This window comes from Primulina tabacum, chromosome 17 (assembly GCF_025594145.1).
Source record: "Primulina tabacum isolate GXHZ01 chromosome 17, ASM2559414v2, whole genome shotgun sequence".
NCBI lineage: Eukaryota > Viridiplantae > Streptophyta > Magnoliopsida > Lamiales > Gesneriaceae > Primulina > Primulina tabacum.
Window position 1 is genome coordinate 25,929,549 of NC_134566.1, and position 72,089 is coordinate 26,001,637.

At 34.8% G+C, this 72,089-nt stretch overlaps 5 protein-coding genes across 9 annotated transcripts; 4 read left to right on the forward strand and 1 right to left on the reverse strand.

Annotated features, from left to right (window-relative positions):
• Positions 1 to 9,684: 9,684 nt before the first annotated feature.
• On the forward strand, positions 9,685 to 12,398 carry LOC142530613 (uncharacterized). Its single transcript, XM_075636435.1, has 3 exons — positions 9,685 to 10,328; positions 10,539 to 11,461; positions 11,527 to 12,398. The coding sequence occupies exons 1-3, from the start codon at positions 9,685 to 9,687 to the stop codon at positions 12,396 to 12,398; spliced, it is 2,439 nt and encodes an 812-aa protein (XP_075492550.1).
• A 930-nt stretch (positions 12,399 to 13,328) lies between these two features.
• Positions 13,329 to 23,715, forward strand: LOC142530304 (uncharacterized). Its single transcript, XM_075636075.1, has 5 exons — positions 13,329 to 13,414; positions 13,514 to 13,638; positions 22,861 to 22,939; positions 23,349 to 23,481; positions 23,567 to 23,715. The coding sequence occupies exons 2-5, from the start codon at positions 13,611 to 13,613 to the stop codon at positions 23,669 to 23,671; spliced, it is 345 nt and encodes a 114-aa protein (XP_075492190.1). The 5' UTR covers positions 13,329 to 13,414; positions 13,514 to 13,610; the 3' UTR covers positions 23,672 to 23,715.
• A 7,559-nt stretch (positions 23,716 to 31,274) lies between these two features.
• On the forward strand, positions 31,275 to 36,229 carry LOC142531404 (uncharacterized). Its single transcript, XM_075637513.1, has 10 exons — positions 31,275 to 31,622; positions 31,726 to 31,831; positions 32,719 to 32,779; positions 32,872 to 33,167; positions 33,917 to 34,056; positions 34,365 to 34,439; positions 34,671 to 34,761; positions 35,108 to 35,311; positions 35,567 to 35,611; positions 35,871 to 36,229. The coding sequence occupies exons 1-10, from the start codon at positions 31,413 to 31,415 to the stop codon at positions 35,957 to 35,959; spliced, it is 1,317 nt and encodes a 438-aa protein (XP_075493628.1). The 5' UTR covers positions 31,275 to 31,412; the 3' UTR covers positions 35,960 to 36,229.
• A 24,720-nt stretch (positions 36,230 to 60,949) lies between these two features.
• Positions 60,950 to 66,504, reverse strand: LOC142531820 (proteasome subunit beta type-1). Its single transcript, XM_075638092.1, has 7 exons — positions 66,443 to 66,504; positions 66,263 to 66,370; positions 62,867 to 62,948; positions 62,572 to 62,701; positions 62,334 to 62,476; positions 62,164 to 62,250; positions 60,950 to 61,158 (listed from the first exon to the last, which is right to left on the reverse strand). The coding sequence occupies exons 1-7, from the start codon at positions 66,487 to 66,489 to the stop codon at positions 61,084 to 61,086; spliced, it is 672 nt and encodes a 223-aa protein (XP_075494207.1). The 5' UTR covers positions 66,490 to 66,504; the 3' UTR covers positions 60,950 to 61,083.
• A 754-nt stretch (positions 66,505 to 67,258) lies between these two features.
• On the forward strand, positions 67,259 to 70,050 carry LOC142531943 (protein cornichon homolog 4-like). Of its 5 annotated transcripts, none has more exons than XM_075638227.1 (5): positions 67,259 to 67,415; positions 68,312 to 68,493; positions 69,497 to 69,619; positions 69,712 to 69,783; positions 69,885 to 70,050. In XM_075638227.1, the coding sequence occupies exons 1-4, from the start codon at positions 67,344 to 67,346 to the stop codon at positions 69,761 to 69,763; spliced, it is 429 nt and encodes a 142-aa protein (XP_075494342.1). In that variant the 5' UTR covers positions 67,259 to 67,343; the 3' UTR covers positions 69,764 to 69,783; positions 69,885 to 70,050. The 5 variants fall into 5 exon arrangements, with proteins under 5 accessions (XP_075494342.1, XP_075494346.1, XP_075494343.1 ...); XM_075638231.1 differs by having other exon boundaries at positions 69,923 to 70,050; XM_075638228.1 differs by having other exon boundaries at positions 69,712 to 69,779.
• The last annotated feature ends 2,039 nt before the right edge of the window (positions 70,051 to 72,089 follow it).

Genomic DNA, 72,089 nt, shown 5'->3' on the forward strand with positions numbered 1-72,089 from the left:
CAGAAGCTATACCGATCAAAGATCACTTCAGACCAGTGATCAACACACATTATTCTGGCATTGCTCGGGGGACTATAAACGCCAACAATTTCGAGCTGAAGCTGCACTAATAAATATGGTTTGACAGAACCATTTCGCAGGAACCGCCACTGCAGATCCTCACGTTCATTTGAGGACTTTCCTCGAGATTACTGATACGATATAAATTAATAATGTACCTGATGATATTATTAGACTGCATTTGTTCCCGTTTTCTCTCAGAGACCAAGCAAGAGGATGTCTCCAATCACTTCTCTTAGGGAGTATCACGAAATGGCAGGAGTTGGCAACGAAGTTTCTTGCTAAGTATTTCTCCCCTGCGAAGTCTGCACAGCTGAAGATCGAGATCAGTACTTTTAGGCAGACTGACTTTGAGCAGTTTTATGAGGCATGAGAAAATTATAAAGAGTTGTTGAAAAGGTGCTCGAATTATTGTTTTGAAGACTAGGTACAAATTGAATTATTCTACAATGGTCTGAATGGGCAATCACGAGGAACTGTAGATGCAGTGACTGGTGGCACGATCTTTGCCAAATCTCCTGATCAAGCTTATGACTTGCTTGAGCAGATGATTATTAATAGCTACCAGTGGCCGTCTGAAAGGTCAGGTGTGAAGAAGGTAGTTGGATTTTATGTTGTGGATCCTATTACATCATTGATTGCGCAAGTATCTGCACTGACTACACAAATAGCAGCTATGAATAAAGTGAGCACATCAGACACTGAGGTACCGGTTGTTGTTGAAGAATCACATCTTCCTGAAGAAGCTCAATACATCAACAATAAGAATTTTTAGATGAGTCAGGAATAATTATTCAAAAATACATAGTAGAAAATGTGCACAATTTTCCAGATGAACTAAAATTGAAGAAACAATTTCAAAGTTTCTTAGGGGTTGTTAACTTTGACGGAATGTTCATTAAGAACTTCGCAAAAAATAGGAAAGTGTGTAATTCATTACTGAAAAAGATGCAAGATTTATATGGATAAAATAATACAAAAGGGACTTAGCCAACTAAAATATATTTGCAAAAATCTTTCAAAATGGTCATTCCTAGAGATGAATATGATATGGTATTATATATAGATGTCAGTGATCATTCATGGACAGCGGTTCTTACGAATCTCACACTAATGGAGAACATCCATGTAGGTATTGCAGTGGACTATTCTCAGATGCAGAAGCTATACAATGGCACATCAACGAAAAGAAATTTATGCAGTAAAAATGGCTTTTGAAAAATGATCATTATTTATACTTGCAAAAAAATTTACCTTAAAAGTTGATAATATACATGTAAAAGCTTTCTTGAAAAATAGAATTGAATCTAAACCCAAGAAGGCAAGATTATTGAGATGGCAAGCTTTGTGTCAAAATTATATTTTTGATATTGCTATTATTAAATCTGATGAAAATATTATTGAAGATTTCTGAACAAGAGATAAACAATGCTAATGTCGATGTCATTATGAAAATGCAGAGGCATTTGAGGAAACATCTTGAAATGCTTCAAACCGAGTTCAATAAGTTTTCCATAAATACAGAAGTTGCAGGTAGGCTACAACAAGTTAATAAGAACATTGTATATGATGGAATAACATGTTGTTTACAGGCTTATACTTAGCTATAGTTTGTATTACAAAATCCGATCCTCCAGACTATTGAGAAGTCGCTGGTTTCCTAAATGGAGAGTTTTCGAGTACATGAACCTATACTTAGAGCAGGAGATTCAAGTACCTCTAGCACAAGCGTTAAATCGAGATCATCTTTAGATAAGTCGGCCAAAGCAAAAATTGAAGATCTGGATCCTTATCTCGAACCTTCAAGCCAACCCTTCACATCGAGGATTGAAGAGGAAGAGATCAACCTTAGACCTCAAACTGACAAAGGAAAATCTAAGGTTGGTGTAGTAAGAAAGTATCATAGGATATGGATGAAACCAAATTCCTAACCCAATGAGGTAAAAACATAGTATGAATTTGAGGCTCTTGCCTCAGTTTATACTACATCATTCAATTTCCCAGAAATTTCAACACTGCCAAAATGGATCCAGGAAACTGTTCATGAAACGTGGGAAAACAATTATTATTTGTCAAGACGAGATATTCTAGAGCTTTATTTTTTTAGTACAACAGTAGAACTAGCGGAGAAAGGCTCACAACAAGCCTTTGACTTCGTCAGAAATTCTACAATATGGCTCATGTGGGAAGATGGTCTGAAGGAATCTGCTAGAATGTCCAAATTAGAAAGAGAACTCGGAATAAGTTTTCGACCCAGATCTAGGCCCAAAAAAATGCAGAGACAATTCCAAATGGTGAAGGTTCACACAAGTCACGTTTTCCCTGAGGACCATACAAAAACAAAAGATTTTTCGACAAAGATAAAGAAGACATGTGATCCAACAACTCCATTAGTGGAAGATAGATCACTCAACCACCACAAAATGACAGACCACTAACTAGTGGTACACCAACTAAAAGATGTTGTCGGACACAAATGGTAAAGAAATTCACAAGTTTGAAGTCCAGATTTCGAATCTACCGAGACTTCTATCTATATCAAGTTAGAAGAAAGATGAATACTTCATTCAATATCTTCATTTTTTCAAAATAAAATACGCAATATTTTCATTTTATGTGTGTTGTAATTCCAACTACGATAAGTAGCTACAAAAGTTTCTCTTTTTTACAAGAGGTTATTATGTAATAATATATTGCATGTTTAAATAAAAGAACAAAGGCTTATTATTAATCTCATCTATTATTTCAATTTCAAAAACTAAATAACTATATACATATATTCAAAATAACAATCATACTTACATTTTAAAAAAACAAAAACAATAGATTAAATAAATTATCGTATTATTACAATAATATTTTTTAACGAAATCAAAATTTCAAATAATCATATATATAAAATTTTGAAAATATAAAAAATTAATTTTTCAAAAAATTCGAAAACTTGTTTTTCTGTGCGTATCTGGTCCGAGGAAATTTAGGAAAATAAAAGTACGAGGAATGATATTTAAAGTTGGATTACAAATGTTCTAAAATAGGTATTTGATCATTTTTTTGGAGGGATAATTTCCTTAGTCTGCTTAAACAATTAAAGTGAGTCTAAATATTAATTTTTAATAATATATGTTTTTATTTATTAAACAAGAGACATATAGAAATTGTCATGATCTCTTGGTGTTTCATTTTCATTATCACTTACAATAAATATCTCTCAATAATAATAATAAACCGGATCGTCTTGCATAGTTGCATGTATTCGGAATATATTTTCCTATATTTTTAGAATTTATATATATATATATATATATACACTTATATGAAAGCGGCAATAAGATCTATTTGGCCAGTTTCTGTACAGTAGCCGGTTAAAATCCCTAACACGTGTCGTACGTTTCTTTCTCCGATAATAAATAGTTTGTGTTGTTATTACGAGATCAATCGCCCCACCACGCGTCGTCTGAGCATCCTCCTTCCTCCCCGATTTCTTTATGCTTTCCTTTTTCCTATGGTTGTTGCATTTGTTGTTCGGTTTTCCCCAATTCTCCATCTCCTTGTGTTTGTTTCTCCTTCAAATTTTTTATTTCCACCCGATCTTCACGCCCGAGAGGCAGAAAACGGCAACAGGTGCATTATCCCTTTCGTTCTCTTTGGCCTTGATTATTTTATATTGTCCTGCTTTGATTATGTTGTTCTTCTTGTTTTTTTGCCTTCTTTTAGCTATATTGATCCCTTGGTTCTCTTCGGCTTAGTTTTTGCTTTTCGAAATGTGTTTCTCCCTTTCTGTACCTATTTTAGGCGATTTGTTCCGTGTTGTTCGATAACCCGTAACGCCTTGTTTTGCTTTCGCTTGCACAGCTTCTTTGTAGAGTTCCTTTGGTTTCTCCCCCCTCTGGCGCGGGTAGCCCTTGTTTCTCTTTTATTATAGATCAGCTGTGTGTTCTTCTCCATTTTGTTCGGCCCTGTTGTTTTTCCCTTTCTACCTCCGTCTACTCTACAGTAATTGCTACCTACTCGACTTATTTTGGTGTAGTTTTCCCCGTGCCTTTTGAGAGGGCCTTTGTTTTTCCCTTGTTGTTAGTTTGTCCTAGTTGTAGCTTTCGGTATTTAATTGAATTACTAAAGAAAATAATTTGGTATATTTTCGCCTATGCAATTGAAGATTGCTTTGAAATTCCTTTGCGTTTCTTTGCTTCTCACTTTCTATCAAGCACGTCGTTCTTGTTTTGGGCTGTCGATGCCCATATTCACTTTTAAAGCAGCCTGTTGTTCTGCTCCTGAATAGATCTATGTTGCCTTCGCTATATATATAGAGACAAACTGTTCCTAATACAAAGCCTCGGCATCTTACCCCTATGGCAAGCTCGTCCTCTCGTGCTGCATACAGGTTCGCTCTTTTTTTGCAATTTTATTAGTTTACCCTTTAGTTTTCTTGATTTATTACTATATACGTGGTTTTCCCCTCCCATCCTTATTAGTGTCGGCATATTTTCCCTATTAGCTTTTGTGGTGTCAAACTATAGGTTATAGATCATTATTGCGTGTTTTTTTTTTCCAGAAAAATGTGTCATATTTACCGTTAGTTAAGAATTCCATAAACCAACGCACCAAGTAATATTAGGTTAAGACATTTTGAATTACTTGCTGTCATAAAATAACAATGATGCCGCGACATAGAAAAGATAATGCAACAGAATTAAATACGACTGAAACCTCTCGTAAAAGAAAATATGCTTGTTTAGAAGATCGTAGGCTGCAAAAAAATATACGTCGAAGACAAAAAAAAAACATGTGATTCACAGATACTTGATGCAAAAAAAACTAAGGTAGACCCATTGATGTATATAGTGAAAACTCCAGATGTATTACCTACTATGGTATATTGTAAATTTTGTGGTGCAACACACATTGTAAAGGCACGTATTTCGTATTCATAATTTTGCGGAATTATTAAAAATTTTCTAAATAAATAATTATCTTGTCTTATTTAATTAAAATATACATGTAAATAATTTTTAACTTTAAAATAACAGCGGAAGCAAATATTGTTTTCAACCAACAATTTAAAAACAATCCAACGTAAACATCAATTTAAAAATAATCCAACGTATTAAAACTGAGTTTGAATAATAAAAGGTGCATAAACTAAATCATGAGGTCCTCGGGTTTACTACTGCTGTCCCAAGATCGCTCACTAGTCTCCGCCCGCGGTCTCGACCTCATCAATACCTACAACAATCAAGTCTAGTGAGTCTAAAGACTCAACATGCATATATCGTGAATAACAAGTAAATATATCATAAAATCTCATGCATCATAAAAATAAAGTATCGTAGAGCGTACGGTGAAAATCGTATCATGAATAATTATAACTACGTGCATATCTGAAAATCCATACGTAAAAGCTTTGCTCAATAGAGCTCTGTCATAACATATCATAATTTTTCTGGTAGAGATCATGTTTCTAAGCTAGTGGCCCATAACATAGCGTAAGCGCCTGATCAGACTAAACCACAATATACTGGGCGGTAGAGATCAATCACAGCCCTTGGACTGGATGTCCGTACCCATACATAATCATAAACCGGTCGTAAGTCACTGGGCGGAGAGGTCCTCGGTTGCGCCTACCGACTTCCAAACCCATAAGCATAAGGTGGCCACAAGACATATAGCATATATCTCAAAAATAAACATTTTATATTTTTATGCACGTAATATAATTATAACCTTATTTTTACCGGATGAGTTGAATCGTTCCCAGGCTTGCTGCGACTTACTACTAATATGTGACACATGAAATAAATCTTAACTTGACAAAATCTTAACAATAGAACAAAAAACGAGACGATTCGGACCAACAACTTGATTTTTAACCATGGCTTCGTACCAATCCGAACCAACATTAAACCGACGTTTAACCATGATTAAAAATACTCCAAACATACTGAAAAATATGCATAATAACTGTAAAACACGAAAATAGGTGAAAGGAATCCAAAAACATAAAACGCTCTTTCGAGAGTCATTTTGGCACCTTTCACCGTAAATTCTCGTACGACCCTAAACTCGACCAAATCACGAACGGCCAAAAACATGACTTTTCTAACTCATTGAGGTACTGTACAGTCCAAGGCCATGGGCTAAAAGCCAACCAAGAACTCAAACAAGCACCAAAACCAAAGCTCAAAGCTGCTGTAAAAGTGCAGTAGTAACAGTTTGCTTGTTTGTGAAATAAACTCTGAAATTAATGGTCATGGGCTTGAACCACCGCCCAAGGACTCTTATCAACATCCTAAGGCATGGCTTGGACTATGGCTAAGGGCTAAAAGTCAACCACAAACCGAGCCAACACCTAGGACAATGCAACTTACTAGCCGAGAATGCAACCTGCTGTGGCGTGTGATGTATGAACTTGTTTTACTGTCTTGGATCATTCTAATGGTCATTTGATCAACCATGGCTTGATCTATACATGGTGGTGTGTTGTATGAACCATGGCTATGGGCTAGGAGCCAACCATCATCCATACAAACACTGAAACCCGAAAGTGTGCACTCACATAAATGAAAAAAAAAACGAAATGCACTTGTGTTGTTTTTGATGGAATTTTGATGGGTCTGTGAACCAATCCTTGAAGAGTTGATTTGGTCACTTCCTAGACATGTTAAGGAAGAGTTCTAACCATGGCTACAGTCTCTAGGACAGCCAAGATTCGAATACCCCCTTAAATCATTCAATGACAAGAACCATGACTCCATTTCTGCACTTGAGGGAAATGTTGCTGTCATTTCCTTGTTTGTGCGTGTATGGACTTGAACCATTGGACCAACAACACCCTAACACATTCTAAATTATGCCTAGAAGCAGCCTTGGGTGTCTGGAAACGAAACGACTCATGAAACCAATAAAATACAGCAACCGTGAAGCACTATCAAAAGTCAAGGTGCTGTACAGATTTTTTCGAGAGTTATTTTGCTGTCAAAATGCCTTTGTCACTCGATTTATGATCATATACTGATTTAAAATAGCTAATATAACTTGATTGCATAGCAAAGGAATAATATATACATGCCTGGAATTTGTTTTGACAAAAACAAATCAAAACGACAATACGACGCGACAGAACCGAGTTGGATTTCTCTTCTTGTTTTCTGCTGAATTCTCACGCCTCTAAGCTACTGTTTTCTGATGTATTTCGAAGGTAATGGTGTGGAGGTGCTAGACAATGGAGATGGCTGTTAGAGGAGGTGTTAAAGGTGTCTTGAAGTGCATTTAGTGGAGAGTTACAAGTGCAAGAATTGAATGGGTTTGAAATGATTCTCCTCCCCCTTGCTGCCGTTGCTTTTCCCTCATTCTGCTGTATTTTTTATTTCCGATGATTAGCTTAGTCATTAGTTGGGAGAAATAAGGTGTAACATTGTTTTTGAATTACTATTAATTAGTGAATTAAAAATGGGAAATAGATACTCCAAGAATTGTAATTATGAATGATTTGAATGGGGAGTTATCAACTTTTGAATTATTTTAAATGTTGGACCCAAAATTATGATTACTAATTTGCATGGTAATTTATTGTTTAAATCTTGTATTTTAATTGCTTAAAGTTTAGCACCCTCATATTATATTTTTTTGTGAATTTACACATTAAATTTAGGATAGATTATTGCATGACATTCATGACCTCAAATTTAAATATTCAAATGCTGTGATTAATTTCTTGAATATTTTATACCTAGATTAATTCACCTTCATTTGTTCACATATTTTAATTTAAACTTTAATTAAATATTGAACCTAAAAGAATTTATTTAACAACTTAGCTCTAATTAATTAATAAATCCTAAAACATTTTTTTTCTTTAAATTAAATTATTCCTTGACTTAATTTAAATTTAGGAATATTTAATCTTATATTTAATCTCCAAACTCCGGTCCGGCCTCGCGTATTTATCCTGAAAAAATAAAACTAAACATCTATTTTTTTAAAAAAATAAATAATCATGACTCAATAAATTTAAAAGAATGAATTTAAACTCTCATGCATAAAAATCATTTTAATTTAAATAACAGTAATTATGCATGGCTTATACGTAGTCTGATTTTCGGGTCGTTACACGCATATATGCTGAGCCACAAACATTTTGTTGTGTGCTAGGAGATATAAATCTTTCACCTTCAGAAATGCCTTCTAAATTAGTACAACTCTATGTTGGTAATGCTGATGATGCAAAAGAGTTCAACACATGTATTCGTAGCTACAATAACATGTTTGCCTTCACATCAATGGGAGTACATTGTGATACATCTTATGCTAAAAGAAATGCTGGCATTTATACATTCCGTGTACAAAGTCAACTTTATCATTTTATTGGCCAATTAATATCACCGTGCAACGAAACCCCCAAAAATCTACAACTATATTTCTTTGACACTGAACATGAACTATCTAATCGTCTATCTATTAACTCAAAATTTAAGGAACTCTTGTATTGAAATTAATTAATATCTATCAAAAACCCATATGGGAATTTTTTCCGTGGTCTAAATAGTGTTGACAACTTAGACGAATATAAAATTGCTTTGCAAGCTGATTCTTTTACCGATCAACAAGTTTTTAATAGGCCTGATGTCTCTCAGGTTGCTGGTATATGGTTAGAATGTAGCCATGAAAATCAAAAAACAAGCCAACGTACACAAGTATATCCAAAAAACAGCTGTCCCAAGATAATTAAACACTATTTCGGTTGTTAAGATCCCTTACAATACCCTCTTATATTCCCGAACGGGGAATCTGGTTGGCATCGAAACATTAAAAGATTAGATCAAAAAAAAAATGCAGCCCCGACCAACTTCTGCCGGTGAAAACATCAACTGCATACAAAACTCTGCAAGTGCAGAATTTTTTATAAGCGCTGAAACTCAAGGTAATTTTTACTTAAAAGGAAAATTTTATTATAAAATAGTTACTATATTTTACCCTTATAAATCTGTTTTATTTATGTAGCTTCGGAAAAAAGCAGCACCCAAAGGTCTACGGTCTCATGTCGTGAATACTACTGCCACAAATTGCAAATAAGGGAAAATGATTTTTAAGTCTTTCTTACAACATATTGGTAGGCTTCTTCAACAATATATAGTAGATATGTATATTAAAATTGAGACCTCAAGATTAGAATTTTTTAGGACTCCAAGAATGCAAAATCGTTTGCGAAATGAGGCCTACGATGGGTTATTAGATAGCATTACACAGGGGTGTGAGATAGGTTCTGATGTTGGGAAACGCGTAATATTACCTACGTCATTCATTGGAGGTCCTAGAGATATGCGTAAAAGATACATTGATGCTATTGCTTTAGTTCAACGTTATGGGAAGCCTGACATCTTTCTAACAATAACCTTAAATCCAAATTGGGCTGAAATAAAGTCTCTTTGCCTTCCATCTGATGAAATTCAAAATAGACCTGATTTGATATCTAGGGTTTTCCATGCAAAACTTTAAGTTTTACCAGATGAACTATTCAAGAAGGACATTTTCGGGCACATTATCACCTATACTAGCGTGATAGAATTCCAAAAAAGAGGCTTACCCCATGCCCATTTCATGCTTATTTTAAATCAAGCTTCAAAAATGTTTCATCTTGAGGCATTCGACAGAATTGTTTGCGCAGAATTACCAGATGCACATACTGAACCATATTTGTTTTCACTCGTGGTGAAACATATGATTCATGGTCCATGTGGTTTACTCAATCCAGCATGTCCTTGCATGAAAAAAAATTCTTGTAAATATAATTATCCTAAAGACTACTCAGAGGCCACTAAATATGGAACAAATTCATACCCAATATATCGCCGGCGCGATGACAGACATATTATTAATATAAGGGGTTCACAACTTGATAATCGTTGGGTTGTTCCTTACAATCCATATTTGCTTGCTAAATTTAATTGCCATATCAATGTCGAAATATGTTCAACTATTCATGCTGTAAAATATATCTACAAATATATATACAAGGGCCATGACAAGATTTTATATACATTACTTGGAGATGAACAAGATCCCGTTGTAGACGAGGAAAAAAATTTCCAGGCTGCAAGATGGATTTTGCCTCCTGAATCGATCTGGCGCATTTTCGGATTTGATCTTAATCATGTATATCCAACTGTAATATGCTTACCGGTTCATTTAGAGAATGAACAGGTTGTGACATTTGCTGCCAATCAAGCGTTGTACAGCATTGTTAACAACCCAACATTTAAGAAAACTATGTTAACACAATTTTTCTATATGAACAAATAAAATAACTACGCTCGAAGTCTGAATTGTTTATACGTTGAATTCCCTGAATTTTTTACTTGGCACAACGATTGTAAAGAGTGGGAACCACGTAAGAAAAAAGAGGTCATAGGCCGAATTTTTAGCTGTCGGCCTTCAGATTGTGAAAAGTTTTATTTAAAATTGTTGTTAATGCATGTCAGAAAACCATCTTCTTTTAAAGACTTGAGAACGATAAACGAGGTTACTTATACAACATTCAGAGAGGCTGCACTAACCTTAGGTTTAAAAGAAAGTGATAATACTGCTGAAATGTGTATTGAGGAAGCTGCTTGTTATTTAATGCCCCATGCTTTGCGGCAATTATTTGCTAATGTCCTCGTTTTTTGTTGCCCAAAAAATCCCATTCAGCTTTGGGCAAAATTTCAAGATTTTCTCTCAGAAGACTTTGCTCAGAATAGAGATCTTACTCCAAAAATGATTAATCATAGGATTTTAGACATAATTGATAACAACCTTCGTTCCATGGGTAAAAAATTAGAAGACTTCTTTCATGCAGACAAATACATGAGCTTAGATTTTGACCATAGATTGGCAAAAGACTTACAAACTGAGCGTGATATTTATGTACCAGCCGAAGATCTATTAGCTGTTGAACAATTAAATGTAGAACAAAAAAATGCTTATAATCAAATCTTATATCATGTTCGTAATAATTTGTCAAGTGCTTTCTTTATTGACGGTCCTGGAGGTAATGGAAAAATGTTTTTATATAGAGCACTTCTTGCTACGATTCGATCAAATGGTGACATAGCAATTGCGACCGCAACTTCAGGAGTTGCGGCATCTTTGCTTCCAGGAGGTCGTACTTCACATTCGAGATTTAAAATCCCTTTAGAAGAAAGTAATATCAAATCCTATAGCGTTAGCAAGCAAAGCACATTAGCGACTTTAATAAAACTAGCAAAACTCATTATTTGGGATGAGGCTACGATGACTAGGTGTGATGTTATTGAAAAATTCAATGAAATGTTACAAGACATAATGAATTCAAATTTACTTTTCGGCGGTAAAATTGTTGTGTTCGGTGGAGACTTCCGCCAAACATTACCAGTTATTGTAAAAAGTACGAAGGAAAATATCATCGATTCTTCGATTGTCATGTCACCGTTGTGGCCACATTTAAATAAGATAAAACTCCAAAAAATATGCGTGCATTATCTAATTCTATCTTCTCATCTTGGCTGCTGGAAATTGGTGATGGAGTTGAAATTCCTAATGAAAACAATGAAATCCAAATCCCATCTCACATTAACATTCCATTTGCAAATGACACTACTTCCTTAAACACATTAATAGACATGGTCTTCCCAAACATAAATGATTCAGATCTAGATTTCTCTTCATTTGTAAAACGCGCCATACTTACAACAAGAAACGAATTTGTCCACGAAATAAATGACGTTCTTATTAACAAATTTCCTGGCGAAGAAACAACATATTATAGTTGCGATGAAAACACAAGTGATTGTGTTATACCTGATCAGGAAGCTTTATTCCACTGTTTAACTCCTCAAGGGCTTCCCCCACACAAACTAACCTTGAAAATAAATTCACCAATCATATTGTTACGAAATATTAATCCAACTGAAGAGCTTTGTAAATGTACACGCTTACTTTGTAAAGGGTTTAACAAAAATGTTATTTACGCTGAAATTTCAGTAAGCACACATGCAGGAAAACCTGTGTTCATTCCTCGGATAACTTTAGAATCTCCACACGACGATTTTTCAACTATTCCATTTAAAAGAAAACAATTCCCAATTCGTTTATGTTATGCAATGACAATTAACAAAGCACAAGGGCAGACTTTAGAATTTGTTGGCATCTATTTAAAAGAACCAGTTTTTTCACATGGTCAGCTTTATGTCGCATTATCAAGACCTAAGAATATAGATCAAATAAAAGTGCTTATTAGACCATCAACATCATTAACTCGAAGTACTAACTACACAAAAAATGTAGTATACCGTGAGGTTTTGGAGGCTGCACATCCTTATTGAGAGGTAAACTCTTATTTTGCTTATCTTGTTACTGTGAAAATATTACACATGAAGGTATATTAAATATTTATATATGCACATTGTAAATTTTGTTAAGATAAAATAATTTGTTCTATTAAAACAAATTAAATGCTCCCAGCTGCACGATTTAATTTTAGATTTATCTCTTTACACAAATATATAGTTTTAATTTTGTGCTTCAAGGGTTTTAAACCACTTTGACTCATATTTCTATACAAAATTTACCAAGTAAAAAACTTATAATGTTTTTTATAATTTGCCCATGCGTTATCTTATATTCCATAGTTTAGTGTCCAAAATATTTTTGCTTATTACTTCTTTTTCCCCCGGTCATTAGAGGACAAATATACATCCCTTGCAAATTTAAAACCAGATTTCCGCAACTGGTTTGTCAAAGTGTTACTTTTTGAAAAAACTCCAATTTGCTTTCTGAAATGGGGAAGACAACAAAAACCTGTTTTTGTTGACAAAGAGGTAAAATACATTGTTTTTTTCCAATAGCATTTCACTCTGGAATTTTTTTTTACTTTACCCATTTATTTCCATAGAATGGAAGCATGCAGGGTATAATATATGACCAAGATGTTGAGCGATCGGACAGATTACTACAGTTATACAAGACATACTACATTGGGAATGCCAAAATCAAAGAAATAACTAGCAATGCACCAATTTTTGCATTAGCAAAATACCAAATGTTGCTTAATAGAAGTACTTATATTAAGCTTGCAAGCGAAGAAGAGCAACTACGTCTCGACCATGCTTACCAACTGACGCCTTTTGCACAATGTCCCGAATTAGCGGACGTGTCTACAAAACAAATCAGCTAAGCTCTTGCTCCAGCTCTTTTTTATAGCATGCAATTACTTTATATCCAGATTTATTGACACACTTTATTTTTAAGATTTGTTATGTAGTGTGATACATGTTTTTCCACCACGGTTTGTGGAAAAAACAAAAAGGAATTTACAGGAATTTGTTATCGTCAACGAAGAGTAAAATCCTTTCATAAAATCTTCACAATATTAATTGCTTTTCTTTTTTCCACCTAATTTTGTAGACTAGAAAAGAACAAGTTTTTTTTATCTTGATAGGCGCAAACCATTAATTCTGACTTTATGGGAAGAATTTCTCCAAACCGAAGCACCTTTTTTGACGCAAAATGTTCACACTCTTCCTGTTTTCTTAGGAATGCGGCTTTGTGTCAACACATTTTACGGTATATTCAGCTCTATTTAATGTTATTTTTGTTAGAGTAGGTGCCCGTCGAGCCAAGTGTTGGCCGAGTGTTCACAATGAAACTCTATGTATAAGCAATCTTTATTTAATAATATTTTAAATTATTGTTTTGGCAAATCTTTATCTGTGTACCCATGCTAGTTGCATAGATAAAGACCTTGAATATACAAATAGTAGAAAGAATATGAGATGCTCATACGATGAGTATCATGAAACTCATATTTGGAATACTGTATATTCTAAACAGTTCCTAGTCGATTCAGCCGCCGCTAAGAAGGATATAGGCCGCTAGAGTTCGAGACTAGTATCTGCGATGTGAGTACCATGTTTCATTGGTAGGGGACATTGTGATGTCCGAGCATGCAGATAGGTGCTCCTGGTAGAGTGCACTGAACAACCCTCCATAAAGGACTTTCCAAGTGGTTCTCACTTATCGAGTGGAAAAGTCCTGGTTTATGGTTGTACACCATTAGTCCTTATGACCCGGGACAACATTGAGACTCTATGTGCTAGAATTACACTTTGACTTGTTTACCGACTCTCATGGGGTCATCAGGTGGCAAGAATGGGTGTTTTGTCGAAACATATATGAGTCGATGCATTGTAGTCGGGGATTCACCGCTTACCTTTATGTATGGATATCCTATGTGTTCTCATGTGTATGTAGGTTGAAATCTCTGATCAGAGTATGGTGGTAATTATGAAAGGGGTTTCATAGATTACACCATCGATGCAACTACGACATGACACATAGTATCGATTCATTGACAACTCTCGATAAACCAATGGTTGTCGAATCGATCGGGATATATGAGTTGAAGGTACCGTACTGTACGCTAACCATAATTGAATTGTTCTTGCAGGCACTATCATTTGATACCTAGGGAATCATGTAAGCGATGCTGCTAGGTTTTTAACATGATTGGTTGGGTACTATCAGACTTAAGTTCTGACGTTCTTGTTATCAAGGAGTTGATAAGTAAGAATGGAGCAATTGAGGTATGCTCATATAAGGACATGTTTAGTCCGAATCACATGAAGATGTGAACCCACGGCTAGTTGTATCAATGAACCATTGAGGGCCACACAAGTACTAGCTTTCTAGATCCCGTTGAGAAGTAAAATAGTTCAATGTGTTGAACGGCTTATAAAGGAGTTTATAAGCTTGAAGAAAAATAGAAGTATGACTTCTATGAGGTAAATGTAATTTTTAATTTATGAACGTGTTCCTAAATTAAAAGTTGGTCAAGTGAATAATGTATCTGAAAATTGTGATTTTCATAAACATTATTATGGACTAAATTAAATTAATTCAAGTGTTGAATTAATTAAATCGTATTGAGTCTTGTAGAGCTCAATTTAAATAAATTATTTAACTAGTGGACTTGAGTAAATTCAAGTAATGTTTAATTAATCTCAAAAATGTTTGAGATAATTATTAAGTCCATGGGTTTTTTAATTTGTTAAAAACCATATATATATGTGTGCATGGGAGGTCAAGGGTTGGAGACTACTTTTTGGGTTATCAAGGCATGGCATGCAAAAAAGGTGTTTTTGCTTTTAGCTTTTTGCAAGTCCAAGACAAGTCTCCCTTCCCCCATTTTTGAAGATACCTTGGCCGAAACTTGCACAAGTTCTCTCCTCCATTTTTCTCTCATTTTTCTTCTTCAAGTTTTGAGGAAAGAAAATTCTTCTCCTTGAAAAATCCTCTTAATTTTCTAGTGCAAATTAAGAGGGGATCTACCTAGTTGGTGGTGGGCTTAATAGTTGAGCAAGGAGTGCTCAAAGGAAGCTTGAAGATAGTTTCTACCATTGAAGAGCTAAGGTGTTTACACCTTAGTTGGAGCCATACATCAATCCTTGTGATTGATAGGTACATTTCTTAACACACTATGAATGTCATTTTGTGTTTATTGTATTTGATACACATTAAATCAAGGTGGCCGAAATTTCTTATAAAAAATTTGATTTTTTAAACTTTCGTTGCGCTTCCGGTCACCGTAACCGATCTCCTTTCAAGTGGTATCAGAGCTAAGGTTACGATTTTGTGTAACAATTACAAGATATTATATTGAGATTGATTTCTAACCGCATGAGACCAAAATTTTGCAACAAAAGAGGCCAAAAATTTTATTTTTTGGGCAGCTTGTTGCTGTCCGTTTCGGGCAGCCCGGGCTGCCCAAGGAGCTGCCCATTTCGGGCAGCAAGGGCAGCCCCTCTCCTTTTAAAAATAAAAAAAAATTTGTTGCCGGAATCCGGCGACTGAGCTCCGGCGACGGCGATGACGACTATGGTTTCCAAAAGTGTTTTGGAATATCAAAGTATCATGGGCCTTGAGTTGTTGGGCCATTGGATGGATAACATATTTGTGAATTTTAAATGGGCCAAAATGTTTTTGGTGAAAAATGAGTTTTTGGGCCCTTAAGTTTAAAATTACAAAAGTTGCAAATATTTTCTCATGAAATAAATATTTTAAGTTGGACTTTAAATATTTATAGTAAATGGTGATTTACAAGAAATTCGGTTATAAATAAATTAATTTGAAAGTAGACAAAGGTGTTTGTATACTTTGTTAATTTAGTTTATAATCGTGGCGGTTAGTGATTGGATCAAGATATATAATGTTGGATCAATTAATTATTGTGATAATTAATTGATGGTGTATGATATGTTATATTATGCATGAAGGATGATCAAAAGCCCAAGCCCAATTTGCTAGGTGTATGCTAGGATATTTTGTGTTGAATGATTGTAATAATTATCAATTTATAAAGTGAGCTTGGTTTATGGCCCGTTCCCACCCCATGAGATGTATCCCTATTTGCCATGGATATTTATTTGTAAATATTAGTATAGTGGATGATCAAGATTGGAAGATGGTGGCCATGATGATTATGAAGATCGAAGACATGTAAATATTGGAAGCTTATGTAATAGTTGCATTTGCATCCCGTGCATTTCCCTAGGATTGGACCTAGGCCCGTGTTTAGCTAACACGGTCCGTTAGTATTGGGGCGATTGATCATCCTTGTTTGTTTACTGTTTATAATATATGCATGATATGTTATAAATAATGAGTATGTGCGTTATTATTATGATAATAACAAAGTTGCATGAATCCGGCAAACATACGATCAAACATGGCGAGCTTTTAAAATAAAATTAATGATGAGACCTTTCGAAATTAAAAACCCTCATTTTGAATAAGATTCAAAATTAATATCGAGCCCGAAAAGGGGAATTATAAATTTGTTTTTAATTTCCTTGTCTTCCATCGACAATGGGTGCATGATGAACGCTACCCGTACTCGGGGCTCGGCTCATATTATTGGGGGAGCTCTGGGTGCCGGAAAGCTGTGACATCCATTGACATGATGATGTGAACTACGTGGAACTCCCATGATTTCGGCTCATATTATTGGGGGAACTCATGGCGACCTATCCATTAAGGTTCAACATCGATGGATAAGGCTTGACACGTGAAGATGAACGACGTCATATTATTGGGTCCTAATCAAACGTGAGACAAAAGTTTACGTAGAGGGTTGCATTGTGATGCAATTGGAAACTACCTTTTAGGAATTGTGATTGGCTGATATTATTCGGGATCATAATTCGCTAATTGGACCTTACGTACCTACTGAGGAAAGGAGTTTCCCGTTTTCACTAGAGGGGAGTGAAAGATTTCAAAACAGTGGGAGCAAATATTTATGAAGTAAAAGTCCAAACTTCATATCTTACTAAATATTTTAAAATAGTCATCAACATTTATCATTTTTTTACTTTTCAGTACAAATTGACAATGTCTTCGATTCGCAATCCGATATCTGTAATACTCGACAAACACATATTAACTGGACCTAATTACCTCACTTGGCTAAGAAACCTAAAAATCGTCTTGAATTCGGAAAGGGTAGCATATACACTGACTGAGTCGCCCCTGTTGAGGCTCCGACTGACTGCACTCCTGAGGAATTGCAGGCTTACAAGGAATGGTGTGACCGTGACTTGATAGCCAGGTGTTATATGCTGACTTCTATGAATGATGAGCTGCAGAGGCGTTTTGAGGATGCAAAGAGTGCTGCTGACATTCATTTGCATCTCAAGGAGCTCTTTGGTGAGCAAACACGGCCTCTTAAGCATGCTACCGTCAAGGAGCTGATCACTTTGCGCATGCGAGATGGGGCCTCGGTCCATGAGTATGGCCTGAAGTTGATTGGGCTCGTGGACAAGCTCGTTGGCATGGATCTGATCTTGCCTTTGGAGTTGACCACCGACGTGTTGCTGTTATCATTGCCTAGCTCATTTGATCCTTTTGTGGTGAACTTCAACATGAACAAGATGGAGCCGACCCTTGAGGAGTTGGTGAATATGCTTGTTACGTTTGAATCAACCATCAAGAAAGAGAAGTTGGTTCTTTATGTGGGTTCTTCATCTGGTACGAAGATTGATCCACATGGGAATGGAAAGAAGCGTTCTTTCCAACGTCCCAAGAAGAACGTGCCCTTGATGAGGCAATCTCCGAATCCCGTTGAGGCAGCCAGACCAGTTAAGGCTGACAAGACTGATGATGTATGTCATCACTGCAAGAAGCCTGGACATTGGAGGCGTAACTGCAGGGAATATCTTGCCCAGAAGAGTTCTGGAAACGGTATGTTCTAAATTGAAGTAAACATTTCAATTAACTCTATTTCTTGGGTATTAGATACCGGTTATGGTTCACATCTCTGTAATGATTTACAGGTGATGGGAAGAAGTAGAAAGCTTAAGGAAGGTGTGACCTTCTAGAGGATGGGCAATGGAGCAAGAGTTGATGCCAAAGCTATTGGAGATGTTTACTTGCTTATGAACAATGATTTTAAGTTAATTTTAAGAGATTTTTGTTTGTACCGGATTTGGTGAAAAACATTGTTTCCATTTCTATGTTGATAAAGATGGATATTCTTGTTTATTTAGCAAAGGTGTTTGCAACATTTACAAGAATGAATGTTTGATTGGTACTAGAGAACTTGAAAACGATCTCTATAACTTAAAATTGAAAGATATTCCATTAAATGTCCATTCAAAGGCAGACACCATATGAGATATGGATGGGTAAGCCACTTAAATATTTTTGTCTTAGAATATAGGGGTGCCCTGCTTATGTGAAGCAGGTAGTGGGAGATAAATTGGATAGTCGATCCATTTTATGTTACTTTGTGGGATATACAAAGAATTCGGTTGGATACTACTTCTATCATCCCAAAGAAACAAAGGTGTTTGTTTCTAGGAATGCAACCTTTTTGGAAAAGGAATTTCTATTGGATAGAAAAGGGGAGATGATAGAACTCGAAAAGGTTCGAGAGACACCCACATTTATAGAACCCACACCCGAAGAGCCAAGAGAGGAGATACAAGCTCCTAGAAGATCCGAGAGAGTCTCGAGACCACCTATGAGGTATGGTCTGCTTCTTGAAGAGGGCCATGATGAGCCTAACCATGGATGTGATCCAAGTACCTTCAAGGAAGCATTATCTGATGTCGATTCATCCAAGTGGCTTGAAGCAATGGAATCTGAGATGAATTCCATGCATTCGAACCAAGTGTGGAATCTTGTGGATCCACCTGAGGGAATTATTCCCATAGGGTGTAAATGGATTTACAAGAGAAAACTTGGGGCGGATGGGAATGTATTGACCTTCAAGGCGCGATTGATGGCAAAAGGATATACTCAAAGACAAGAAGTTGACTTTGAGGAAACATTTTCTTCAGTTGCAATGTTCAAGTACATAAGGATATTGCTAGCCATAGTTGCATGGTATGACTATGAGATATGGCAGATGGATGTTAAGACATCCTTTCTTAATGGGGATATTAAGGAAGAGATTTACATGTCTCAACCCGGAGGGTTTACATCTATCGGAAGTGAGCATATGGTATGCAAACTTCAAAGATCTATTTATGGTCTAATGCAGGCATCTAGGAGTTGGAACCTCAGATTCGACAGTACAATCAAAGAGTTTGGTTTTGCTAAGAATCCTGAGGAACCCTGTGTATATAAGAAGGTCAGTGGGAGTGTTGTGACATTCCTGGTGTTTTATGTTGATGACATTCTAATCATTGGGAATGATGTAGGAATGTTGCAATCAACTAAGATATGATTAGCAAGTAAGTTCTCGATACAGGACTTGGGTGAAGCATCTTTTGTATTGGGAATACAGATCTATATAGATAGATCAAGAAGATTGCTTGGTCTCACCCAATTCACATACATTGATACCATCGTGAAGCGGTTCTCGATGGATGAGTCCAAGAGAGGACATCTACCAATGTGTCATGGCGTGTCCCTATCCAAGTCTATGTCTCCCAAGACTGATGCAGAGATAGCGGCGATGACAAGCATTCCTTATGCATCTGCGATTGGTAGCATCATGTATGAGATGATATCTACACGTCCTGACGTGGCTTTCGCACTAAGTGTAGTGAGTAGATATCAATCAAACCATGGTCTTCCACACTGGAAAGCTGTGAAAGACATCCTCAAGTAGTTGAGAAGGACCAATAAATTGTTCTTGGTCTATGGGGTGGCGAACTGAAATTGGAAGGCTATACCGACTCTAGCTTCCAAAGCGATATCGATGACTCGAAGTCAACCTCTGGGTTTGTATTCATGCTCAATGGTGCTGCTGTCTCTTGGAAGAGTTCCAAGCAAGACAATACTGCGGATTCCAGCACAGAGACCGAATACATTGCTGCATCAGATGCAGCAAGGAAGGCTGTTTGGATAAGGAATTTCGTCTAAGAGTTGGACGTCATTCCTAATGGAGTTGCTCCTCTCCCGGTGTTGTGTGACAACACGGGAGCTTTAGCTCAAGCAAAGGAGCCAAGGTCTCATCAGAAGTCCAAACATGTATTGAGAAAGTACCACATCCTCGGAGAGATTGTGGAAAGAGGAAGAAGTGTATTTTGACACAGTCGGCTCCGCAGATAATGTTGCTGATCCACTAGCTAAGCCTTTACCTGGATCATTATTCGAGATGCATCGCGAATCAATGGGTTTGAAGCATATGGGTAGTTGGCTCTAGTGCAAGTGGGAGATTGTTAGAGTAGGTGCCCGTCGAGCCAAGTGTTGGCCGAGTGTTCACAATGAAACTCTATGTATAAGCAATCTTTATTTTAATAATATTTGAAATTATTGTTTTGGCAAATCTTTATCTGTATACCCATGCTAGTTGCATAGATAAAGACCTTGAATATACAAATAGTAGAAAGAATATGAGATGCTCATACGATGAGTATCATGAAACTCATATTTGGAATACTGTATGTTCTAAACAGTTCCTAGTCGATTCATCCGCCGCTAAGAAGGATATAGGCCGCTAGAGTTCGAGACTAGTATCTGCGATGTGAGTACCATGTTTCATTGGTAGGGGACATTGTGATGTCCGAGCATGCAGATAGGTGCTCCTGGTAGAGTGCATTGAACAACCCTCCATAAAGACTTTCCAAGTGGTTCTCACTTATCGAGTGGAAAAGTCCTGGTTTATGGTTGTACACCATTAGTCCTTATGACCCGGGACAACATTGAGACTCTATGTGCTAGAATTACACTTTGACTTGTTTACCGACTCTCATGGGGTCAGTCAGGTGGCAAGGTTGGGTGTTTTGTCGAAACATATAGGAGTCGATGCATTGTAGTCGGGGATTCACCGCTTACCTTTATGTATGGATATCCTATGTGTTCTCATGTGTATGTAGGTTGAAATCTCTGATCAGAGTATGGTGGTAATTATGAAAGGGGTTTCATAGATTACACCATCGATGCAACTACGACATGACACATAGTATCGATTCATTGACAACTCTCGATAAACCAATGGTTGTCGAATCGATCGGGATATATGAGTTGAAGGTACCGTACTGTACGCTAACCATAATTGAATGGTTCTTGCAGGCACTATCATTTGATACCTAGGGAATCATGTAAGCGATACTGCTAGGCGTTTAACATGATTGGTTGGGTACTATCATACTTGAGTTCTGACGTTCTTGTTATCAAGGAGTTGATAAGTAAGAATGGAGCAATTGGGGTATGCTCATATAAGGACATGTTTAGTTCGAATCACATGGAGATGTGAACCCACGGCTAGTTGTATCAATGAACCATTGAGGACCACACAAGTACTAGCTTTCTAGATCCCGTTGAGAAGTAAAATAGTTCAATGTGTTGAACGGCTTATAAAGGAGTTTATAAGCTTGAAGAAAAATAGAAGTATGACTTCTATGAGGTAAATGTAATTTTTAATTTATGAACGTGTTCCTAAATTAAAAGTTGGTCAAGTGAATAATATATTTGAAAATTGTGATTTTCATAAACATTATTATGGACTAAATTAAATTAATTCAAGTGTTGAATTAATTAAATCATATTGAGTCTTGTAGAGCTCAATTTAAATAAATTATTTAACTAGTGGACTTGAGTAAATTCAAGTAATGTTTAATTAATCTCAAAAATGTTTGAGATAATTATTAAGTCCATGGGTTTTTTAATTTGTTAAAAACCATATAATATATGTGTTCATGGGAGGTCAAGGGTTGGAGACTACTTTTTGGGTTATCAAGGCATGGCATGCAAAAAAAGTGTTTTTGCTTTTAGTTTTTTGCAAGTCCAAGACAAGTCTCCCTTCGCCCATTTTTGAAGATACCTTGGCCGAAACTTGCACAAGTTCTCTCCTCCATTTTTCTCTCATTTTTCTTCTTCAAGTTTTGAGGAAAGAAAATTCTTATCCTTGAAAAATCCTCTTAATTTTCTAGTGCAAATTAAGAGGGGATCTACCTAGTTGTTGTGGGCTTAATAGTTGAGCAAGGAGTGCTCAAAAGAAGCTTGAAGATAGTTTCTATCATTGAAGAGCTAAGGTGTTTACACCTTAGTTGGAGCCATACATCAATCCTTGTGATTGATAGGTACATTTCTTAACACACTATGAATGTCATTTTGTGTTTATTGTATTTGCTACACATTAAATCAAGGTGGCCGAAATTTCTTATAAAAAATTTGATTTTTTAAACTTCCGTTGCGCTTCCGATCACCGTAACCGATCCCCTTTCAATTTCATGGTTAGAAAAACCAATTTCCTCTAGCTTATCCATATTGTTTGATATACTTTAGTGCTTTTTACTTACCAAAGCTTGGTTAGGCTGATAGAAATATGTTTTGCTGTAGGATTATCCATTTGTACAGTTCCAAATAGCACCATTTTGTTTGACCCCCCAATACAACGAAATGAACTCTTAAAACAATGGTAATTCATACTCTTTCTATTAGTTACGTGGTCACATATTCTTAGATTGATATTTGCTAAATCAAAATAAATCTGCTGGGGGGAACCTTTATAAATTACGAATGTGTAGTTCTAAGCGTATCTGTTGTAATCTTGAAAATAAAATTTATAAATAATTTTTGGGCTTTGATAGGCACATATTACATTTCTTGAATACACTAATGTAGCGGCAAAAAACTTGATTACATTTTTTTCGGTTTTTTGTGTTAACTTTTGTCGTGGAAAAAAATATATGCTAAAGAGCCATCTATCTTGCTGTCTTCACTTGTTTTCCTCATGTATTTATGTTTTTATTCATCTTTCTTTTTTATTTCTGGCCTATTTCTCATATTCTTAGAAATAAATAGCTAACATAACCCCTTTTTTTTAGGATGCAAACCAATCAAGAATATATAGAAATTGTTGCGTCCCATAAATTGTATGACAAAGCAAACCAGGAAATAGACCAGCCGTTCAGCTCCCAGATCCGAAAAATCAGCCAGATTCTGAGCCTGAATGAAGTAGTACATTCAAATTTACTCGCATATTGTCTTACCTAGATTTAGAATAACCATAGATTTTAAAATGCTAACAAATTCTGATTTGTAGGTGAAATCATTTTGTATAAAGGCTCAAATAAGAATAAAGAATCCCGAAGACTTTGTATATTTTCTAGCTTGCCCAGGTTGCTCGAAGTCATGCGGAGCTGCATAAAAATATGAGTTCACATGTTTTTATTGCAATCATGATTTTCCAAGCCCAAAACCATTGTAAGTGATAAATATGCTTTGAAAATCTACACTTGTTAAAAACATGACATCTTAACTATGCTATACATATAGCTTACGGTTCCAAGCAGAACTTTTTGACTGGACTGAAATTTGACTACTTATATTGAGAACAAAGAGGCAAGCATGTTGTTATGTGCGTCAGGAGAAGACATGATTGAAGCAGAAGAACATGTATATTTATTTACCAATTATTTTTTGCTAATCAAAAACTTTATATAGCTTCTGAATATTACTTATCTTGCCATTCGCAGCAAAAACCTTTTATTCTTGATATATTCAACGAGAAATCGAAAGATTTACAGTTCCTTTTCCAACTAAGAACGTCGTGGAGCAAAACAAGAGGCAAAACTTTTGTTCGAAACACAGTCATAGCATGTCTACCAGCAGCTGAGTCATCGTCGACATCACACAGCTATGAGGACAAAGGCTCGTCCTCAAAAGTGCTTGGATTGATACAAGGTGATGTGGCTGCAGCAGAATCCCAAGAAAGCAGCTCTGCAATACAGGAAGAACACTTTGAAACAGATCTTAGAGTACTACAGCCCAAGCCAACAGGCAAAAGAAAATTGGAACCTGAGGAGGTATTACATGCGAGTAAAAAACATATAAACCAAGAGCGAAGCGCAAATATGTATATAAAAGCTCAGTATGTTTTTTAATACATGTGCTTTTTTTAAATGGAATTAATGTTTTTTGTTTGTTACCCAAACGCTAATATTTTGTCTGAAAACTAACCTATTAATTGTTGTTTGAAGTTCTGACAACTTTCGAATTATACATATACACATCTTCTCTTACATGTTAGTTTTTTATAGCACTGTTTTAATTGCTAAAATAAATTGTGTGTTTCTAGTAATTTTAAACATTTTCCTTTACTCTAATATATAATCTTCTGTGTGGCATTTACATATATCATTATTAGTTTGAAAACAAAGATACTATAGACTAATTTAAAAATAAAAACCGTCGTCTTTGTATCTTATGTGTTCGATTTAATATACTTACTATATATTGAATTACATATTTATTTATAAGGGAAAAACTTTTTTCCCTAGGCACTTCCAAATCTATATAGACATACATTCTTAGAACTACAAAAATAAATACAACGTATAATAAAAAAAACATCTATAAAATATCCGTTAAATAATTTCATGCTATAATAAATTATATCTAAGGCCTTTCTACTTATTTATATGATATTGATTTTCTTTTGCCAACTTACAACTACCAACTGTTATGTTATTACTCTAAACTAGGCAAAATAAGAAAAAATAGTAATATTCATTCTAAAACATTTTGCCCAAGAAAAAATGCATACTTATAAATACAAAATATGGACTGAGTAATGAACAACGGAGTATATGTTTAAATAATATATAAATAATACAAGGGAAAAAAACTAAAAAAAGCTTTTTATGGTATTCATCGCGCAATTAACCGCTATAAATCTACAACTACATACGATTTATATACACAAACTTATATACATACATGACCTAAGTTATGAGACATTACACTTGTTAACATTATATGGAAAAATAGTTTAGGAGTTTCATTTTCCAGTACCCACTGCGCCATGGCGTGACAGAGGCGTGCACCCGCGCACATTGTGGCCAACAAAACGGCAGAAGCTTCTGCGCCCCTGCACGATAAGTGTTCGCAAGGGCGTAAATTTTCTCCAAAAAAACAAGTGGCATGCGCGCTATTACGCAGTAGATTGATTCATGCAGCAGCACTTCATGAAATGCTAACAAAAAACAGAGGTCGGCGTGCCACTGTGCTTATATCCACGCACCAGCTCCTCTTATTTCCAAATGCCACAAACAGAAACATGCGCGCAACAGCACAATCAAAGTGCGCATATGCACGCTCCCTACTGACAAACTTTTAGAGATTCAGCCCCGCAATAGCGCTTCGAAATATCGCAGTAGCGTACGCTTTCTTCCAGGGGAAAACACACAAAAATACGATTTCCCCCTCACTCCACAATAATTTCCCAATTTCCATCTGCGCTCGTTTTCGCTCCTTACGCAGCCGCCATTAAAGCCTCGTCTTTCCACTAACCCTACAGCCGCGCAATATCTCCCCAAGGAACCCAACCGTCACTCACACCACACTTGCTTCAAAATTCCCATCCGCAACAACGCTTATCGATATCTCAGATTTGTTCGGTGCCTCCCTCCAGTAACATTTTCTAAGGTAACCCCATTCTCTTCAAATTTTTATGTACAAGTTTTGCAAATTGATGCTACATAGGATCTTACAAATTTCTGAATCTAAGTTTTGTAGTTCCTTGAAAATATTTATTAAGGATTATGCCTCCAAAAAAAAATCCAAGGGGAATGCTTTATACTCATCTCATGTGTATGATAAACACAAATTCTGGAATACGGAGGCTCAAAGCATTTATGAAACCACGCTAACTCGGCCTATTATCAAAGAAAGAGGAATAGACATGTCCAACCCTGACTATCGTTTAGTGAAAGATATTGTAAAACGAGTTTGGCTTGAATTGGCCAAATCACCAGCAGACGCTGTAATTTCGTTAATTCGTGAGTTTTACGCAAACTTACGAGTTAGGCACAAGGATAAACGAGTTTTGGTTCGAGGCAAAATGGTAGCATTTGATTCAACTACCATAAACATGGTTTATAATCTGTCAATCCTTGAAACTGATGAATATACTTAATACATGACTGGAAATATAGATTATACTATGATGATCAAGGACTTGTGTATTGATGGAGCAGAATGGCGAACAAATCAGGGAACCCCAGTCACATTAAAAAAATCTGAAATGCTTCGTGACCCAAATAGTTGGGCCTCATTCATTCTTGCAAGAATCCTACCTTCAACTCACCAAACGAAAATTACAAGAGACAAGGTCGCTTTGGTACATGCTATTACAACAGGAAAGTCAATAGACATAGGCAAAATCATTCATTGTTCAATAATGCGCACAGCCACAGGCCTCATCACTACTGGTCTCCCTTGCCCGCACATTGTCACAGAACTATGCCAGCATGCCGGTGTAACATGGGGTCCAGATGAGCAAGTTCTAAAAGCTAAAGCACCCATAATTGTATATCGTGTTAGACTATCGTATGGGCTAGCAAAAAGCATAAGGCGCGAAGAAAAGGCAGCATACAACCAACGTGCAAAAGACCATCAAGAACCACGACTACCATCATTGAGTAGGGTAACTCTAGGAGATCGAATAGCAAAAATAGAACAAGACATTAAAGCACAACGTGAAGAACTAGCATAGCACAGACAATCAACAACTGCATTCATGACTTATATGGTTAACTTTACATCGGTCCTTGCACAACGCTTTCCACCAAATACTCCCACAGATGCACCCTTCCCTCCACCACCACCCTCGCCACCCCAGAATCCATTGCAGGACAGCTCACCACACCAATCCACAGATGAAGATATCCATGATGTCGACAATGATGACTTGAATACCCGCTACTGATGCTCAATATATGAGGTATGTACTATCATTTCCTTTTATTTCACGCAGCACAAATAATTAGCACTTCAGATTTAGCACAATATGTTAGGTAAAAAATATACATAAAATATTTAGAATTTACTATCAAATATCAAGCAAATAGTTACTTGCATAACTCTAAATTGTTTACTAATTTTTCAAATCCACATTTATGTACACAACTGCTTACAACATCAAGATGACTACCTCATCCTATCATGTTACCCAATACAACTCATTAACAAATAAGTTACAGAATATCTATTAGTAAACCAAGCACATATGTTATATATAACTTAGCATCAACATTCTTACATTCAATAGGTTCCTAATTACAATTTCATCACAACTTAAATACACAAAATCATTTTCTTATTTTTAACACTAAAACTTACTCTATTAACACTTAAAATAAAAAACTAATGTCTCTCTTTATCTAAAACATAACACATTGTGCAAATATACTCGGTATTATAATAACCAAGACTTATATTACAAAAAAATCATTTATGCCCTTACACTTGTCAATAATTTAAAACATCTAAGTTGCTTATATTGAGGTGGCCAAAAAATATCATATCATGTGTCATAACCCATCTATGACTCACCTTTCTCCATATGATATATATGAAGTTATCTACCGTCAACTATCTTGCAAGTACTTATCTTGAAGTTAACATTTCAATACTTTTCTTTCTGTAGCAAAACATACTTCTTCTAAATCAACTCCAATGGGAAACACCTCGTGCTGTGATTGTATCGACTGCATTCAATGTTACTACAATTCTCTATTTCATAAAGAAGTTGAAGAACTAATAAAAAGATTATACTCAAACCCAGTATGGGCCATCATCTTACGAAGGGCACTAAATATAGAATCAAAGCTTTCTCTTCTACTAGATTACGCAGTTGATATTGAAAAAGAGCTAGATGTCAACGTCATTCGTCAAACACAGTATGTAAATTAAACAGATACTAGAACAGCTATCTTATAGTTCTGAAATCGTTTATTTCAGAAACATTTACATTACCCTGCTAACAATTATAGAATATAGTCTACAGATTCTTCAACTAGGAAAGTTGCCTTTACTTTATTTTTTACACTTACTAACCTTTTCCCTCTTGTAATTCATAACTAACTTTATATCATGTTGCTCGCATACCATTTTTCTGTACCTGATTTATCTATTCTCAATTATTTCAAGATCTAACTTACCAAATTATTAATGACCTAATTAATGACTGATGTATTTAGTGGATTTCTAAGCTTAATCAATAAATCATATATATGACATTTGCATTACAGATAGGCTCAGTAAAAATCAATATATAATATAGATTATACAATTGTATTACTGTTTACATTCAACTACGACCTATATTTTGCCTTTGTCTTTAAAAAAACAACTTTAATAAAATATAAATATTTCAACCAATTGTTTAGTTTTAATAAGATAAAATGATATAATGAGATTTTCTACCTATTTTTATTTATAATAAGTTAAATTTCTATATTTCAATACCCGTTAATATACAAACATCTAACGCACCTTATTATGGGCTTTTATTTTTTCAGGTTCGACTCCGCAGGCTGAAACAAGGAATGAGATGATCTTATGATAGTAGGAACATAAATAAGTTTTTTGTGCTTCTTAGGTATGTGTTGTTTAATAACATTAGACATAAAATATGTAATTTATCAACCTGCTATTACAGTTAGACTTAATTAGTATTTTCATACCATAGTTTAGCCAACCTCTAGCTTGATTTCTAAATTTATCAAAAATTTCAATATTCACAAAACTGAGAATAGTTCCAATTTTGATTTATATATACATTAAAAAAAACTTTAAATTTCTACAAATTTTTTCCCACAGATCATTATCTAAACAACTTAAAAACTTCTTCTCTGAAAAATATGAACGTCAAATTCACTTTTTTAAAAACAAATATATATGTAAAATTTACTTATTACTAACCCTTTAATTTTTTTTGTAAGCTTAAAAAAGTTGTAGTCGTAAGGATATATATAGAATATTCATTCCTCATTATACGTTAATATGCTGATTTATATCTGTCATGTTTAACCGTCCTGCAACCTAACTGAACTCAGGTGTAAAAATAGATATGCTAACTAATATGTATATTTTTAAACATATTTTATACCTTATTTTCTACAAAATATCATTATTCAAACAATATTATTCATTACTTCCTCTAAAAAACAAACATTCAAATACAAGATTAAATTGCATATATGTATAAACCATGGCCAGTACAAAAATTTAAAAAAAATCAACCACTTCAAACGTATATGAAATATATATTTTTCCCCCTTACCCAATACCTAAACAAAAAATATCACATATGCTTTAATAACGCCTTCACGACATATTTAATTACCTGTCTAATATAAATAAAATGAAAATACATTAATTTTTAGTCAAAAGGATTTATAGCTTCTCGTCCCTTACATATAAAATAACCAAAAAATTGAAAAAATTTGATCGTTATTATTCATCTTTTCCCTTAAAAAAAGAGCTAAAAAATATATTTAGATATTAACCCACATACTTAGCTGATAAATCTGTGTTTATTCCTATTATTTAGCTACGTTCAAACTGAATATTACTGTTATTTTTGTAACAAGCTTAAATAAAACCTTTACACATGATAACATGCATTCATAACTTTTGCCAAATTAAATAATACAATTTTAAACATTTTTATATACATATATACATATATTCCTACATCTAATATGTCAGTTTACACCTATTTATAATTCGCATATATAAGCTAATTGCGTATGATTTTTTGTATCTGTAATAATAGCTTCTCTGTTCCCCAGATTTAGCATATCTAAGTTTTCTCACACCAATAAAGTCACCTTGATAATTTATTTAAAATCTCAGACGTCATATTATCTCCTATATTATTTTACCCAAAAAATACAACTGTTTTAGTTTGTTTTATATCAACATAATTGTAATGCATTAAAATAAAAACTCATACAATTAAATATATACAAATATAAACGTATATTTATCGTCTTTAAAATACAAGCAAAATTTATCATTTATTACATAAAAACTTGGGTAAACACCTCAAATATTTGAGGCGCCTACAACTAGTATATATTGAAAGATTTGTTCTTATATTTTGTGTGTGTTTTATAAGTTTTGTATTATTTTTTGAGAGATTTTCTTAAATAGACTTCACACAATTACTATAATCAATTTTAGCCTTCAGTTAAATTAATTTACCAAAATGGTCTTTTTGTCATATCAAATTACATAGATATCCTCTATCATTTAAACTCTATTCACCATCGATTTCTTTATCTCAAACTCTTTATTTGATTTTCGCAATTTCTCGAATAATCTTATGAATTTCATGCATTTGGACATAGAGTGTTGATAATTTGAGATAATTCTTTTGTCGAGTATCATTTTTATGCATTTTATTTTTTTGAAGGTTTGTTGTGCATACTCATAAACTGTTAGCATAGAATAAAGTAGAGAATTAATTGAGACCATCAGATTTTTTGTTTATATTTGTATAAACTCACATTGATGTAATTATTACGTTTCAAAACCATGGTGATTGGTGATTTTTTTAATACTATTTTAGATGAGCAACAATCGTAATTAAAATATTATAACCTTGGTGGTTTCGTATGCACTAATTCAAACTAACAATTTATAATTTTATTAAAATATGTTTATTGATATAAGTAAGTAGTATTAAAAAAATTAATATATTATAAATTAAATAAGACAGAATAAATGTCAAATCAACTCTTAAATAGAAATATTAGATAATTAAACAAATGAATCACGAAAATAGAATATGTGTGTTAATAGAAAAATGATATTTTAGGATTTTTTTTAATTAAATAAGACATAATACAAAATGTATAATAAAGAAGAACATTTTTGAAATTATGACTTTGAAATATACTACAATAATCAATTTCCCTTATTTTTTTGTTTTCTAAGGATTATTCTCATCTTCTTGATGCGTGTGTAAAAACCAGCATTATCGCATGTCAAGAACGCGACTTTAAGCTACTGCAAATAATGTAATGGTCGTGAGCAGTCTAAAGCCCTGATAAATTCATCGTCAACAAAGTGTAAAATCTTCCGGTGATCGAGCGGAAATGGATGCAGTTCTTCCAATTGTAGGATTCTCGGTGATCATTGGAGCTCTGATCGCATTTTTAATATTTATAAATTATTTTCGAAAGTGGAAATCCGAAATTCAGTCGATCGCTAAACCCGAAACGTTGTATCCGGATATGAAGACGAAGCCAACGGTGCCCAGAAAGTTGCACCAGAAATCCCACGCACATTCCCATGCCGCGGATAAGGTAAAGATCAGTTTTTTTTTTTATTTTGTGCAAAGGGTTTATGTAATTTGATCGGTGTGAATAGTAGTTAGTTGTTTCTTTTATGGTGAAATGCGAACTGCAGGATGCAAATAAGAAGCATCATCCGCTGGATTTGAATACATTGAAAGGGCATGGTGATGCAGTGACGGGGCTGTGCTTTTCACCTGATGCACGGAGTTTAGCCACTGGTAAGGGGCTGTTTATCCTTAATTTTGCTTTTTAGTGCTCTTTGTTACTGTGTATTCGTGGAAATGTGTTTGCTGCCCCTGCCTTTTTATTCGAAGATTGTATTTTTACGGTTTGGTTATTTGGGCAATGCTGTTAAATTTCCTCAGTGGTTTACAATTTTTCTGGTAATTTCTGTGTCCGTAAGAGGGAGGTTTTTACGGTTTCAGCTAGGAAAAGAAAAAGAATAGCAGTGGAGTTTTTCCTTTGTCCTTGGTCTCGGGTACCGAATTGATAAATTGGTTGAATGAGGTTCATACATCTGAAGGTAGTATATTACACAAAGCATTCATAACCTATTCTAGGTAAGTCAACTGTAAGATCAATATTAATTAACCGGCCAACTAATTTCTTGATTCTAATACATTCATCTAAAAAGCAAAAAGAATAATATGGTATATTTGTAAGTATTAAATACTTTTTAAAAAATTATTTTACATTTAATTGTTTCAAACACCCAGATTTTTTTGTGTATCTGATGAAGATTTTGTCATTTTGTTGGATTTTTTTTTATGTATTTCACGAGTTTATTTTTGTGTGCTCTGTACGACGTCTACTTGTTTGGGGTGTTGTTCAAACATCAATTCGGAAAAGAAAAAGGGTTACGGTGATGTGATTAATATCCCAGGAGTACTTTACTCAATCTGCACAGATGACTGGGAGTATTTCTCATTTCAGCATGCTATTGGATATTGCCAAGTGGTTTTTGATTATAGGAAAAATGTATGGAATTGGGGACTATTTCTTTTAGTTTTTTAACTCGTCTAGAATTCTGTCATTTCTGACTTAGAATATTGGTCTGATTGAAGACACCAAGTTATTGAATAGTACCTTAAAAATTGTTTGCCAGCTTGTGGAGATGGTGTGGTCAGGGTATTCAGGTTGGATGATGCTTCAAGCAAAAGTTTCAAGTATGAATCGTGCGACCATTCTCATCCACCGTTCCATAGTGCAAGCCTCATAATTCAGTATGGACTAATTATCCATATCATATAATTTTTAGGTTTCTGAGAATAAACTTACCTGCTGGAGGTCATCCAACTGCAGTTGCATTTGCTGATGATGCATCCTCTGTGGTAGTGGCTTCCCAAGCACTTTCCGGATCATCTTTGTACATGTATGGAGAGGAAAAGGCAAAAACAACTGGTGAGCAGAATCAACAGACGAAACTCCCTCTCCCAGAAATTAAATGGGAACGTCATAAAGTTCATGAAAGTAGGGCCATTATCACTCTAATTGGAGCTAAGGCAACATATGGAAGTGCTGATGGAAGTGCCCTTATTGCATCATGTTCAGAAGGTGTCTTTTTGTATAAGTATTTTTAACTAAATTGCTGCACAATTTTTATTGTTACTCCAAGAAACTCACGAATCACGATCATGGCACTTGTCCAATGTTGTTAATAACTTGTGTTTTTTTCATGTGCAGTATATCTATGTTCCTTCATAAGGTGGTTATTGACCTGGGGAGATAGAGATAGAATGCACTGTTAATTTATAACAAGTTTGTTGTCAGCATTTTTAGTTCCCTCTTTTTTCTTTTGCTTTTGGCTATGTAAAGCACCAATTGGCCTGGCCAACACAAATTAGTGAAGTAATATGGAATGATATTTATAAGAGTGGGTGGTTTTGGTGTCCGGAATTCGCTCCAATTTCATTTATTAACCCAGCATTTCAATGTTATGAAGCGTTGAGAAATGGTTTATTCTGCTTATTCTTTTACAATCAGTTTGTTTAGTTGCATTGTCGGACTGTCCTGGTGAAATTTGGTCAACCAGTGGCGATGTATTTACCATCCTCAGGGTCTCATGTCACTTTACACGATTTATACAGCCTCGTTCATTTTCTATTGCTAGCTTTCTCTAGTACCGTATATATATATTTTTTTCATAGGACAACTTTGGATTTGTGGTTGGTTAGTGCAGGATCAGGGAACTGTTTTTCTAGATATGCTTCCACTCTTATGTTGAACAATGCATGTGGAATAGAAACTACTGCTCTCAAAATGATATTTTTGTGTATGTTTAATATACTCATTTTCTCCTTCAGGCACTGATATTAAACTCTGGTATGGAAAAACGGGGAAGCTATTGGGAACTGTTGATACAAATCAGCTAAAAAATACAATGGCCAGTATATCTCCAAATGGGCGGTTTATTGCAGCAGCAGCTTTTACTGCAGATGTGAAGGTAAAAGTTATTTGTTGAGCCGTGTAAACATCATGGCTGGTGTCCTGTGTGCAGTGATTTTTTTTGTATTTATAATCTACTTCTTAACCGTTCAAGTTTTTATTGTAAAACTTCTCCAGAGAAATGTATGTATTCATATTTTCACCGCCCTTTACTTTTGTTTGTATCCCCCAGAAAAGAATGACATACATCACCTCATTTTGTAGTGCTACTATTTCTTTTATTATCAATGAAGTGTCACGTGACGGTAGGACATCTGAACTTTTGTGGTGTAAAAAACATTCCATTTACCTAGCTTTATTTTACAGGTTTGGGAAATCGTGTATTCAAAAGATGGTTCAGTCAAAGAGGTGGTGAAAGTTATGCAGCTCAAAGGGCACAAGGTTGTATACCGATCTTCATGTGCACTTTATGTTATGCTTTTGTGCTTATTGTTTTTATATGTTGGCTGATAGCTTATTAAGGTGTCTTTGAACAGGATTAAATACATGCATTCATTCTTATGTTAAAAGCATTTTCTTTCAGTTCAGTTTGTATGCTGGTTTCTGTAATAAACTTTATTGACCAAATTTACTTGGCTTTGATGGATTTAACATTTTCCGTTGAATTTTCAGAGTGCAGTTACCTGGCTGTGCTTTGATCCAAATTCAGAAAAAATTATAACAGCGTCCAAGGATGGCTCAATAAGATTATGGAATATCAATGGTAGGATTACTTTCGGAGTCTACGTCTCTTTTGATAATTTTTTGTTACTGAACTAAGAATATTTGTACTTTTCCAGGTCTATATTTTTGCTTTTAATTGTTGAGATTTATTTTTCCACTGCAAAAAAAATAGATACCTGCACCCATGCCAGTTGTGAAATTACTTTGCCACAAAAATTTGTATATTTTACAACGAGGGGTTTTGAAGCGAAGCCTACTTGTTCTTTGACCATGTATTGTGACACTAAGTTCTTTGACCACACATCGTTGACTTAAGTTACTACATCTTTACTTTTAACAAAAATTTGGAAATAATATGTTTGCTGACCAACGGCTGTTACATGAAGTTCGGTACCATCTTGATGAGGATCCAAAAACTTTGAAGTTGTTTCCAATTCCACTTCATGATGCAAATGGCGCGAGTTTGCATTATGATCACCTCAGTCTTTCTCCTGATGGAAAAATATTGGCGGCAACTCATGGTTCAACGTTGCATTGGCTATGTGCCGAGAGCGGGCAGATTTTAGACACAGCTGAAAAAGCCCATGATGGTAAACCTTTTTTTATGGTTCCAACTTTTATGGTATTCTAAGTTTTTTCGATTTGTAACTTATTGATCACGCACTCTTTAACCAGTGAAAAAGATGATTGGTGTTCTTCCATGTTATGCTAGTCATGAATTATGCACGATGGAAGTTAGTTTTCTGTTGCGTATCAGTCGACTTCCATAAGTAAAATCATGCATACAAATTACCTGGCCATCGTTTTTTCCATCAAATATTTGATTCGTGCATGTTTTATCGCAGGTGATATTTCAGATATGTCATGGGCGCCCTCACCTATTCCAACAGGTTAGTGCTCGAGGGATATTCTTTTATGTTGTTACTAACATTCACTTTTTTAAAAAACTAAAAGTTGGTACTTTGAATCTTTAGACGAAATGTCTCCTTTTTAGTGGGTTTTTGGGAGAAACCAGGATGAGTGGCGTATAGTTTAGAATCTCTATAGTTCTTATGCACGAAGGAAGCTTGCTGAATATTTTTCCCACTTCCAATTTACACATCAGTGAATAGAATATTAACCCTTGTTTTTCTTGTGCTATGTTTGTAGAAAAAAATAAGCAGCAGCTGGTTTTAGCGACGGCCGGCATTGACAAGAAAGTGAAGCTATGGGCAGCCCCACCTTCTCCTCCCTCTTGAGAGAAACTTACTGGTGGACTGTTCTCACTAATATAATGGAAACGTGGGCAGAAGGCAAGCATATTTATACATACTCGTATCGAAAGTTTTTTTTTGCACGGGTGATCGTCACAGGCTTTAAATCTTCAATCATTGCCTTCAGAAGAATGTCGAAGTGTTCGATAGCAGATTCAGGCTTCTAGAAAATTTTTGAGCTAGTTTGACACAATCCTTGTGTTTACACTAAAAAAGATGGTGAGTTTATGACCAAGGAGATCGTTTTTTAGTCCCTTGCTGTAGCCGATGTTTGAGTAGACTCTATCCAAAAATGTTGCTTTGTGATCACAATTTTAAATGTGTGAATTTTTAATTTAAAATATGTTCATTTTTACAAAAGCAATTTTTAAGTCTCATAAAGTCAAAAACTTATGTGAGACGGTCTCACGAGTCGTATTTTGTGAGACGGATATCTTATTTGGGTCATCTAAAAAAATATTATTTTTTATGCTAACAGTATTATTTTTTATTTTGAATATCAGTATGGTTGATCCGTCTCACAGATAAAGATTCGTGAGACCGTGTCACAAGAAACCTACTCTCTCATAAACTATATCTTTACATTTATGTAGCAGGAAATAATATAATGCATAAAACTCATGATTTCATCCCCATCCGCTTTTCCATCCTTTTTCCTAGCGATCATCATACTCCTTGATGCCTTTGCAAACTTTGTTAGCGAAGTGTATAGCGGTGTGCAGAACCGAGCCAAACCGTATGATTTGGTTTGGTTTTCAGCTCTCATGGTTTAATTTGAATTTGTTTTAAAATTCATCGAGTCAAATGCCTAAGATTTGAGTTGATATGGAGATACGGGATAAAAATCAGGCAAAGGATAATAAAATCCCTAGAATTCGAAATTTACAGTGTATATATTTGAGAATTTCGAAAATTGAGAGATAAAAGATTTAGAGTTCGAAATTTATATCACGGATAGATCACGATTCTCGATAAAGATTTGATTCAGATTCAAACGCGATATCACTCGATCACGATAGCAGCCAACCCCTATAAATATGAGGGCCATGTAGACTCGAAAATCACACCACATATCACACCAAATTTTCGAAAATTTGTGCTCTAGTGTCCTTAGGAATTTTCGAGCGCAGCGAAGCCCTGCCGCCGTCCAACCAGTGAAGTAGGAATTTCGAAGAACCCTAGCCTTTTTACGTTTTTCATCAAGAATTTAAGGTAAGTGGGCTTGTTTTAAATGTGTAATTTCGGTGTATGCATTTTCGTATTTTCGAAATTTCGGTCGAGTACAATTCTTCTTCTACCCCTTCTGGCTACGATTTGTGCATGAGTTTTATGTTGACACTGTGAGGATTCAACTTGATATGGGAGGGAATCGTTGGACGATTTAATTCTACAATTACATCTCGAATCTCGAGGTTCGATGTCTTTATTATATCTGTTGCTTTTGAGATTTGGAATTTTTCCGACTTCGGTCATGTCTTAAAAAAATATCGCATCTAAATCATGCATAGTTTCAATTCACAGCTTTAATTTAAAAAAAAACTTTGTAGACAATAATCTTTATTTTCATTCTCATGTGAAAGTGTTGAGTTTTTTTAAGTCAAATGAGTTAATATACTTCGATTTCACAAAACAATCAAAATGGACAAAATCATAATTGTGTTAGTCTAATCTGCATTGCTTTGATTAATCTATGTATAATTAATATATGTTCTTCAGTTTTTATTCATATATTTTTTATTTGTTGGATACATAGATTTTATATTAATAAAAATAAATTTAACTATTTCGTACAAAAATTGAATAAGCAATTTGCATTCATATACATTAGATTTTGTTATATTTCTCATCAATAATAAATAATTTATCCCTATATATATGTCTTCTTGTTATTTTAGTTTGTGTATTTTTAAAAATGTTCATGAATTCAATCGCTAATATTATCATTTAAATTTGACTCAATTAAAATAAAATATTATTTTAATTAAAACATATTCAAGGTAAATTATTTATCACAAAAAAATTCAATTTATCTGATTATAATGATTTATATTACTTCATTTTTCAACAATTTTAGTTAACACATTTAATTAGCAGTATTCTTTTAAAAACATCATATTTTAATTTCATTTGGATATATGATATTTTATAGATAAAAAATTTCTTGATTTTTATGCAACAACAATGCTTGTTATTCTTCTTATTATTCTTATAATGCAAATATATTTGATCACGTTTTTTCCATTTTAGTTTATTTACTAAATTGTCCTTGTGTGATATGTGTTAATTATTAAAGATATGTATATATTTGTCTTTTGGTAATCGTTTATGATATACAATTGATATTTGGTGTTTGTCTAGCTATATATATTCTCCATCTACTATTATTTATCATCTTTTATATTTAATTACAAATAGAAGCAAATCAAACTATATTGGATAAGAGGCATATTAATAGATTTAGAGATTGTAAATGGATTTTTTAGAAATACAACAAATATATTTCACTATATGAATTATTGGATTAATGTGTTATATATACACGTGTAAACATGTATATACAATGTACACAATATCGTTCTTTTTCTTTTTGATTATTTTGTTTTGCAAGTTAAACATGTACTTCAATTATTGAAGAAAACGTATTAAAAAAAATTTTAAAGTTATGAAAGGCAAGGTAATGAGGGATTGATCGAATATTAACGAATAATTTATATTTCTCTAGCACAAACCTTTTTGGGATGCCACTAATAACAAACGAATGACAAATATATTTTCTTGTATGGATGTTATTTCAATGGAAATATGATGATATTTGGTGTTTGTCTAGCTATATATATTCTCCATCTACTATTATTTATCATCTTTTATATTTAATTACAAATATACAATTGATATTTGGTGTTTGTCTAGCTATATAATTGATATACAATTGATATTTGGTGTTTGTCTAGCTATATATATTCTCCATCTACTATTATTTATCATCTTTTATATTTAATTACAAATAGAAGCAAATCAAACTATATTGGATAAGAGGCATATTAATAGATTTAGAGATTGTAAATGGATTTTTTAGAAATACAACAAATATATTTCACTATATGAATTATTGGATTAATGTGTTATATATACACGTGTAAACATGTATATACAATGTACACAATATCGTTCTTTTTCTTTTTGATTATTTTGTTTTGCAAGTTAAACATGTACTTCAATTATTGAAGAAAACGTATTAAAAAAAATTTTAAAGTTATGAAAGGCAAGGTAATGAGGGATTGATCGAATATTAACGAATAATTTATATTTCTCTAGCACAAACCTTTTTGGGATGCCACTAATAACAAACGAATGACAAATATATTTTCTTGTATGGATGTTATTTCAATGGAAATATGATGAGTAGATCCACAAACTTGTATTACTTTTACTGATATAACGTACTTTTGTAAATATTTGTCGGATATTAAAATTTGGATTTTCTTCTTTTTTCCACTTTTGGTTGGACGATTTAATTCCATAATTACATCTCGAATCTCGAGGTTCAATGTCTTTATTATATCTGTTGCTTTTGAGATTTGGAATTTTTACGACTTCGGTCTTGTTTAAAAAAAATTATCACATTTAAATCATGCATAGTTTCAATTTAAAGCTTTAATTTAAGCAATTTTTTGGTAGACAATGATCATAATTCATTCTCATGTAAAAATGTTGAGTTTTTTCAGCCAAATGAGTTAATATATTTCGATTTCACTAAACAATCAAAATGGACAAAATCATATATGTGTTAGTCTAATGTGTATTTCTGTGATTGATCTATGTGTAATTAATATATGTTCTTTAGTTTTTATTAATCTACTTTTTATTTGTTGGATATATAGATTTTATATTAATAAAGATAAATTTAGCTTTTTCTTACAAAAATTGTATCAGGAATTTGCATGCATATGCAAATTTCTATGCATTAGATTTTGTTATATTTCTCATCGATAAATATATCCCTAAATATGTCTTCTTGTTATTTTAGTTTGTGATTTTTAAAATGTTCAGGAATTCAATCTCTCATATTGTCCTTTAGATTCGACTCAATTGGAATAAAATGTTATTTAAATTAAAACATATTCAAAGTGAATTATTTATCACAAAAAATTTTGATTTCCCTAATTACCTTATAATGATTTATATTACTTCATTTTACAATAATTATAATTAACACATTTAATTAGCAGTATTTTTTTTTAAATCATATTTTAATTTCATTTGGATATGTAATATTTTATGGATAAACATGTTCTTCTTCTTATTATTCTTATAATGTAGATATATTTGATTATTTTTCCCATTTTATAATAATTTCATATTATGATTCATGTAATTTGAATCAGTTTTTTTGTCAACCACCGAAACTCTGTTCTTTATAATTTGACATTTGACTTTCGTATATACTTAATTGTGTTATTGTTTTTCGCTTGATTATTAAAGCCTATCTAACTTTGATATATTTTATATTGTGAATAAAGTTGAGAGAATAGTTTGCAATAGGAATAAGTAACATAATCCGCTGATTTACAATTTGCATAGACATATGAATTGAATACATATTTATAGTTATAGTCCAGTAGGTCGAAAGTTTGGGGATTCCACAATTCATGTATATAACTCACCTTTGATACTCGTCAAAAAAAAAAACTCACATTTGATAAATAGCTAAAAACATTTAATTATTTCATCATGTCGGGTTAGTTTAGCATATTTTGAGAGATAATTTTAATAATTTAGGGGATCTTGTCAAAAGTCAGAACAAAGGTCGAAATCCATTATATAAATTAGTAAATGATAGGTAAACCGAGATTCCAAACAAATTTTGCGCCTAATCGATATTAAAACTTCATTTGAAATTGTCTATTTTTATTTATTCCCTGCATTACATTTTACCTTGAATATATTTGATAACTAAAAATTCTAATTTTCGTCTAAGCTTTACTAAAGATTAATTTTGAACGTAATAATCGTGCAATACAATCTCTATAAGAAGATATCTGTAATTCGTACATTATATAGTAACTTGACTCGTGCACTTGCGATTTATTCGAGCATAAAAGATTAAAATTTTATTTGGAGATTTACAGTGAAAGAGAAGCTCGATCAAGTTTTTAGCGCAGTTTTCGGGAACTATTATTTCACGATTTTTTTCAATTATTATCTTTAGTATTATTTATCTTATTGATATAACACCCTCTCTTTTATTTCATATACTTCCCATAGTACATGCGACGATTAGTTGATTTTGAACTTGATCGGTTTGATTCAGAAATTGAATGAACTTTTAGCCAAAGACGTCAACAACAAAGAAACAAGGACATAATGGAAGGATCCTGACAAGATGAAGAGCGGCACATCGAGATACCACGACGCATACCTATGCTGGAGTATGCCCAACTTTCTCTTGATGCGACACGACCAAGCATAGTCTGACCTAGGCATGCTTATTGGGCCGGTTCGACCCGGAACCGACCCAGAAAAATCGGAACCGGATCCGGTTTGTTCGAACCGGTCCAAAACCGCATATAAATGGAATGGATCGGTTCAAGTAAAAAAAACGACCAAATTAGGTTCCGGATCCGGTTCCGGTGCGGATTTTCCCGGATCTAGTTCCAAATCCGGATCCGAAAATCCGAACCAGAACCGGATCTGGTTTGGGTTCATTTTTAAAAAAAAATAATAAAAAAAATGAAAAGAATGCAAAAATTTATATCTGTTGACTAAAAAAATAAAAAAAAAAGAAAAAAAATAAAATATTGACATATCCGTTGGGCAACGGTTACCCAACGGATTTTTTTTAAAAATAATCGCAATTTGGCCACTAATTTAGGGGGCTAAATAGCAATTAATTTTAAGGGTAAAATTGTAAATTTTTTCTCATCACTATAAATATGTTTTTGTTTTCCATCCTTAATTCACTCAACAATCTCATTCTTTTTCTTTGCACTCAATCTCGAATTATTAATATTTTCTACACAATTGTTATTTGATATTATTCATTATACATATTTACAAAATATATTTTCAATGGCGTCGTCTTCAAACCGCAATTTAGATTTTAGTGAAAATTTTGCCTACATTCTCGATTTTGAAGATTTTGAACCCAGTCACGAGGAAGAACATGTTGCGAAAATTCCCAACGAAGGTGGTGGGAATTTTCGATCATCATCATCCGCCGGAGAAAGCAACATTCTGACGAGCACGACGATGGGTCGAGCAGAGCGAAACAAAGTTTGGGATCACTTCGACATTGAAAAAGACCTGGTACAAACGACTCTTTTGTTGTGTGTAGAATCTGCAAAAATAGATATATTTATAAAACAGGTGGTGGTTCCGGTGCATTTAGTCAAGGTACATAAGCTTGACCTCTCTACAACCATTCGGTCGAGAAACAACAAATCAATCTTTCATCTGGTAAAACTTTCACGATTACAAAAAAAATATCTCGAAAAGCTATCGTTAAATTTGTTATGGAATGTTGTCAACCTTTTATAATAGCTGAATAAGAAGGTCTTGTTGAATTTACTAGTACTATTCAACCTAGTTTTCATAATATTTCTAGACACACACTTAAAAAATATTGTTTTGATATGTATAAGGAATATAAAGAAATACTAATATCACATCTTTCAAATATTTCTTGCAGAATTAGTTTAACAACTGATATTTGGACTAATTTGAAATATGAATCTTATCTTCTTGTTACATGTCATTGGATAGATGAAACTTGGGCTTTGCAAAACAAAATTTTAGCATTAGATCATTTAGAATCAACACAGAACGCCTACACTATAGCTAGATATGTGTTAAATGTTAAGTTTTATGGGATACAAAATAAAATAATGTTGATCACATTAGATAATGCTAGCGCTAATACTCTTGCGATTAAATATCTTAAAGATTCTTTAAAACCAATTTTAGAAGTAATTTGCTTCATGTTAGATGTATATGACATATTATTAACTTACGTGTAAAATATGCATGTGATGAACAAATGACTATTGTAATAGAAAAATTCAAAGTATGCGGAAAATTATTACGTGAAAGAAAACATGAACATGATTAGAAAACACTAGTAGAAACAAATAGGATTAAATTTAAAAAAAAAAATTATCTCCATGTTGAAACTAGATGAAATTCTTTATATCATTTGCTTCACGCTTTGTAACGTTTTCAAGATTAAGTTACTCCATATTACAATAATATTTCGATAGAATCTTTAATGTTGACTGATGATGATTGGAATATTTCATGCAAATGTGTTTCTTTGATAGAAATTTTTAAAGAAGCAACCGAAAAATTTTCTGATATTAACTATCTTACTTCAATCATGTTTTCTACCTTTAATTTTCAATATGCTTTATAGATTTATTGAATTTCGTGGTGATGTTGTTATGCATGACTTTGTTTCAAATATGGAAAACAAAATTTTAAAAATAGACAAAAATTTATGTGAGATGGTCTCACGGGTCGTATTTTGTGAGACGGATCTCTTATTTGGGTTATATATGAAAAAAATATTACTTTTTAAGCTAAGAGTATTACTTTTTATTGTGAATATTGGTAGGGTTGACCCGTTTCACAGATAAAACTTCGTGAGACCGTCTCACAAGAGACCTACTCTTAAAAATATTCTGGCAAAGACGAAATCTAGAAAAAGTATTGGTTATTTAGCTCATTTGTTGCCTATCTAGTTAGATAACATAAATTGATCAACTACTAATACCTCAGTTGAGATATATACATTTTCTTTAAACGAATACTTCTATAAAATTTTGTGATTCAGGTTGCTATATAGCTCCCACGATTACCTAAGTTAGTCCTAAAAATTTTCGAGTATCGTTACAAACCGAAACATCATTTTAACAAAACCAAAAAAATCAGCCCTGGCTTCATTCCTCACCTACACTTTGCGGCTGTTTTGGTATTCCCAGCCTCAAATCGTTATATTGAGTCGATATATATCGATATTAGAACCACACAGAATTGAAATCGGACAGCTGATAGCAAGATGTTCAATCCGATAAAGCATTCATTTAGAACCAAACAAGATGATCAATCCGATAAAGCGTTCATTTACATGTCAATTACTATCTATATAACGGATAACAACTGACATTTGTTCTTTTGTTGACATATCACGAGATTCATCAACTAAAATTGAGAACAATTAATCACCAACATCTCTGATAATAACATTAATCGTTTTAGTGGCACAAGCGCTCACTATTTCCTTCTGAATATAAGGTGATGTTAACTTGCAAATTTTAGGTGCATTTTTCAATATCATGAAGAGCACCTAAAAATTCTAGTTGGTTAAGAAAGTTACCTAGATTAAGAGAACTTTCAGTTTCATCGTGACCTCGAAATGAATGCCCTCTAACACAATCAATCGAAGCATTGAGACGGATACGATAATCATTCCGCATTTGCTTTGACTGTTTGTGCAAAGATGATTGAATGTGCTCATCTTGATTCATCTAAGCTTCACAATTCATTCGAGCTTTACGATGTTCGTTGTCATGCTGGCCAACATGAATATTTAACATATTTTTACACTTCCAAATTGTGAATCTTTCACTTACAAATGTCTCCCCTCTTGCGTATTTTCCCTAAGTTGTCTTGAAGAGATTAGAATACAAATAATACGCGGCATCTTTTTCTACAATATACTTCAATCAATCACCAAATTCATTAAACCATGAAGGATTGAAACGTCGCATTGGCTTACTCCAAATTTTCTTTTTGGGAATTTGTAGCCTGAAGGTTGACATTTACCTTTTTGCAAATACGTCCTTCGAACTTGATCACTAATATTAACATTATATGCACAAATTGGGGTCCTTAGTCCAGGATTTTCCGGTAGTTGTGAGAAATCAAATTCTTCAACTCTGACATCTCCAATGCTTTGTACTTCTGGTTCTTCAACTTATGGATATATCATAAATTAATTGGATCATGTTTAAATCTTAATTATTAAATGATATGATGCTCACCAACTATATTCAATTTTGTGTCCACCTAATATATATAAATGCATATATAATATGAAATGGATAAAGAGGTGGGCAACATATCTGTTGTGCCTAAAAATATTTCAGAAGCCCATAAACAAAGCCCAACAGGTAAGGTGTAACAACCCCCTCTCATGACATTGAAATTTAAAAAGAAAAACATAAGCGGAAGCATTTAAAATTACACGGGAAAGAACAATAAACCATTTACATCAAAAGCATTTTCAAAAATAATTTAACATAAACATTAACTTTTGTAGTATCCCAAAAAAAATCCACAAACTAAGTTTTACCCCATAATTCATTTTACAAAATATGACAATATTTAAACTTCTCATGTTCACCCAAAATAGAATAAAAGTGACATGATCAAAAGTCTTTCCCATTGGCTTTTATATGACTTCTTCCCCTTGGACGATCCGCTTCAATTCTTTTTGTCACCTGCATCACATGATATTAACTGGAATGAGATAAAACTCAGTAAGCAAAAAGCTATACGTAACAAGTACATATACATGTGGTTGGTTTGAAATATAGATATCGCAATGACAATAAACAATGAAGCAATGGCAATGGACAATAAATCAATAGCAATGAACAATGAATAATACCATCTTAAATGAACAATAGGTAGCAAAGCAATATAGATGGTATTTCATGGCATGAATTAAAGGAAAGGAAATGATAGTTCTGTGACCTGTGACCTGTGACCTGTGGATAGTATCTCTTTGATATATAAATATATCAAAACTGTGAGAGATACTCATAATCATGTGATTGGCCAATGACATGCATGAATTACTATCATTCCTTGGCTTTAATCATCGGAAACTTCATTGGGACATTTTAGCAAACACTTGGTAAGCAACAATAGAGTACTAGCTCCTTATCAATGGATTCAATGATATTCTTGGCTCAATGAACAAATAACAATACATACATCAATAATCTAACAATGGTAGGAGCTAGACATCAATAAACATGGCTTATATACATATATATCATGTGAGCATTAGAAGGAAAAGCTTCTACTTACAACCAATCCAAAAATATGGCGGTTATGATAAACTTGAATGATTCCTACAAACATCAACACAATAATAACCAACAATCATCAATATTACTCTAAGAAATTCATCAACACCCTTCAATCATCCAAACCCTACTTAACACCAAAATAATAGAACCCTTACCTGGTAACTTGAAGGAATAGGTAGAAATCACTAAGAATACAACTAAAATCCTTGCACTTGGTGTAGAGATTGAAGGAGAGAAAACTAGAAAGAAAATGGCATGAATCGATTTTAAGGAAAAGGGAGAAGGTTAGAATGAAGTAGAAGCCTCCAGAATCATGTTATAAGCCTTCAATCCCTTAAAAACGTGTTTTTATAAAAAACAATTTCGCATGTCTAGCGCCGCGGCGCCACTAATTGGCGCTGCGGCGCCTGATTTACGGCGCTGCCTGGCAGCGCTGCCTGGCAGCGCCTAGGCGCCAGGGTTACGGCCCTGGCAGCGCTGCGGCGCTGCTAGGCGCTGCCACCTGCACTCCACAACAGTGCTCTGCGCACAGCTCCAACAAAGATTGCTTCCGAAACGACTCTTTCCTTCATAATCTGGAAAAGTGATAAACAAGAAAGTTGTAGCTCTATGTCTTGGCTTGCATCTCCAATTAGCCTCATGTCATTTGAAGGTCTGAGTAAAAAGTTATGCTCAATCTCCCAACATGTGTCAATACATAAGCAACGATACACATGACACACTTCGGGCAACTTTTGGCTCGTCTCCCCTAATGATTTGAACAAAACTCAAAGCATGAAAGTTATAGCCTTATATCTTATCTTTCCAATGAAAGTGGCCTAACATCAATTGGATCAATTTACAAAATATTATGCTAAAAATCACAACTACTGCCACATTTTTCATACCGTTTCTGCGCTTCCATTTCCTATTTGGCTTAAGATCAACTTTCTATTCTACACATCCACTTCCATAATCATCACCAACTATGAACATGATTCCAAAATAATAACCATAAACAATGACCATATAACAATCATTCCAATAAACATATTTACAATCCATCTCAATATCCATAACCATAACCAATAATCATTTCCACCATAACCATTAAAATATTTAAAACCATATCTTATCACCATAAATCATAAATAACACTATAAACTATAACATGACAAAAAGGTCGGGATATTACAATCTCCCCTCCTTATAAAAATTTCGTCCCCGAAATTTGCTTACCGTCGAATAAAGTTGGATAACGATGTTTCATCTCCTTTTCCGGTTCCCATGTTGCCTCTTCAATAACATGATTCCTCCAAACAACTTTGACAAGGCCAATTTCTTTATTTCTCAACACTTTAACTTTGCGATCAAGAATTTTAACCGGCATTTCCTCGTAGCTTAGGTTAGGCAAAAGATCCAATGAATCATACCGAAGGACATGAGATGGATTAGAAAGGTACTTACGTAGCATAGAAACATGAAATACGTTGTGAACTCGATCCAAGTCCGGTGGCAATGCAAGACGATAGGCTCGGTCTCCAATCTTCTCAAGAATTTCAAATGGCCCAATATATCGAGGACTTAACTTACTTTTCTTGTCAAATCGCATAACTCCCTTGAGAGGAGCTATCTTAATAAATACATGATCACCAACCTCGAATGCTAAAGGTCGTCGTCGAACATCGGCATAACTCTTCTGTCGAGACTGAGCGATCCTCATTCGTTCTTGGATCAATGCCACAACATCTGTTGTTTGTTGAACCAACTCCGAGCCCAACATCTTCCTTTCACCTACCTCTTCCCAAAACAAAGGAGATCGGCACTTTCTTCCATATAAGGCTTCATAAGGTGCCATGCCTATAGAAGACTGGCAGTTGTTATTATACGTGAACTCCACCAAAGGCAACTTGGAATCCCAACTTCCCGGGAAATCAATCGTACAAGCCCTTAGCATATCTTCAAGAATTTGGATAACCCTTTCTGATTGACCGTCGCTTTGAGGATGGTAAGCGGTACTAAAAGCCAATTTCGTTCCCAAGGCTCTATGCAAACTCTTCCAAAATTCTGATGTAAACCTTGGATCACGATCTGAAACTATCGATATCGGTATTCCATGAAGTTTCACAATTTCCTGAATATAAGCCTCAGCATATTGATTCATAGAATACGTCGTCTTGACAGAAAGAAAATGTGATGACTTGGTCAATCGATCCACGATCACCCAAATAGAATTGAAGCTTTTCTGCGTCCTTGGTAACCCAACAACAAAATCCATAGTTATGTGCTCCCACTTCCATTGCGGTATAGGCAAAGATTGCAACAATCCTGCCGGTCTTTGGTGCTCAATCTTAACCTGTTGACAGGTTAGACATTCGAAAACAAATAACATGATATCTTTCTTCATACCTGGCCACCAGTAAAGACGTCGAAGGTCTTGATACATCTTGGTACTACCAGGATGTATAGAATATGGCGCTGTATGAGCTTCAAGAAGTACATCTTTTCGAATGTCATCACCTATAGGAACACATATTATACCTCGAAAGGTCAATAACCCATCACGATTCGACCCAAACTCTGAAACTCCTGTCAGATCACTTTTTCTCTTCAACTCTAATAACTGAGTGTCCAGCTGTTGTTCCTTCAAAATTCGATCAAATAAGGTTGAGTGGAGAACTAGTGCAGATAATCGAGCAACTGTACCTGAAGATACCAAATTGATCTCATTTCTTTGCAAATCAAACAACAAAGGTTTAGAAATCATGGAACCCAATAATGAACTCGATTTGCGACTCAAAGCATCCGCAACCACATTAGCTTTACCAGGATGATAGCTAATGGTGCAATCATAATCCTTTACCAGTTCCAACCATCTCCGCTGCCGCATATTCAATTCCTTCTGCGAAAATAAATAACTCAAACTTTTGTGATCTGTAAATATTTCACATTTCTCACCATAAAGGTAGTGTCGCCAAATCTTTAAAGCAAAAACCACTGCAGCCAACTCCAAGTCATGAGTGGGATAATTTTTCTCGTATTCCTTCAACTGACGAGAAGCATATGCTATCACTTTCCCACGCTGCATCAGTACTGCACCTAACCCCTGCTTTGAAGCATCTGTATATACAACAAAATCTTGAGTACCACAAGGAAGTACTAATACAGGGGCAGACGTTAACTTATCTTTCAATGTTTGAAATGCTCATTGACACTCAATGGTCCATTCGAACTTTGTTGCCTTCCTTGTCAAACTCGTTAATGGCAAAGTTATCTTCGAAAAGTCTGCTATGAAACGTCTGTAATATCCTGCCAAACCAAGAAAACTTCTTACCTCTGAAACTGTCTTTGGAATGGACCATTGCTTTATGGACTCAACTTTGGATGGATCAACAGATATTCCTTCTTTCGAAACGATGTGGCCCAAAAATGCCACATGCTCCAACCAGAACTCATATTTCTTTAACTTGGCATACAATTGCTTATCCCTCAACAGCTGCAACACAATCCTCAAATGCTTACGATGAAGTTCTCGTGTCTTTGAGTAGATCAAGATGTCATCAATGAAAACAATGACAAAAGTATCCAAATACGGCTTAAAGATACGATTCATCAAATCCATAAAAACTGACGGAGCAATGGTTAGCCCAAACGACATCACCAAAAATTCATAATGGCCATATCTCGTTCTAAACGCAGTCTTTGGTATGTCCTCCTTTTTCACTTTCAGTTGATGGTAACCGGACCGAAGGTCAATCTTTGAAAATATTGCTGCTCCTTGCAATTGATCAAAGAGATCATCAATACGTGGCAAAGGATATTTGTTCTTCACGGTTACCTTGTTGAGTTCTCGGTAGTCAATACATAATCGCAATGATCCATCTTTCTTCTTTACGAACAAAACTGGAGCTCCCCACGGTGAGGAACTAGGTTGGATAAAACCTTTATCTAATAGCTCCTGCAATTGAGTCCTCAATTCTTTCATTTCAGTAGGAGCCATTCTGTATGGAGCCTTGGAAATTGGAGCTGTACCTGGAATTAAATCAATAACAAACTCCACCTCTCGATCAGGTGGTAATCCAGGCACATCATCAGCAAACACGTCAGGATAATCCTGAACCACATCAATATCCTGTAATTGCAAATTACTTTCCTTTCGCACATCAACCACTGAAGCTAGAAAACCCATACAACCTTTGTGCAACAACTTATTAGCTTGAAGGCAAGAAATAATAGGAATACCAATCGAAAAGCCTAGACCAACAAATACAATCACTATCATAGTCATCGACCAAAAACTTCACCGTCTTGTCCACACAATCAATGACCGCACGATAAGCAGATAACCAATCCATCCCCAAAATAACATCAAATGCAACCATCGGAATAACAATAAAATCAGCAAACAGTAATCTATTACCCACTTGTATAGGACACGCCTTGATAATATTAGTGGCACAAATTTCATCCCCAGAGGGACAACACAATATTGAAGTGTAATGGCATAACAGTAGGTTCAACAGATATAGAATGCATAAACACTTCAGACATAAAAGAATGGGTTGCACCAGTGTCAATCAATGTAATTGATTCTTTGCCGTAGACTAAAATATTACCTGATATCACCGAAGAATCAGGATTAACACTTTCCTTCGTCATAGCAAAAATTCTGCCTTGGACTTTTCCTTTGCCTGAGGAGAGAGGACATTTCAATGCCGTGTGCCCCATCTCCTTGCATCTAAAACATCGTCCACTACCCACCAAACACTCACCCTTGTGTGGCTTTCCACACTTAAGACATACCTGTCGTTCAGTATCAGAAAAAGGTACAGGAGGTTTAGAGCGCTGCTCTATCTTACCCTTACCTTTGTGGCCACCACGAATATTTGCACTTGTACCTTGTCCTCTAGCTTGGAAAGTTTGTCTTCTTAATTGCCTCTCTTTCTCTATTTCGTGCTCATCATGCTCAGCTAGCAAGGCTCTCTCCACGATATCTTGATATGTAACCACCTTGGACATATGAACATCTCTTCGAATCTCTGGTTTCAAACCCCGAAGGAAATGTTCTCCTTTATCCTTATCGTTATCAGCAATAAAAGGAACAAAAACACATCCTTCCTCAAACTTCAACGTATATTCAGTAACAGACAAAGCATCCTGCCTCAATTCCAGGAATTCCTTCACCTTCTTGGCTTTTACTTCGCTCGAGAAATATTTGGCGTAGAATAAATCTTTAAACTCGTTCCACTTTAATTCTTGAACATTAACTGTCACCTTGGTGGCTTCCCACCAGATACGAGCAGCTTTGACCAATATAAACACAGCACAACTTACCTTTTCTTGGTCAGTGAACTTCAAATAATCGAATATGGCTTCCAACGATTTGATCCATTCAAGAGCCACTAAGGGATCAGGGCCTCCAATAAAATCAGGAGGGTTCATACGTCTGAAACGATCATAAGCACCCTTCAACAGAATTTTCCGTTCTGCCTTGACCTCTTCCTTGGCCACGACCCTGGGTCGTAGTTTGCATGCTCAATAACTGTTGAATTTGTTCGCCATGGACCTTTGCTTGCTCCTTCAATAACTTACTGAATTCATCTACCACTTTTGCAGTCTTATCGGGGGTCCTATCATCCCCTTCAATATTCTTTCTCTTGGGAGGCATATCCTACACAATTGCTCACTTAACATAGATAGGAAGAAAGGATACATCAATGGCAATGAAATGGAATCAACTCTCAATGTTAAAATCAATAGATGCAGGATCGAAAACATACCGGATTGTCCTAGGTAGAAGAAGTCATATATGGTCCGAAGAACTTTCGCTCTGATACCAATTGTAACAACCCCCTCTCATGACATTGAAATTTAAAAAGAAAAGCATACGCGGAAGCATTTAAAATTACACGGGAAAGAACAATAAACCATTTACATCAAAAGCATTTTCATAAATAATTTAACATAAACATTAACTTTTGTAGTATCCCAAAAGAAATCCACAAACTAACATAAGTTTTACCCCATAATTCATTTTGCAAAATATGACAATATTTAAACTTCTCATGTTCACCCAAAATAGAATAAAAGTGACATGATCAAAAGTCTTTCCCATTGGCTTTTATATGACTTCTTCCCCTTGGACGATCCGCTTCAATTCTTTTTGTCACCTGCATCACATGATATTAACTGGAATGAGATAAAACTCTGTAAGCAGAAAGCTATACGTAACAAGTACATATACATGTGGTTGGTTTGAAATATAGATATAAAAATGACAATAAACAATGAAGCAATGGCAATGGACAATAAATCAATAGCAATGAACAATGAATAATACCATCTTAAATGAAAAATAGGTAGCAAAGCAATATAGATGATATTTCATGGCATGAATTAAAGGAAAGGAAATGATAGTTCTGTGACCTGTGGATAGTATCTCTTTGATATATAAATATATCAAAACTGTGAGAGATACTCATAATCATGTGATTGGCCAATGACATGCATGAATTACTATCATTCCTTGGCTTTAATCATCAGAAACTTCATTGGGACATTTTAGCAAACACTTGGTAAGCAACAATAGAGTACTAGCTCCTTATCAATGGATTCAATGATATTCTTGGCTCAATGAACAAATAACAATACATACATCAATAATCTAACAATGGAAGGAGCTAGACATCAATAAACATGGTTTATATACATATATATCATGTGAGCATTAGAAGGAAAAGCTTCTACTTACAACCAATCCAACAATATGGTGGCTATGATAAACTTGAATGATTCCTACAAATATCAACACAATAATAACCAACAATCATCAACATTACTCTAAGAAATTCATCAACACCCTTCAATCATCCAAACCCTACTTAACACCAAAATAATAGAACCCTTACCTGGTAACTTGAAGGAATAGGTAGAAATCACTAAGAATACAACTAAAATCCTTGCACTTGGTGTAGAGATTGAAGGAGAGAAAACTAGAAAGAAAATGGCATGAATCGATTTTAAGGAAAAGGGAGAAGGTTAGAATGAAGTAGAAGCCTCTAGAATCATGTTATAAGCCTTCAATCCCTTAAAAACGTGTTTTTATAAAAAACAATTTCGCATGTCTAGCGCCGCGGCGCCACTAATTGGCGCTGCGGCGCCTGCTTTACGGCGCTGCCTGGCAGCGCCTAGGCGCCAGGGTTACGGCCCTGGCAGCGCTGCGGCGCTGCCACCTGCACTCCACAACAGTGCTCTGCGCACAGCTCCAACAAAGATTGCTTCCGAAACGACTTTTCCTTCATAATCTGGAAAAGTGATAAACAAGAAAGTTGTAGCTCTATGTCTTGGCTTGCATCTCCAATTAGCCTCATGTCATTTGAAGGTCTGAGTAAAAAGTTATGCTCAATCTCCCAACATGTGTCAATACATAAGCAACGATACACATGACACACTTCAGGCAACTTTTGGCTCGTCTCCCCTAATGATTTGAACAAAACTCAAAGCATGAAAGTTATAGCCTTATATCTTAACTTTCCAATGAAAGTGGCCTAACATCAATTGGATCAATATACAAAACATTATGCTAAAAACCACAACTAATGCCACATTTTTCATACCGTTTCTGCGCTTCCATTTTCTATTTGGCTTAAGATCAACTTTCTATTCTACCCATCCACTTCCATAATCATCACCAACTATGAACATGATTCCAAAACAATAACCATAAACAATTACCATATAACAATCATTCCAATAAACATATTTACAACCATCACAATATCCATAACCATAACCAATAATCATTTCCACCATAACCATTAAAATATTTAAAACCATATCTTATCACCATAAATCATAAATAACACTATAAACTATAACATGACAAAAAGGTCGGGATATTACATAAGGCCTAGTGAAAGAACGTTGCTGCCAGTTAAAACCATTACCCAAGGTGGAGGATCGTGGTGTGATCGTGGAACGTGGTTGAAACTCCCCCATGGAGTGTGACAAAAGCAGAAGGAGTAATCAGAAGAAGGACCCCGACAAATTCAACACAAAAATCTACAGCAAAGCTCTGCAGAATTCTCTCAATTCTATGCATGTTTATTTCAATTTCCAGCAGTCAAGTATTTGAATTTTTTATATATTCCTTCAACTTTCTTGTAAAAACGTTGATCAAGTTCATAGCAACATAATTATATTTGATGTTTTTAATGGATCCCTCTTGTAATTTTGTCATATTCCTCATTTTGTTTGCGTTTTTTGAGCCTATTTCGAAAGGAGTTAGAATTTACGACCGAATCGAGACCTACAACATTTGGTAAACGAAGTCAGATTATTTCACAATTTCGGCACGAACACGTGTCTGGCACGCCCACAAATTTTCAAGACAAACAAGTTGGCAGGCCCAGTGGGACCCAATGCCTCCTAAAGCGCACTGAGAAGAGTGAAGGAATTCCTCTATCGCAAGGGAAAAGTCATCGTTCACATGAAGAAGAAACTGATGCAGAGGGCAGAGCAGTTGAAAGACTAGTGCATCAGTTCGAAGAAGAGAATATGAAGGAAGGGGTTGTGGTTTCAGGTGGTGATAGGCCTGCGACAGATTTCATGTTGACCATGGAGAGAAATATCCGCAGTGATCTCAAAGAAATGACCCGAACTTTCGCTACTGTCATGATGGAATTTGTGACTGAAATGAAGGAATTGAGAAAGTCTGCAAAAGGGGAGGTGGTTGTACCAGAAAATGATAAACTTCAGGAAGCCGACACTAAATCATTTAAAGATCAAGGCCAGGAATCGGGGGTTTCTCAAGCAGGCGAAAATAGCCGCTTGGGAGAAGCACCGATTCCTGAATCTGCCAAAGAAGGAAGATATACTCATCCACACAAAAGAGACGAGGAGTTGGGGTTGAAATACCAAAATTGCAATAACAGTAAACAAGTGGCTGGGAATATATTCTCTGTGACGTCTCCTAACTTGCATCCGGGGATATATGGTGATGGGGGAATGCGTGGATATCCAGCACCGAATGTGGGGAATAACGCTCGAGGGGCACTATATCCTCCTCACCAGTTGCGACAAACTCCAGTGTTGGACTTTGAGACGATACGTGATGTTATTCAAGAGTTGTATGGCCCAGGAGTCAGGCCAATCAACCGACCCGAATTCCATAAATCGTATTCTGATGTTGTGGATCGTGACAACCCTTATCCAAGAGGATACCGCATTCCGGACTTCACGTTATACTCTGGAGAAGATGGTCAATCTAGCGTGGAACATGTGGCCAGGTTTACAATTCAGTGTGGGGAGTTGGCAAATTTGGAAAACTTTTCTAATTACAAGTTACACTTGTTCCCAAATTCCCTGACCAGCACTGCTTTCACGTGGTATGCAACACTACCTCGAAACTCTATTATGACTTGACATGATATGGAACGTCAGTTCCATACACAATTCTTCAGAACAGTGCCTGAGATCAGTATAGCGGAATTGTCAAGAGTGGTCCAAAAATCGGGGGAATCAGCTAATGATTTAATTTGCAAATTCAAGAAGGTGAGAAGCAGATGCCGAGTTTTCCTCCCCGAATCAGAATATGTGAAAATGGCACAACGAGGGCTCGACTTTGAACTTAGAAAGAAATTCCAAGGGATGGAATTTCGCGATTTTTATGAACTCGCTGCCAAAGTATCAGAGTATGAGAAATTGTTGCGAGAGGAGAGTCATAAAAGAAAGTCTACAGTGGGCTCTTATTTCCAGGAAGTTGCATTGGCAGAAGTAGCAAATTCCGGATCACGCATTGTCCCTTTTTTGAAACGCAAAAGTGAAGAATTCTCCAAGAAAAACATTCCTCCAGTGCAAACACCCTATACTTTTGACGTGTCAAAGACGGATGAAATTTTCGATCACTTAGTGAAGGAAAAGTTTATAACATTCCCCCCAGATCACAAGCTGCCCACCAGGGAGGAATTGAAAGGAAGAGACTACTGCAAGTATCATAATTCCTTCAACCATAATACTAATGCTTGTTGGGCTTTCAAAAATGTCTTGCAAGAGAGAATTAACAAGGGGATCTTGAAATTTCCCGAGAAGAAAGAAACAATGATAGTGGATGAAGACTCATTTCCCCCGGTGGCCAATGTGAACTTGAGCATTATTGACTTGCGTTATTTAATCAATGAGAGAAGAAGGAATGGGAGTGGGGACATGCCCATTAAATCAAGACTTACCATAAAGAAGTGTTGGGTGCCTCGAAAAATGATATTTGAGGTTAAAGAGAAGAAGACAGAAGTTGCTCATGGAAAAGACCGATATTACAGTGGGGGCGGTCTGCATCATATTGGAAGGAATATGAGGTATGACAGAGAATCCATGGCCAAAAGGCCGGAGAAACAGTACCTCAGAAAGGAAGAGCCCATATCCTTGGTCGATGAATGGCGAGAAGAGAGCTGAACAACAGTCGTTTCGGAGGATAATACAGAGGTCATCTCTTCTGGACACCGATAAAAGATATGAAAGGAAATCCCGCCTTGTTGTTCCTCCTAGAGCAATTCCCGATGGCGTATGGAGGCGAGTAGAACATCCAAAGTTTCCAAAACCTCTTTCTCGGACCCAGAAACGACGTTTTCTAAGAGAAAAAGCTGCCGAGCGCCGATTGAAGATGGAGGAGTCATATAAAGAGAAGAAGAAATTTGGGAGGAAGGCCACTGAAGATAATGAGGAAGAAGATGACGATCTATTATCAGAAGAAGACAATGAACAGGTCAAGAAGGCTACTTTCAAGGTGGGGCAGATCCCCGTTTCGTTTGAGTGCGCCACTGGCTCAGTAATGTTGCCAGAGGAGTTTAAACGCAAAAGGACGTTTGAAACCGATGTATTTACTGGAAATCAAAATGGTGCAGAATCCGTTCAATCTGATATTGTGAATGAAAGCGTCGGTGTTTTTGTCGATGGAGAGAAAAGAGTGTTGATGAAGTGACCCACCAACGAAATGACTAAGCATATCAAACCACTCTACATTGTAGCGCATGTGAATGGAAAGCCGTTGTCTAGAGTGCTGATAGATAATGGGTCTGTTGTGAATATTTTGTCGTACAGAAATCTTCAGAAATTGGGGAAAAATGTGGAGGACTTAATTCCTACCGAAGTCTCCGTGGCAGCTTTTACTGGGGAGTCTACAAAAACTTTGGGAGTGTTGCCAGCAAACATCACTGTAGGGTTCCGATCTTCGTTGTCAGCCTTTTTCGTGGTAAATTCTAGTGCTAGTTTTCACGCTTTGTTAGGAAGGGATTGGATTCACACCAATCATTGTGTACCATCATCCATGCACCAGTTACTGTTGATGTGGAAGGGGATGAGGTGGAAGGTGATACAGGCTGTTTCACCGTATCAATCTAATTTCAATGCCATGGAAGCTAGATATTATGATGGAGCTTTTGGTCAAATTAAGTTTCGTAACTACAAGGTGCATGGACAACTAGAAACAGTGTACATGGACACTCAAAAGGTTAAAGCAGCAGTTGAGAAGGTTCTCAAACCCACCGCCATGGTCTCTCCTAGACCCATGGCCGGCCTATTATCGAGGAGGTCGATGATTAAGTTCACTAAAGAAGATATGGAAATGGCTGCAACTTCCGAATGGAAAGCCACATTGCAGCGGCTGGTGAACGAAGTGCAGTCTCAAGAATTGTGGGATATTGATGGAGTTGAAGTAATATTTGAGGAGGAATGTAGAGGTAGCGAGGAAGAAGAGTTACAAACAGAGGATTTAATCTTAGCTCCGGCTCATATGAAAGATCGACAGCCGGAGACAAATGGTTCATAAAGATGGAATAGATGAAAATTATTGTACAAAGTAGGCTGGATGGCCACTTTGTTTGAATCTGTCATATTAACTTGTAAGAAGTTCCTGTAAATATGATAGGAATAGGCTTTTAAGCCATTCTTTGCTGAACTGGTTTGTAAATAATGATGGAGCATTTTTAAATAAATAAAAATACTGGCTCGTGGAGTTCGCTGTAGTTAATTTGGGTAAAGTGCTTGTTGTGTTATTTGGCCAAATCGGTGACAAAGAGAAGTTCATTTAGTGCATATCTCGAAACTTCGGTGAGCATTATTCGAAAAATGTTGTTTAGTTGTTGGTTGGTGACAAATGTTGACTAGTGGTGTTTGCGTCAATATTGAAGAAAAACAGGCTTTTTGCCGTTTGTTTAATTTTAAAAATTTTGGCAGTTTCCTTTATAAATGTGATATGCCAAAATTGTGAACACATGCAAATATATCCCAAGCAACATATACAAGAACAACAATGTATTTTTACAAACAAAGTTTGGCTTTCAGGCCACTTTTCCAACTCTACACATCATAAAACACACTTGTCAAACCATGGTAAACAAGTGCAAAAAAGTACACCTACTGTCCCTAGCCTACGTATTTTTTTTTCTTTTCAATGTGTATTACACTTCATACATATATGCTCAGTCAGTTGCAAAGATATTCATCCAAGCTTGGAAATTATTTTTGATTGGCCGCCGGCACTCCCAAGAGGTAATTTCCATATCCATTGGTATTTAAGGTACTGCTTGCATTGGCCTTTGAGATAAATCCTCAATTCCTCCAACTATGTTCCTGCGAAATAAATGGGACCACATGAGAAATAATGGAATGTTGATCAACAAAATTATGCTTTGTGTGTGCTATATGTTGTCATTGATGTGGCACTTGCCATTTCTTTATGAGATGAAATGAATCTTGCCATTTTTGAGTTTATGGCTTGCCAAAATTCCAGAAAATAGGATTTCATCCTCAGTGAATTTGGTAGAGCATCACAATTTCTTGTGTTGGTGCATTTCTTGTAAGCACATGGAAGATTACATGAGTTGTACAAGCTATGGACCAAGCTCCAAATATGCACACCAAGGGAGCCGCTCTGTTGAGATGCAAGCAGTGGGTGTTGCATATCAAAAAACTCATTCAAATATATGTACAAACACCTTGAGTGCAGCATGAAATGTGGCAAATTTTACAATGTTTTTGTGATAAAGGATTGGGAAAAATGGTGAAATATACCTACATTGAGAATGTGTGGCTTGATGTAAAGGAGATTGATGATGACAATTTTCAGAAACTTGGATGGCATCACAAAGGCAGGGTAATCGGAGGTTTCTTCGGGAAGATCGTTGGGCGCCGATGGAGATTTGGGGGAATGAAATGAGGAAGAAAGAGATAAAGGGGGGTTCAGGGAATGCACACTTGGATTTAACCCGATGGAAGAAAAACATGCGTCTCGGTCAATTCATATTCAAGTCCACATAACCATTCCTTTCTTCACCATATGATTCTACGTGATTTATAAATAGCTAGTTTGGCCCATTGGGCCGAATTAGTGGAATTACCAAATAGCCAAAATTGGGCCAAATTGGCCAATGGCCCAAATTGGCTACGGAGGTCAATTGTTGTGCCTAAAAATATTTCAGAAGCCCATAAACAAAGCCCAACAGGTAAGGCCCAGTGAAAGAACGTTGCTGCCAGTTAAAACCATTACCCAAGGTGGAGGATCGTGGTGTGATCGTGGAACGTGGTTGAAACTCTCCATGGAGTGTGACAAAAGCAGAAGGAGTAATCAGAAGAAGGCCCCGACAAAATCAACACAAAAATCTACAGCAAAGTTCTGCAGAATTCTCTCAATTCTATGCATGTTTATTTCAATTTCCAGCGGTCAAGTATTTGAATTTTTTACATATTCCTTCAACTTTCTTGTAAAAACGTTGATCAAGTTCATATCAACATAATTATATTTGATGTTGTTAATGGATCTCTCTTGTAATTTTGTCATATTCCTCATTTTTGTTTGCGTTTTTTGAGCCATTTCGAAGGAGTTAGAACTTACGACCGAATCGAGACCTACAACGTTTGGTAAACAAAGTCAGATTATTTCACAATTTCGGCACGAATACGTGTCTGACACGCCCGCAAATTTTCAAGACAAACAATATCAAAACTGATTAAATCAGTATTATGTATTGGATCGTGCGCACCTTGGAATGCCTGAGAAGTGTATTAATTTTTTATCTACCACTTTCTATTGTTTGGTGTGTCTTGCACGATCAAGATAAAACTCAAGGTCCACACATGGAAAATAAGTACAACACAATATTTTCAAAATCGGATCGGACCAGACCGACTGGTTCGACCGGGAACCGGTCAAAACCGACCAATTCGTACATTTTAATTTTTTTAAAAAATCGATTTTTAAATTTTTTTATATTTAAAATCTAAACTTTTATTTTTTTTATTAGATATATGATTACTTTCATTTTGAACTTTATGAAAAAATTTATTTTAGGTAATATCAGACCTTATTTATATTATTTATTTTTAATATATATATATATAATTATATTTGATTATATGTATATTGTTTATATTTTAAATTTAGATAATTATATTATTTTTATTATTTTTATATACATATTTAAGATATTTATAATTTAAAATATATTATTTACTATATTATATTATCTTTTTCTATAAAATAACGATTTTTCGGTTTGACCGTAAGTCAGTCGATTTAATCACCAGTCGGATTATAAAAACATTGATACAACATACCACCACACGAACTACATCATTATATGCAGGAACGTCTTCGGTTACCAACCATTTAGATCCCATTTCCACATACAAATCTGAAATTTTCCGGAAAAAAAGAAATTAATTACAATAGCTAATGTTATCAGCTACTTTAGTGACTCGCTCGGATACGGGTAGTCTTTGAAGGAGAGCTGACATCTATGGAATCGTGTAGCAATCCAGCTCTGGATTTTATTTCTTTGTCCAATTATGATTAATTTAATTGAATGGGGAAGGGTGATATGAACGGGCAAAATTTGAAGACACACTACGTGCATTTTGAAATTAAACTAGCAAGCACGAATTTATAAGATAAGTAAAATACAAACAGATCTATTTCAAATATTTGAAAAGAAAAAGAAACAAGGCATGCCTTTTGAGTAGACAAAGGAGCAACCACCGGGGGGTTTAATCTTTTCTGAGCTCCATGAACTCACGACGCAGTCCACTAGCATTTAAAACGGTAATCTCCAGCTTGTCTCCCTGTGAAACCAACCAGAGTTTCGTAAGAAAGGGTTCAGTGTGAATACTTCTAAGGCCGTAAATTTCAACCATAAAAAATGATTCAGCGATGATGTTGATGGTGTGGAATTTTGACATAAGATAGCGGCTAAAAGAGAGACCATACGGCTTTGTTTATAACGTACCAGAAGAATTACAGAACTCAAGCATAATATCATATATCGTACAGTTGCTAAAACCGTGTGCTTTTAGTTCGAAATAATTATAAATGCTATGTACTATCTACCTTCACAATTTTCATTTCCTAGATCACATGAAACTACAATAAATTCAATTGAAGTGCAGAAACAGATTTAAATGATAATTTAGCACATGGTATGCTGAACTTTTGGCATCTGTTTTCCAATAAAATCAGGTTTTAGAATTCAGAAAAGTTGACAACTTTATGTTACCGAGTATTTATCAACTTCCATAGACATATCATGTACTAAAACAGCTTCAGTCAAAGAAACACGATTCTACCAAAACATGAAAACTATAAGAAATTCCTCCAATTGTTTTCAATAGTTTTAATTTAACAAGCATGATAAAAAGTTGTGCATGATAGCTGTTGTCATAGTCCCAATCACAGCACTAATTTTCCTTGATCATGAGATTATGATTTCTCCTAAATTTGACAACCAAATGATCCTCCAGCCCCATAAAGACTTTCAGCTCTACCCTCACTAGTAATTAACTTGCAAGGATAGACATACTTTTCATAAAACTCAAGTGAAAATTTACAAGTATATAATCCACTGCTGATATTAAGTGAGAGAAAACAAACACAGCACAATTGGTTCCACACAACCAGAATCAACTGAAGAGATTGGACTAGTACAACAATCCATTTAGGCCTTCATATTATAAAATATAACGGACAAAAAAATAATTGTTGAGAGAAATCTCCCAGTTAAACAAGAAATAAATTGACAACAGATCACACGGCCAACACAAGGGACTGAACAAAGGAGATAACAGACATACCGTGTATATATCCCTTTCTGTTGCTGATGCAAAACAAGTTTTCACCAAATCAATGGCTTCTGACTCTGACAGTGGAGTAACTGCATCCTGCAGTATTCCCCGCGTACTTTTAGATAATAAAAATTAAAAGTAAAATGTATTGTCAAAATGAACTATGGTACGGATCATGCCTTAGCAGGTAACAAGAGAGGGCTTGGAGACTTCAGTTGGTTGTCCAAAAAGGGAGTGATGAGAGTAGCACCAGAACCTTGGGAACTGTATCCCACCCTTTCATAAGATCCAACAGCATCATATGTGAAGACACATCCCTTTCCTTCAGAATTCAGGTAAATCATAGAGAAGAAAAATTGACTCAGTGGAACATTTTGACCAAATACCCAACTGAGTAGTCGAGAATCAAGATCTTACCTTCACTGTCAAGGCCACCCAAAACATTGAAAGAGTAGTACGGAAAAAAACGTTTGTAGTAAAGGGTATTAGAAAGCAGCTGAGCCATTGCAGGACAGCTCATTTGCTTGTTGTGTTGGTGCTGATAGATCTACAAGTCAAAAAGCATAAACTCTACATAGTATCAGTTCCAAAAATATATACCACCTAACGCCATCATGTGTCTGCTCCTACCTTGACACACACACAAATACTTAAAGGAGAATATCGAAAAAGTCAAACCACAAGCTCGATTTAAAATGATTCAACAACTCACCAGGTGCCTAGCAGCCAAGACTTTTTGCAGAGCTCGTACATCAGCCTGGAAACCTGAAGAGGCCATCACTGATTTGTCCGCTCTATGTTATTAGATAAACGCAGGTATATGTTATTAAAAACTATACAAAAAAATACAATCTGGATGGCAAAACTGGAAATTTTGAAAAAACAGGCATGCATATGTGAAAGCCGTGTGTTGATAAAATATACTAATGCTTGAAAAGAGCTTTTATGAATTCCCAGAATGGGTGACACAAGTCCTCAAACGGAATTATTGAATTCTCCCTATGGCGATTCCATGATTCAATGTGTCCGATAAAAAGAGAAATCCTATTGAGGTAGAGATCAGGCATACCATCTTAAACAATTTTAAGCAAATGAACTGAATACAACCATGAAACTTATTTAGTTTTTATACGAGAAGTTAAAAACAATGCATTTGGATTTGGATTGACCGAAGTGATGAATTTTTCAAGGTTTTGTAACCAGGTAACTCCACGGATCTTCCAGTTATGTTTAATATCACCCATCATTTATATGAACTCCGACAACAAAACTTGAACTGGAACCAATAGCCAAATAACGGTGGGACTGCATTCAACTGAAGTTCAAACAAGATTCAATTAATTATAGGTCTTGTATACACATTTGAGCAAGGTCCTATATGGAATCTCTATAGTATGTGAGTTTTTTAGCACGGGTGTATTCAAATTTTAATTACTTTTATAGATTTTAAAAGTATGGAATCATTCAATCTAAAACTTTATATACTTTATTCAGATTTTAATTACTTTCAAAGACTTAAAAAGTATGAAGTCATTCGATCTAATTTTTATATATTTTACACAAGTCTGGTGGTATCCAAACTAACCTTTCCTAGAGTTTTGAAAAGTGATGAAATTCAAACTTCGACTTTTTAAAACTCTATGAAAATCCAGAGGTATCTAAAATTTCAACACATTTTCAATGATCCGTGGAATTCTTTATGTGCAAACCTTGAAGCCCAAAGCACAACCATAAAAAAATTCTCGTTCATTGACTCTAAAGATTTGAATATACTTTTAATTGAAATACTCCGGTGGCTCATATAAATCCTCGCTTTCCATCTCAAAAGATGACTCTATGTATACACGACTGCGGCAATCTCTTTCTCAAAAAAAAAAAAACACAGGGCTGCAAATCTCTTTCTCAAAAAAAAAAAAAGCTCACGGCTGCAAATCTCTGGTGAGGTTTTTTTAAGCTTCTATAAATATATTGACAATCAGTCATGTAGTAAAAAATAAGAAGTTTTTCCAATTGCAATTACTACAAATTTCATGTTGTTTAATATAATCATTAAAAAGCATGCGTTATTTGATATTTTAAAACCTTCCAATTGTTTTCTACAAAACTATTTTGGAGGATTCATTTTTATGATTTTTTCCTGCAGCATTTACCTCCAATAAATTAACACAATTAAAAGAGTTTCTTATAAGTAATTGAAAGAGACTTTTATAGTACTTTTGTTATGTTATTGCTAAATTAATCCAATAATCACAATGTTTGTTCAAATGATATTCTTCCAGAGTAAACGGGAATATGGGTGAAATTATGCAGTGCGAGACTACCTGTTATTCAAACAAAGTTTGTTACAATTTTGAACATGTAATAGTAGTCATAGGACTAATCTATTTTTCGCAAATCTCTTTGTGAATGTTCATGTATCTCATATTTTATTCTAAGCTTACGATAGTTGTGGTATCATTGTTTGAACTATTTCAAATGGCTTCAATATCGTGTAATAGTCTTTTGACACCCATTTATTGTGTTAAGAGTAGGGAGTCTATTTTTTTCTACAGTTTCGTTTGTTCAATACTCATTCCCAACACATCATCATCTCATGTCAGCATCAAAATAAGTTTTAGCAATTCATTGATTTTCTCAATTGTCAACATATTATATTTTGCTTGTAAATCTATCATCAATAGTATTACTTGAGTATGCATAAAATGGGGAAAAAAATGTAATAATAATACACAAGTATAAACCTTTTGGCATTTGCCAAACATATATATAGAGAGAGACACACATACACACACACATAACCATTCATCTTCTCTTTACTTGGACAGAATTTTATTTGAATCAACATCATGACTATCAAATTAATTTTGAGTACTAATATAACTGGACAAAAAATACTTCTTTCAATTCCTTGTATTAAAATCATCAACTTTTTTGAATTGCAATAATCTTGGAGGTTTAAGATAAATGAAACCTCCAAAAAAGTTACGATTTTTTAATATAGTAAACAATTAGAAGCTTTAAAATTATTAAATAACTCAAAATTTTTAATTATTATATTATATCATATTAAACAACACGAAATCCGTAATAATTGAAATTGGAAGACACTTCTGATTTTTGAAGATGTAACAGACTTATTTGGTGATTATAGTAAATAGATCCACCACAATATACTATAGCAAGAGATTATCAATAAAAATACATCCATAAAAGCTTCAAAAATACCTTCACAAAGATTTGCAATCGTCGTGGATATAAAGACATCTTTAGAGATGGAAAATAGAAGATTTATATTGGTTATCGGGATATTCCAATTAAAAATCTATCCGAATCTTTAGAGTGAACTGAAGAGAATTTTTTATTGTTTATAGTTAAGCTCTGGATTTCAAGGTGTGTACTTCAATAATTCACAAGTCATTGAAAATCATTAAAATTCTAGGTACCTCTAGATTTGCATAAAGTTTTAGAAAGTCAAATTTAAACATCACCGGATTTTTAAAAACTCTGGAAAAGCTTATTTGCAGATGTCGTCGAATATCTAGAATGAATAGACTCCATTAAATCTCTGGATGAATACAAAACTTTTGTTGCTTGTAAAGAAGTGATTAAATTTTTAGATTATGAATAAATTGGGGAAAAAATGGGTAGATTTTGATAAATAAGTTATTCTAATATTAAAATTTTGCTAGAATCAGCATTCGACCGACGTCTGGATTTAATTAAATGAAGCAGAAACTAAGACAGGGACTTGAGAAAAACACGAACTGTTTCTTTAACCAAAAGCCAAGATTCTCACTTATGTCAGTGTCTCAGTGATAGCAAACACTCCCTTAAGTAAACTTGTAAAATTCAAGAAACATTAGACCAGGAATCAAGTGACCTTCTGCCGCTAAAAAAAGACTGAATCATCAAATTTAAACCGCTTAACGCTTATTCCTCTCCCAGTTCCCTGCCTAAACTTCCATCCACGCATGTTATTCCTAGGGGCGAATCCAGGAACGCAACGGGCAGATGGATCATACTTGTATCCCAGAAATTTTAGAGACAAAGACATGAAACTCCAGAAATCTCAAAAACGAAATTATCGAGTAAAAGAGGAAGTCTTTACAGCTGAATAATCTTGGAGTAATCGCGAGTAAGAATGCTGTAGCCAGTGGACATCCGAGTGTCGGCCGCAACCACACAGTAATCAGCTCCAGCTATGGCAACGCATGTCCTGCGCATAAAAACAAATAGTTAGCGTTCAGAACCGAATCGGAGATATGGACTAGGGTTTTTGCGTGTATACCCGCCATTGTTGTCGTACGGAGACCAATTTGCTTGCTGTTTGGTCATCTTGCTTACAACGGAGAACAGGAAGAATTGTTCAATTGATGGATTTCAGCTGTCTTTCCCCTCAAGAAAAATCACCAACAGAGTAATTATTCATTTGGGCTAAAGATTTATTCATGTATTTAACGAGTAATCAATACAAAATTTTATTTATCAAATCTTAATATATATTAAATACAAAATTTTGTGATATAAAATCTTATAATTTAAAAAATTTATAATATAATATATTAATTTTTTAGTAGATTTCTTGTGAGACGGTCTCACGTATCTTTGTCTATGACACAGATTAACCCTACCGATATTCACAATAAAAAATAATAATCTTAACATAAAAAGTAATATTTTTTTATGAATGACTCAAATAAGATATCAATCTCACAAAATACGAGCCGTGAGACCGACTCACGTAAATTTTTTTCTTGATATTTTTATACGATAGATTATCTTTAGTTAGGATTTAGCAAATAAAGACTAACCAAACTTACTTTATGGTTTGGATCAATTTAGGATTTGAATTATTTTAAAATTAAAACTACTCATGCTTTAAAAAACACACACAAAAATTTATGGTTTTATGAATCAATTTTGTGACATATCTCAATGAATTTGAGAAATTATTGTTTTATATAATTATAATAGTAATAAATAAATAAATAAATAAAAAGTAATGGAGTATGATAATTTGCTGATTTATTATTTCAAAAGTAAATAATTACGACTAGTATTGCTTAAAGTCGTTAATTTGCGTTTAAAATCGTTAATCATTCAGCAAATAGTATAGATTGTATCGGACGCTGACAAAAACATGAGAAAGCACAATCGAAAAAGCGGCGAGAGGAGTTGGAGTGGAGGCAATGGCGGATCTGTTTGCATGGTTATTGGCCTTTTTCTTACTGATAACTATTCTTGCCTTTATTCTTTACCAGGTATTTTCATAAAAAGTGCCTGATATTTTTCTCTAATTCCGGCAATATGCCTGTTTTCACATGATATTTACTCCACCTTCTGATTCCGATTAGTTGATGTTTCGTTTATTTGTTATTTTTCAAAAAATAATTGATGGGTTTTCTTAGTTAGTGCTTATACATCACGGGCTGAATTAAATATGTGTTTGTGGAGTGATTTTCTGTTGATGAGAATAAGGATTTTTCGTTTTCTTTTTTGTTCTGGGTGTTGGAAGATGACTATTAATGGAGGAGAAAATGTCTTTAATTATGTTGACAGGGTTGGGCTGAGGACTTTGAAGCTTTTGACTTTTTTTTATACATGGTGAAATTGGGAATATAAAATCTCCATGTATGAGCAAGAAAGTGCAAATTTACAGTTGAAACTGATTTACTTGTTCTTTCTAGTTTATGTGGATGATTAAGTTATATTTTTGAAAACTGTGCTGTAAGGAGAGAGCTCACAAATTGATAGTAACTGTGCGCTGATCACTCGAGAAGAATCAATATATTTATGAATGGTTGAGGAGGAATGAAAGGGTTAAATCAAAATGAAGATCATGGAAAGTGTTTAGTGTAAGACGTATTCTGTAAATGCCGAGTTGCCGACTATCCATGATACTCGTTGGTTTAGAAAATAACCAGAATACGATGAAAATGTAAATGATTTTAATCCAGTACGCGGTTGTCAAGTGGGTGTTATGCCATGAGTTTTCAACATATTATTGGATGTCTTGTTTTTTTGTTGAACCTAAATGCCGAAGTATGTTCTTATAGCATCCCTTATTTTATTTGTCTCTCTTTCTTCTGCATTTTCACGATGCCTCCCCCTCTTCTTCTCTGCTTACATGAAAACTGAATTATTTTTCAAATTGCAGCTAATGTGCTTGGCCGATTTAGAGTTTGATTATATCAACCCATATGATTCAGCATCTAGAATAAATTGGGTCGTGTGGCCTGAGTTCATTGCTGAAGGAGTTCTATGCTTTGTCCATCTTACCGCCGGACATTGGATTATGTTCTTGCTCTGTCTTCCATATTTATATTACAATATAAAACTGTAAGTTCTTCTTTTGAGTTTATTGCCTACAAGAACTGATCATTAGAAAAATCTGATAACGTTTGTTTTCTGTTGGAAAACTTTTTATTAGAAATGCAATCCCCACCGAATATTGCCACGTGAGTATGTTGCATAGAAGAATTTTGTTTTGACTGACAGCATACTTCTGTTTTGTAGTTAACTATTACCCATAAAAAGATGTAATTATCACTTTATCAGTGTTATATTTTCTTTTGATAGTACTCAGGTGAATTGCTTCACATAAATTTGATAAGTGTTGATTAATGAAAATTATTTTAAAGATTTATCCCTAAAATAATTAGATTTCAGTGAGTATTCTAGAATCTTGAGTTTGAGAATCACAGTGTTAAAGTTATATGATGCAATTTGAGCATAATATGTAATTTCATAAGTTTGATGAAAAGGAGAGAATCATTAATCATAAACGCTGTGAAAAAAATAAATAAAGATTTGAGAAAAATGCGAGAATCAATGTCTATGACGTGTATCCCACAATCTTGTGTATATTCACAATAGATCTCTGGTTCCTATTAGGGAACAATGGTACCATGACAGTATGACTTTAAAGGCATACTGATCAATGATCTACCTGAGAAACTATCCAATAAATACTTCAACAGTGAATTCCTGGTTATAGAAAGATTAGTAGGGATGCATTGATTAGTATTTCAAATTATGTTATGGTTTGGTCAACACATTGAAATATGTATATAACTGGAACTCTGATTAGTTGAACAGTTTCGTGCTGGAAGATAAAAATGCTTTGAAAAAAGTATTAGAGCTATTTGACTTGATTTTAAACTGAGGCATAAATTTACTCAGAAGTGAAATGAGATTACAGAAGCCATTAGCTGATTGCTTGTCATGTGTTTGGCAAAGAGACTTCAATGTCTGTTATTTGTAATGGATTTGGGTACTAGTTTGTAAAGTCTTCCTTGATTTTTGGAATCATAATTTCCATCATTTCTTGGTTAATGATCAGATATTCTCAGCGGCGCCACTTGGTAGATGTGACTGAGATCTTCAACCAACTTCATTGGGAGAAGAAGATCAGATTGTTCAAGCTCGGATATCTGGTTGTCCTTCTTGCTTTATCAATATTCTGGTATGATAAAATGTTGTTTTGCATTGTTGATTTTTTTCAAAATCTGGTATGCTCCCTTAATTTGCTGATAATTATAAGTTTACACCGTTCAGGATGATTTGGACCATTGTGGACGAGCGAGCAACCTGGGTTAGAGTGCCCTGACGAACTTCACATTTTTGTAGGTGATATATGGTTATTCTTTTGTAACACTTTTTCTTGTGAAAAATAGACTTTTTATAATTTCCGTTGCCATTATAATTTCTGTTTGATTACTTTTCCTTAGTATGTAGAAAATTCGTCAATACTTCCCGTTATGAGCAGTATACGTATTGCGTTCCACACCTCTTTTCCGAGGGAAAGCAAATTTGTCCCACCCGAAATTTGGAAGAATCAACTGTTCTAATACTCACAGGGACAAAGTTCATGGATAGTTGAAAATTTAAGATTGACGATTGTTCTTGATCTAATATCACTCATGGTTTTCATCTGCTTCAATGTAATTTCCTAGATCTATCATTTTTTAGGAAGAAATGTCCTTGCAGAAACTTTGTGATGTGCAGTTTGTGTTTGGTTTACCGTAGTGCGGGAGATCAGGATATGAAATTATCTATGTTTTCGGCTCATGTCTCTTTCATCTTGTATGATCCGGAAAGTATTACTGAACTTCAGTTGGACAACTTATATATATTATTTCAATGTTGTGTAATTCCTAGTAATACTTTCCGTTTAAGGGTATTTATTCATGTACAGAAACTGCTCTCATGTCTTGAACCATAATGGTTTTTTATCTAGTTTGCTCGGTTTAAGTGTTTGTCTCCATGGATATGCTGCATCCAATAACAGTTTTAGCTTCTCAAAGTAGAGATTTCTGACTATTTCTACTGGTTGCATGGATTTATTGAGGCCTTGTAGTCCCCACATGAGCTAATATTACCTGATTCAAAGATAATCTACGATTTGGTGATATAAAGTCTATTTCGCCTAGCATCTGATGCACCATCCTGCTGTTAAACTTGTCCGCGGTCGTCAATACCTTTCTTAAATTCTTGGCCTGGCCTTCACAAACAGTGTGTGTAGAATCCAGTGTTAGGCTAAGCATGCTAGAAATTCACGCTTTTGAAATCGTTAGAAACTGTGTAAACTAGTCTGAACAGAGATTAACACAGTACTGTGTATCCAAACAATTTTTCACTCTCAAGTGGATTCATCGTGTCATTATGACAGTTGATCTTCAGTGCTCTGGTATGCATGAATCTCGAGTACCATGTACAATCAAGTTCTTTATTATTTGTTTCGCATCATTGCATGTGCATAACATTGCAGTCGCAAGTTCACCAGGTTTGTATATTGGTCTTCGAAGTTAACAGATTCACTAAGGAGACGATAATAACTAAAGGAGACAATGATGATAAACATTTTAGTCGATATATGGGACACTTTATAGTGCTTTGATTTGATGGAGAAGCACTTTTAGAGAAGAGCTTGAAATAGTTTGAAGTGCAAGAAAATGTGGATTTCTGGGTATAACTTTGGCTTCTTTTTTATAAATAAATAATACTCGTTTTCACTTGCTTGTATCTCTTACTAAAAACGTATAAATTTTATATATATAATATAATATTGTTTATATCCAAATTAGCCCATATATATATAGTGAATTAAGTAATAACTGTAGAAACAAATCCTTAGTGTAAAATCAGTGTTCTGAATGGCGGTCGAGGTGGTCGTCTAGACGGTGCCTAGGCCTCGACGGTAGGCGGCAATCGACCGCCCCGCCTACGCATGAGGCTGTTGTTTTAGGCAGTCCAAGATATACGGCGGTGGACAGGTGGTCGAAGGCTGTGGGCAGGCGGTCGAGGGTGGTGGAGGCGAGCAGGCGGTCCATGTTAGGTAGTCAACATTTTAAAGTTGTAGTCACTGATTTTTAAAAAACTAGTCAAAGTAAACTAATTTTAAAACTCAAAATCCTAGTTATTTAACTCGCACCCCATTTTCTTGTTTTTAGCTTTTGGTTCTCACTCCTCCTCACTATCAACCACTAAGTCTATTACACAAATTGTCTGCCACCGCCGGCAACAAAAAGTTTTAGGTTCGACATTATATATTATTATTTAACATATTTTTTTTTATAATATTTCAGATTTTTTGATTTTAAAAATCAAATTTTTTTTCTCCTCTTATTATTGATTTATTGTTGAAGATTAATGACATAAAAATGTTAACAACCGGAGTTGGAATTTAAGTCAAATTCTAATGATATTGTTTGAGAATATGAGGTGTTATATAATATAGAGAAAATGGATTGGATCACATGCAAGTTGTATAATAGGCTAATTAAATGAGGAGTGTATATGATGAAACATCTTATTACGAGTATTATAGAACAAGTTGAAGATGTCATAAAGCATCTGATGAGGAGTTTATGTATTTATTTGCACATTATCTAGATAATATTATATTGTATGAAGCTTCTTTATGTTTAAAAATT

Coding starts and splice junctions, on each gene's coding strand:
- LOC142530613 (XM_075636435.1), top strand. CDS start 9,685: ATGTTTCATCTTGAGGCATTCGACAGAATTGTTTGCGCAGAATTACCA. Junction 10,329..10,538: donor CCAACATTTAAGAAAACTAT/GTTAACACAATT, acceptor AATGCATGTCAG/AAAACCATCTTCTTTTAAAG. Junction 11,462..11,526: donor ATTACCAGTTATTGTAAAAA/GTACGAAGGAAA, acceptor CATTTAAATAAG/ATAAAACTCCAAAAAATATG.
- LOC142530304 (XM_075636075.1), top strand. CDS start 13,611: ATGCGGCTTTGTGTCAACACATTTTACG. Junction 22,940..23,348: donor AATGAACTCTTAAAACAATG/GTAATTCATACT, acceptor CCTTTTTTTTAG/GATGCAAACCAATCAAGAAT. Junction 23,482..23,566: donor TTCTGAGCCTGAATGAAGTA/GTACATTCAAAT, acceptor TCTGATTTGTAG/GTGAAATCATTTTGTATAAA.
- LOC142531404 (XM_075637513.1), top strand. CDS start 31,413: ATGGATGCAGTTCTTCCAATTGTAGGATTCTCGGTGATCATTGGAGCT. Junction 31,623..31,725: donor ATTCCCATGCCGCGGATAAG/GTAAAGATCAGT, acceptor TGCGAACTGCAG/GATGCAAATAAGAAGCATCA. Junction 34,762..35,107: donor AAGATTATGGAATATCAATG/GTAGGATTACTT, acceptor TGTTACATGAAG/TTCGGTACCATCTTGATGAG.
- LOC142531820 (XM_075638092.1), bottom strand. CDS start 66,489: ATGACCAAACAGCAAGCAAATTGGTCTCCGTACGACAACAATGGCGG. Junction 62,702..62,866: donor TCTTGGCTGCTAGGCACCTG/GTGAGTTGTTGA, acceptor TTTGACTTGTAG/ATCTATCAGCACCAACACAA. Junction 62,477..62,571: donor GGGTGGCCTTGACAGTGAAG/GTAAGATCTTGA, acceptor TGAATTCTGAAG/GAAAGGGATGTGTCTTCACA.
- LOC142531943 (XM_075638226.1), top strand. CDS start 67,344: ATGGCGGATCTGTTTGCATGGTTATTGGCCTTTTTCTTACTGATAACT. Junction 67,416..68,311: donor TTGCCTTTATTCTTTACCAG/GTATTTTCATAA, acceptor TTCAAATTGCAG/CTAATGTGCTTGGCCGATTT. Junction 68,494..69,496: donor TTATATTACAATATAAAACT/GTAAGTTCTTCT, acceptor GTTAATGATCAG/ATATTCTCAGCGGCGCCACT.